Source organism: Leucopleurus acutus (assembly GCF_964270905.1).
Source record: "Leucopleurus acutus genome assembly, chromosome: 8".
NCBI lineage: Eukaryota > Metazoa > Chordata > Mammalia > Artiodactyla > Delphinidae > Leucopleurus > Leucopleurus acutus.
In genome coordinates, this window is record NC_139151.1 from 60,762,028 (window position 1) to 60,814,986 (window position 52,959).

The 52,959-nt window shown below is 41.2% G+C and overlaps 1 pseudogene across 1 annotated transcript; it reads left to right on the top strand.

The window, feature by feature from the left end:
• Window positions 1–7,449: 7,449 nt before the first annotated feature.
• Window positions 7,450–29,085, top strand: LOC309965461 (olfactory receptor 52M1-like; annotated as a pseudogene). Its single transcript has 3 exons — window positions 7,450–7,631; window positions 8,651–8,784; window positions 28,510–29,085. The product of its transcript is annotated as an olfactory receptor 52M1-like (transcript).
• The last annotated feature ends 23,874 nt before the right edge of the window (window positions 29,086–52,959 follow it).

Here is a 52,959-nt window from a genome sequence, read left to right on the forward strand (position 1 = left end):
GAACTTTCATCAGATCTTTAACTGTGGTCATTTTTAAGTCTTTTGTCATTTACAGACAATACTGGGTGTACTCTGATGTTTTTGCAAATATGTTCCTATAAAAGGGTTTTATCTTCAAGGAATTCATGGAAAAGACTCTGACAAGTACAGGTTTCTGGTAACTGACTATACTGCTGAACTGAATGAATAAGCATTTTCAGAACTCTAATGGAAAACTGATGAATTCATAAAAGTGCTAACAAAAGATCTAGATAAAAAAAATTAATTACATGGGACTGAGTGAACTGATGAGGATGTTTATAATTTTTGTGACTTTCTGTTTGAATTTTAAAAAATCCCACAAGGACTCAGAGGCAAAAAATATACAAATCAATTTTCACTGCAAAGTAAAGGAGCTGTTACAATGGAGGATTACTGGACTGAATATCAATATTATGACATAGTATGAGTGTGTTTCGTGTTTGGTAATTGCAATCATTGTTGCTTTTGTTGTGGTCATCCATTTACAATGCTTGGTGTCAGTTTATTTGTCTCTTGTAAAAATAAAATACAGTATGTTTGTGTGAAAAAATGAAAAAAATGCATATTAAGTGAAAAGTCAATCTGAAAAGGCAACATACCATATGACTCAACCTATATGATGTTCCGGAAAAGGCAAACGACGGAGACAATTAAAAGATCAGGGGTTGCAGGAGTTAGGCATAGGGAAAGATGAGTAAGTAGCACACAGGGATATTAGGGTAGTGAAAATACCCTGTATAATACTATAATAGTGGATACATGTCATTACATATTTGTCCAAATCCATACAACACCAAGAGAACCCTAATGTAAACCATGGACTTTAAGTGATTATGATGTGTCTATGTAGTTCAACTGTAACAAATGTGCTGCTCTGGTTGGAGACTTTGGTGGTGAAGGCAACTATGCATGTGTAGGGGCAGGGGGTATATAGGAAGTTTGTACCCTCTGCTTATTTCTGTTGTGAACCTAAAACTGCTCTAAAATATGAGGTATCTATTATATTCAGGGTCCTTTTACTTCAATAAAACTTCTTGTGAGCCCAGTGGTGTGAAGCATGTTGAAATATACCTTTTAAAGTGAAGGATAAGTTGGTGCATCTGGCCCCTCCTAAAAAAAGGGGGGACAACACCTACTGGGCTTCTTTGGGTTTAAGAGGCAACATAACTCTTCATTTGGGTGTGTTACTCTGGCCCACTTACTGAGTGACCCTCAAAGCTTCTAGTTTTGACTGGGGCCCAGAAATAGAATCTGCAGCAGTCTCAGGCTGCTGAACAAGCTGCCTTGCCACCTGGGTCATAGGATCCAGCAAATCCAATGATGCTTTAAGTATCAGAGGCAGATAGGCATGCTAACGGGAGCATCTGGCAGGCACCTATAGGTGAACTGCAGTAGAGGGACTTAGGATTTAGGAGTAAAGCCCCGATGTCTTTTGTGGATTACTACTCTCCACTTGAGAAATAGCTCTTGGCCTACTACTGGGCCTTAGTAGAGGCTGAATGCTTGAGCATGGGCCATCAAGTGACCATGTGATTGGAGCTTCCCTTCCTAAACTGGGTTTTATCTGACTCACCAAGCCATTAAGTGGAGCTTGAACAGCAGGACTCCATCAAAGAGATGTGGTACACATGTGATCAGACCCAAGCAGGTCCTGAAGGCACAAGTTACATCAAGTGGCCCCAATGCCCACTGTCTGCACTCCCGCTACACTTTCTCCATGCCTGCAGCTATGACCTCATGAGAAGTTCCCTAGGATCAGTTCACAGAGGAACCTAAGAATTGGGTCTGGTTTACAGGAGGTTGTGTATAGTATACAGGTGCCACCTGAAAATGGACAGCTGCATCCTATAATCCCTTTCTGGGCCATCCCTAAAGGAAAGTGCTGAAGCAAAATCCCCCTCTGGGCAGAATTTTGATCAGCACAGCTGGTTGTTTACTTTTCTTGGGAGGAGAGATGGCCAGAGGCACAATTATATACTGACTCATGGACAGTGGCCAATGGTTCAGCTGGATGTTCAGGGACTTGGAATGAACATGATTAGAAAATTGGTAACAAGAAAATTTAGGGAAAATAAGAGACTTCCTGGGAAGGGCAAAAAATGAAGATTTCTGTCCCATGTGAATGTTCAAAGGATGACCTCAGCAGAGAAGGATTTAATAATCAAATGGTTAGGATGACCTCAGCAGAGAAGGATTTAATAATCAAATGGTTAGGATGACCTCTTCTAGAGATATTAATCAGTCTTTTTTCTTAGACACCCCTGTCATTGCCCAATGGAATCATGAACAAAGTGGCCATGGTGGCAGGGATGGAGTTTATGTACGACCCCAGCAATAGGGAATCACCAAGGCCAACTTGGCTATGGTCATTGCTGAGTGCCCAATCCGCCAGCAGCAGAGACTAACACCAAGTCCACAATGTGGCACCATTCCCCAAGGTGATAAGCCAGCTATCCTGTGGCACATTGATTACACTAGACTGCTTCCATCATGGAAGTGGGGGTAGTGTTTTGTTCTTATTGGAATAGACACTCTGGGTATGGTTTTGCCTTCCCTGCATGCAATGCTTCTTCCAAACTTATCTGTGGACTTACACAATGCCTTATCCACCATCTGGTATTCCATGGCTTCTGATAGGAAATCAGTTCACAGCAAATGAAGTACATTTCTCCTTCACTAGTGTTACCATGTTTCTCAACACCCTGAAGCAGGTGGATTTACTGGACAATGGAGTGGTCTTTTGAAGAATCACTTATAGTACCAGCTAGGTAACAATATCTTGCAGGGCTGCAGAAGGTTCCCCAGAAGGCTGCATATGCTCAGAATCAGCATACGATATTAGAACTATTTTCCCCATAGCCAGGATTCACAGGTCTAGGAATGAAGGGGTAAAATGGGAGTGACACCACTATTTCCCCTACTGAGCTACTAGCAAAATTTTTGCTGTTTCCACAACCTTAGGCCTTGTTGACCTAGAGGTCTTAGTTTCAAAGGGGATAATTCTTCTACCAGGAGACACAGTGATTCCACTGCACTGAAAGTTGACTGCCACCCGGTCACTTTGAGCTTATGTCTGAATCAAAAGGCAAAGTAGGGATTTACTGTATGGGCTGGTAAGTTTGATTTTTACTACCAAGGAGAAGTTGGTCTACTACTTCACAATGGAAGTAAGGAAGAATTTATCTGGATATACAGGAGATTCCTTAGGCTGTCTCTTGGTATTACCATGCCATGTGATTAAGGTCCATGGAAAACAACCACCCAATTCAGGCAGGACTACTAATCGACCATATGCTTCAGCAATAAAGATTTGGGTCACTCTACCAAGTAAGGAACCATGACAAGCAGAGATGCTTGCTGAAGCCAAAGGTAATACAGAATGAATAGTGGAAGTAGGTAGGTAGAAATACTAGCTATAACCACATCACCATGCTAATCAATTTATGGGGAGGACAAAACTAAGGAACTACTGAAATGGAAGGTATAGTGTCAAAGAAATATCACTTTGTGGATCAGTACCAGCTTACTGAAGTATCTTTACAAAAACGCACTGTGAGAATAACCAGTTTGGGGGCTGTGTCTTTGGATTTGAATGTTACAGAGTAGACGCGCATGTTTGTGTTGATACAGCACCTGCAATTCAGTATTGAACAATAGACAGCTCTTTGTATTCCAGACACAGGAAGTTATTTCTGAGGGAACAGCCAGCTGTTTATCCTGAGGAGGGGGAATTCCCATCTCCCCCTATAATTGCCAAAATGGAACACCCCAGATGAAGCAGCTGATATGCTTTGTATGCAAACCATGTGGGATTGGCTTTATGGTGACCAGGATATTCAGTCGCTGAATATGTCCATTACCCAGGTATGGTAAGTGCTGTAATTAAGGGGGCCCCTCTTGCATAGGCATCTCATGTAACTTTACTGCTACAACATTAAACAAAAGTGTGAGAAACCTTATCAGATTTGTTCTCTCTGCTTCCCTGTATGTATCTGAATGATTCCAAGAACATTAGAGTAATTAAGAAAATTGGAAGAGACAAAGGGGAGTGTCAAGGAACTCTAGCAGAGTGAAAGTTTAGGTGGTTAAGAAACAAGATGAATAAAGTGGACGGTGATAGAGTAAAACAAAGATATTGATGCAGTACTACCAGAGATTGGATAGACCAATGGAACCCCCTGATGGTCCCCCAACAATAAAGGGCCCCCAAAATGTCTCTCCTATTTACCCCAGTTTGGAAGAATTTAAAAAGCTGGAAGGCAAAGATTATAATAAAAAATTGGACCAGGAAATGCAAGGGGCAATGATTAGGCAGATTAATTAAGGCATAGAGTTGAAACTGAGCAGAATCCTATGGGGACTCCCCAGGTACAAGCTCCTCCCTGCTTGTTTGAAAAAAAAAATAGCTTTAGTCTCCTAGGTCTTCTGAGTTCCGAAGAGCAGACTCGAGCAGTTAATAATTAGAGAAGTGAGAAAATACAGAAAAAGTTCAACCATAAAACAGTCCCAGGACTCCTAGTTTCTCTCCAAGGGATATAGCTAACAATCTGGTGCATATGTCAATACTTGAGTCATTTTATGGAAACCAGGATCCCACCAGATGGAAAACGCTGACTACAGCCACGGAGATCCAGTCAATTTGGAGCAAGAAGAGTGATGACCAAAATGCCACAAATATCTACTTTTTGCTTAAGACCCAACTAACCAGATGAACCCATGAGCTGATCATGCACTTGAGACCCTTACCCTTAATTTTAGTCTTTAAAAGCCCTTGCCTGAAAGCTACTGGAGAGATTGGGGCCTTTGAGCATTAGCTGCTTATTCTCCTTGCTTGGTGCTCTGCAGATAAACACTATAGTTTCCTTCATCACCACCCAGCATCAGTAGGTTGGCTTTGCTGTGTGTCAGGTGAGTGAAACCAAATTTGGTTTGGTGACAACTTCAGTGACCACAAAAGGACTACAGTCCTGAGTAGGGATCTTGCTTATGGCAATTGGCCCCTGGCTAGTGGTGGTTCTCAGGTTCTGTCCAGAAGATGCACGAGCATCTTTGTCTCATGGACATTTCCAAGTGCTTGCTGCCACCAGACATCATTGGCCCATGATGCTTTTGATTTTGTGGTGAAGGAAACAAAGCACTTGCTGGTTGACATGCCTCTGGTAAGTAGTAGAGCTCACAGGCACTGGCACCAGGGTACTTTTCTCTTAGTCACTTGGCTGTGTCTGTGATGGGACACTGATTTTGCTGGGATTATTCCCTACTGCACTAAGCAATCTGTAACCCTGAGAGACCTCATTGTATTTGCTTGCTTGCTTGATATTTGACACCATCAGCCGTGAACAACTAAAAATGAGTACTCAGACCTCTGTTCCATCTTGTAGCTCCCCAGGGTGTATTTTGAAGAATTGAGAATTTTAGTTATGCACCTATGAAAAGAAATAAAATGGTGTTCTCTTCAAACATTGCTTGGCCTCAGTGTTCCTTAGGATCTGGAGAACAGTGCCTCCCTAATGGCTCTCTAAATTGTAATACCATCATCCAAGTAGAACTGTTTTGTGAGAGGGAAGGAAAATGGGGTGAAGTTCCTTTTGTACAGGCTTTTATGATGTTGTATCAAAGTGAGACTATTCAGAGAAAGTGTAACATGCATACAATTATGATACAAAAAGTTCCCTCCAATAAGGAGATATTAAAAGTTTTACCCAATACTCAGGAATTGAGAGATGAATAAATTCAACAAATAAATGCTCCTACAGCACTCCCACTGTTGCATGGAAGACAGAATAGTGAAGCAGGGGCTAGGGACCTTGATCCCATAGCAGCTGACACACTCCTACCAACTCTGGTGGGAGCCGAAGGAGGAGGAAACAACCTGCAGGAAACAGGGATGATCTCTCCCTCCTGTACCTGACAACAGGGCACCCAATTTGGCCAGGGAGCCACTCTTGTTCAGGCAGGGCAATTCCCACTGGAAGAATAAATGCCCAAGATCAGGCAGCAGGATTTGTGTGGATGTACTCTTCTAACCCGCCCCTTTATTTTTCACTCTCCCTTTTCAACTCAGACTTACTCAGTTGGAAAAATATGCCAATTTATTGGGATGACCAGTGGTCAAGGATGGAAAATTTATTCTCCATCTCTACTACCCACAACTCAAGTTGGGTCAATGTTCAAAGTGTACTAACTACCCTGTTCATTGAGGAAGAGAGGAGGATGGTGCCAGAAAAAGCTAGAGAAGAGGCAGATACACTGCATGTTGCTGTCCTGGCAATCCTACCCAAGCACCAGCAGCAAATGCAATCCCCATCACAGATCCAGGGTGGAACATGAATGACCTAGAAGATAAAGCTTGAATTGAGCATTATGGAGAGTGCATCCTGGTAGGGCTCTGAAAGGGAGTGCTGAAGCACAAGTTTTAATAAGGTGTAAGGAGTGTGCCCATGGCCACCAGAAAAATCCCTCAGATTTGAGAGAATACAAGGCATATTGCAATATACAAATGTGGATCAACATAATCTGAAGAATTTCAAGTAATCAGACCTTTTGTGTCTCAGAGAGCCCCAGATACCCAGGAAGAGTTGAAGAGCGAAGTTGTTTTGGATCTCCGAATATCTCATTTGGTAGAACTTGTTTTCAAAGTTTTTGAAAACAACACAAGACCAAAAAGACCTGAAAAATGAAGCAGCAGGTGTCCCTTTTGGTGGTGGCATTCTGAAGAAAAAGGGAACAAGAAATCTGAGGAGAGGGTAAGATTCCCAGGGCCCAAGGGAGTGAAGGATGGCCCACAGAAGGGAGACCCCAAAAAGGGACATGTTAAGATGAGTCCCCAATAATGCCTATTGTAAGCAAGAAAGCTAGGGCAATTTTTCTCCCATTGGCCTAGAAAAGAAACTGGAAGAGGATGAGAAAGCATTGTTCATGCCAGAGATAACCGAAGGTGATGAAGAATTGAGGGAGCCTGGGGAGTCTTTCAGGGGAAACAGGCTCCATCTCCCTTTCCCACCAGGAGCCCCAGGTAAACCTTTTGGTGGGAAACAGACTTTCTGATTGATCCTGGAGCCACTCATTTTTTGAACACTCGATTAAGTTAACCCCAAAAGGCAAAATGGCGTAGAGAGTCTCCAAAAAGCTTCTCCAAAACCTTTTTGCAGTCTCTAGCCTGTCAGATTGGGGCCACCAACTTAAAACACAGTTTGTTTGCATGGCAGAGTGCCCGGTCCCACGGCTGGGGTGAGATTTATTAACTAAATTGGATGCTACAGTGGCTTTCACACCTGGATGACTGGAAATCATGGTATCCTGTGCCTTACAGGTGGCCCTCTGTCAAGGAATAGAGGAGCCCACCAACAGCATTCCTGAAGACGTCTTTCTTTGGGATCATGGGCTGATGGAGGCTCAGGAAGAGCCAGGACTACTGGACCAGTAAAGATGACGCCAAAGCTGGATACTCAAAACTCCGAGCTTAAGGCGATATGCCTGAAAGGTGCAAGCAAAACAGGTATCCAGCCTTTGATAACTGCCTTTTTCGAATACCAGCTTATTCTCCCTTGTCAGTCACCATATAATACTCCCATCCTGCCTGTTAAAAAGCTCTACACTGAGGAGTACTGGTTTGTTCAGGACTTAAGAGCCATACATTAGATAGTGGAAGATGTTTACCCTGCAGGCTACCTTATCTAGAGACTTCCATCAGTTCACGGTGCTAGACTTAAACATTTTTCTGTATTCATTTGAATCCTGAGTCTCAAGAATTATGTTTTTGAATCCAGTTTGACAGTATTGCATCCTCAAGGATTTAAAAACTCCCCCACAATATTTGAGGACCTGCTGGCTAAGGATTTAAGAGCTCCAGCTATAGGAGCAAGTGCTGCTTCCTTAATCGCTAGGAAGATGAAGGAGAACTCAAAAACACTGTGACTACTTTGAACTTTCTGGCTGAATGAGGTTATAAAGTCTCAAAAAAAGGCCCAGATGTCCCAAACTGTGCCGAAATACCTTGAATTTGAACTGAAAAGGGGCCAAAGAAATTTGCTTCCAGATCACAGTGAGGCAGTAGCCAGAGTGGCACTGCCCACCACCAAAAGACAGTTTTGTGGGTTTCTGGGAATGGCAGGATTCTTCCACATTTGGATTGCAAACTTTGGGCTAAGAGCTAACTGTATGAGGCCCTAAAAGAGGCTGACTGTGATCCCTTAGAAGAGAGAGAATGTCAAAAGGCCTTCCAGACAATTAAGGAAAAAAGTATGACTGCTCCTTTTATGGGGTTGACAGATTTGAAAGAGCCATTTGATCTCTTTGTCCTTGAGAGGCAAGGAGTGGGGCTGGGGGCACTGACCCAGAATCTGGGGAATACAAAACACCCAGGAGACTATTTCTCAAAGACTTTGAGCATTGTAACTCAGGATGGCCAACATGTTTGAGAGCCATAGCTGCTACTTGTGATTTGTTGCACAGGCAGAGAAATTTATTCTAGGAAAGTCAACCATGGTGCATACATCCCACTGTGTATTGCCACTTTGGGAACAAAAGTGTGGATACTGGCTTACTTCAGGCTGCTTAGGAAGATATATGGCAATTTTGCTTGATAGTCCAAATGTGACTCTGAAGACTGTGCCCTCTTTCAACCCAGCCATGTTTTTCCCCACTCCTTCGGAGGGGCCATGCATGATTGTTTGCAGATCTCTGAGCAGGTATACTCTAGCCACCTGGACCTGGCCGATGTTCCCTTTGGAGATCTGGACTTGGAGATAGACTATGATGGAAGTATTCAAGGACCATGGAAACAAGATGGCTAGATATGTGGTGGTAAGCTTGCAAGAGATCCTAGAAGCAGAAGCTTTGCTAGCAGGTACCTTGGCTCAGAAGGCTGAAATGATCACCCTCACTCTATTTTTTACATCTCGGTGAAAGTAAGAAGGTTAACATCTATACGGACTCAAAATACTCCTTTTTGGTTGTGCATGCACACGGGGCAATTTGGAAAGAGAGGACTGCTCACCTCTGAAAAGAAATCCAACATGTGCCAGATGTTTTGAAACTGCTAGATGAAGTGCTCAAGCCAAAGGAGGTGGCAATTATGCATTGCCTGAGACATCAGAGATCTGACTAGTTTCAAAAAGAAAAAAAGCTGACCAAGCTGCTAAAGCAACTTCCAGGACAAAAACTCCTCCAGTTATGGCTCTGATCCCAAGTATACATCTGACCCAATTTAGCCTGAAATGCTAAATGCACCTGAGGACCTTAAAATCTCACAAGAATGGGGGTTTGATGCTACTCATCTAGAATCTGGGGCTTGGCTGGTGAATGACTAAGGAATGGTTTTAATTCCTGAACATCTAATGGAGGAAATAATTGGATCAATACACCAGGGCACCCAGTATGGGTGTGATGCCACCCTCCAGTGGATACAGGACCACCTCAAAGGACTAAACATGCAGAGGACAATTCAAAGAATCACATGAAAATGTATGATTTGTGTTAAAAATAATTCCAAGACTGGGCCTCCCCTAGCCCACATTGAAGTCCAAGCCAGAGGGGAAAGCCTGGGAGAAGACTGGCAAATAGACTTTACAGTCCTGCCCAAAGCAAAAGGAAAGTTTTGCTACCTGCTGGTGATGGTAGACACCTTTACAGGTTGGGTAGAAACATGCCCTTGCCAGACTGAAAAAGTTTCAGATGTAGTAAAGGTTTGCTTAAGGAGATAATTCCTAGATTTGGGCTACCCAGCTAAATTCAGAGTGCCAGCAGAGGCACTTTATTGCTAATGTTACACAGGAGGTATCTAAACAACTTGGAATAAAATGGGATTTGCATGAATCTTGGAGGCTTCAATCAACTGGAAAGATGGAAAAGATGAATGATACTTTAAAGAGAACTACAGCTAAAATCTGTTGTGAACCTAACTTAATATGGGATAGAGTATTCCTGTTTGCACTGCTTAGAATTAGAGTGGCCCCTAGAAGCAGGCTCCAATTGAGTACTTATGAAGTACTGTGTAGGAGGCCTATCCTCTATTCTGAGTGGGTAGGTAGACAGATACCTGATCAAAAGGTAAAATAACTAGACACTATGTTATGTACATTCTTATTATTTTTAAGTGTTATTAATAAATTTGCTACTAATCTATTTTTTGACAAACGTTACCCTCCACCATATTAGACCTGGAGACTGGGTATTCCTAAAAACTTGGAAGGATGCACACCTGGAGAACCAACTCCAGACCTGGTGGGTGGGGCCTTACCAGGTTCTGCAAATAACCTGGTTCACTTCTATTAAATTAACAGGAGTCAAGCTGTGGATCCATCACATGAGTGAAGCTGCCTCCTGACTCGACTATAAATCTACAGTCATCCCCATTTACAAAAAAAAAATAAGACATCTACAGCCCTAGCAGAAAGTCAGTTCTTCTGCAAGTCTGAACTGGGGGTTCTGGTTAAAATCAAAGAACGTATCTTAGATAAGTAATGAATGACTCATACCAATTCATAATAATATTTGTAATTGGTTGGAGTATTTTTCTGATTATTTGCTTATGTCCCTTTGCTTGCTTCCTGATTTAAACATTTATCTGAGTGTATGGTAGGCAAACTTGTTATTTGTCATGATATTAACAGGAGATACTTAACCCTGTTCTAACTTAATCCCTGTAATAATGGGTTTAGTACCAAAGGTTAGGGTCACCAGTGTTTTCCCATAAGCTGTTGGCCCTGAGTATACTGATGGCTCTTGTAATTATCATCTCACTGGTGTCTGCTGCCTCCTAGAAAGAAAATAATTATGTTGTCTCAGAGTATAGCCAGAGGTGAAAATTTAAGTGGTTGTTGGATATATCATATCATCTCTCAAACTATTCATGAACAAAATCTCCCTTCAATGGTCCTGATAATTGATTTTGATATTGTACTGGACCCCATGACCGCCTATAATCTTTTGCCTTCAAACATCACATTCCAAATCCAGAGATTTAGGGGACCTCAAAATATTCCAATCCCTTGCTTCATTCTGTTTGAGGTGGCTTCCATTTCAGGGAAAGTTACTATTGGTCCATTGCAGTCCCTTGCATTTCTCATGAGAAAATGTGATGCCCCCAAATCACCTGAAATGTACAAGTGACAAATGTGTAAGGGCTAAAAATAACATCCATTCTGGAGAGCCAAACAAGTTAGATATCATGTAAACAAACTATGGAAGTCTTGCAATGGCTCTCGCCTCTGGCTTGATAATGTAATTTCTGAACTCCCCAAAAGTGAAAGCATCAATGACTACCTGGGAGGTAAAGCAGGTGCTACTCCAGGATATATTTGTTGTATAGCGAGTGACTCACCAACATGAGGATGGGCACATTGCTTAGCTAGCTAGCAAATTGAAGGGTCATGCCTGCTGGGACACTTTATAACCCCTCTTTCCATGCACAGCCCAGAGAACATCACTTCCCTCCCTAAATCAAACCCTAACCTTTAGAGAGATGTTGGCAGGGTATGAGGACAATATAAGATAAAGTATTCTTGGCATCTTCATACCAAGGTTAGAGTGTGTCAATATAGATATGATTCATAACGTTGCCACAATTGGACAAACTGCCGAGGACATGGCTAAAAGTACTGTGGTCCAATAAACATCTTTGGATTCAATGACTTGAGTGGTCCTCAATTATAGAGTAGCCCTTGATTTCTTAGTGACAAAATGAGAGTATGTGTAGGGGCTCATACCATGTGCTGAATGATATAAATACCTCTAGAGAAACTGAAACATATGTCAAAAGGCTACTTGGTTGCAGGATGCAGGTAAAGAGGACCTGTTCCAGGACTTATTTTCCTGGTTGCCATCTGGAAAAAAAAGGACTCTTTCGGGGATTGCTACAAGATTGCATTTTGATCATCATTCTTATTGTAATCTGTTAATTCTCAAATGTTTGTCTACGTGCTGTGACAAAGCAAAGAGGGATGTAGTGTGTTCATAATACAAAATACTGATATTAGGTCTGGGACTCAGGAATTCTTTGAAATGATAGTCTTTCTCTCCTCTAATCCTGAAAGGCTAACATCATCAACCACACTCAGCAGGAATTAGCCAGAGCCGTCATCACCCCTGTTCCCCTCATGATTGAGGAATATGGAAGAAAGGAGGGGAATGAAACCAAGCAGATCCCTATGGGGCCTTCCTGGGTATAAGGCCCTCTGCATCCCGTTTCTCATTTGTAGAAAAATCTTTGGTCTCTTAGGCCTTCCAAGCTTCAAAAAGCAGACTTGAGCAGTTAAAAATTGGACAAGTGAGAAAATGCAGAAACAAAGAAAAAGAAGTCAAGCAAGAGAAGTAATAATAGCTTGAACAACAGTTCAGCCATAAAACCGTCACAGACTCCTAGTTTCTCCCCAGCGGATATAGATAACAATGTGGTTCATATCCTTGAGTTGTTTTTACAGAAATCAGGACCCCATGGGATGGAAAGTGCTGACCACAGTCAGGGAGACCCAGACAGTTGAAACCAGAAGAGTGATGACCAAGATGCCACAAATCTCTCTTTGTTGCTTAAGACCCAACCAATCAGAAGAACCCCTGAGCTGATCATGCATTTAAGATATTTACCCTAAATTTTAATCGTTGAAAATCCTTACCTGGCTGGGAAAACTGGACAGCTACATGTAAAAGAATGAAATTAGAACAGTCCCTAACACCATACACACAAATAAACTCAAAATGGATTAAAGACCTAAATGTAAGGCCAGAAGCTATCAAACTTTTAGAGGAAAACATAGGCAGAACACTGAGATAAATCACAGCAAGATCCTTTTTGACCCACCTCCTAGAGAAATGGAAATAAAAACAAAAATAAACAAATGGCACCTAATGAAACTTAAAAGCTTTTCCACAGCAAAGGAAACCATAAACAAGACCAACACACAACCCACAGAATGGGAGAAAATATTTGCAAACGAAGCAACTGACAAAGGATTAATCTCCAAAACATACAAGCAATTCATGCAGCTCAAAATCAAAAAAACAAACAACCCAATCCAAAAATGGGCAGAAGACCTAGACATTTCTCCAAAGAAGATATACAGATTGCAAACAAACAAATGAAAGAATGCTCAACATCATTAATCATTAGAGAAATGCACATCAAAACTACAATGAGATATCATCTCACACCAGTCAGAATGGCCAACAAAAAATCTACAAACAATAAATGCTGGAGAGGGTGTGGAGAAAAGGGAACCCTCTTGCACTGTTGGTGGGAATGTAAATGGATACAGCCACTATGGAGGTTCCTTAAAAAATTAAAAATAGAACTACCATATGAGCCGGCAATCCCACTAGTGGGCATATACCCTGAGAAAACCATAATTCAAAAAGAGTCAGGTACCACAATGTTTATTGCAGCTCTATTTACAATAGCCAGGACGTGGAAGCAACCTAAGTGTTCATCAACAGATGAATGGATAAAGAACACGTGGCACATATATACAATGGAATATTACTCAGCCATAAAAAGAAACAAAACTGAGTTATTTGTAGTGAGTTGGATGGACCTAGAGTCTGTCATACAGAGTGAAGTAAGTCAGAAAGAGAAAAACAAATACTGTATGCTAACACATATATATGCAATCTAAGAAAAAAAAATTGTCATGAAGAACCTAGGGGCAAGACGGGAATAAAGACACAGCCTCCTAGAGAATGGACTTGAGGATATGGGGAGGGGGAAGGGTAAGCTGGGACAAAGTGAGAGAGTGGCATAGACATATATACACTACCAAACGTAAAATAGATAGCTAGTGGGAAGCAGCTGCATAGCACAGGGAGATCAGCTCGATGCTTTGTGACCACCTAGAGGGGTCGGATATGGAGGATGGGAGGGAGGGAGACGCAAGAGGGAAGAGATATGGGAACATATGTATATGTATAACTGATTCACTTTGTTATAAAGCAGAAACACACCATTGTAAAGCAATTATACTCCAATAAAAATGTTAAAAAAAAAAGTCACATACCAAAACGTTCATTGCAGCTGTATTTACAATAGCCAGGACATGGAAGCAACCTAAGTGTCCATCAACAGATGAATGCATAAAGAAGATGTGGCACATATATATAATGGAATATTACTCAGCCATAAAAAGGAAAGAAACTGAGTTATTTTTAGTGAGGTGGATGGACCTAGAGACTGTCATACAGAGTGAAGTCAGAAAGAGAAAAACAAATACTGTATGCTAAGACATATATATGGAATTTAAAAAAAAAGAAAATGGTGAGAAGAACCTAGGGGCAAGATGGGAATAAAGATGCAGACCTACTAGAGAATGGACGTGAGGATATGGGGAGGGGGAAGGGTAAGCTGGGACAAAGTGAGAGAGTAGCAAGGACATATATACACTACCAAACGTAAAACAGGTAGCTAGTGGGAAGCAGCCGCACAGCACAGGGAGATCAGCTCAGTGATTTGTGACCAACTAGAGGGGTGGGATATGGAGGGTGGGAGGGAGAGAGATGCAAGAGGGAAGAGATATGGGGACATATGTATATGTATAACTGATTCACTTTGTTATAAAGCAGAAACTGACACACCATTTTAAAGCAAGTATACTCTAATAAAGATGTTTAAAAAAAAAAAAACACTTACCTGAAAGCCACGGGGGAGTTGGGGTCCTTTGAGCATTAGCTACCTATGGTATTGTTATACATTTCCTTTCAGTGAAAAGAAAAAAGCTTCAGGAGATGATAGCAGAGGAACCAAAGTATAGCAGCACAAGGCAACAAAGGGATGGGAACATAAGACAAGAGGAGTACTTGGTGATGCTGGGATAGGGATTTCATTCAATGGCTAAGAACAGAAGGTATCTTTAAATTAGGATAATACAACCTAACACTTGCCAGGTCATTCTGACACACAAATTAACTGACATTTCCAAGTGGTATCTAGCCAAATACGAATATCTATGAGGATGTATATCACAAGGGGATTCCCATCTAATTGTATATCCATGGTTGTTTTAGGTTCTAACAAAATCCTCCCATGTGTGGAAAACACAGAACGGAGTAGACTATCAATACCCTACATAAGTGTGGATATGGGGAGGCTAGGGATTGGATGGGTTCAGGCTCAGAGAAAATTTATGGGTAGAATGAAGGAGGTACAGGGAATTCATTATAAGTACAGGGAGCCAGATACAGGGCTAAAGAATGTGGGAAAGCTCACAAAAGAGGTGAAACTCAGGGGTGGGTATCAAGAAGAGATGGGGATAAAGAATTCAGGTATAGGAATAACTTGGTCCAGGACACATGTCTAGTGTCAGTACTAGCAGTTAGAAGCAGACAGATGTGGGCTCATGTCTATGCTCTTAACCACTGTGGTGTACCACTTCCCTCAAACAAAGGATGAGTTCAGGTTTGATTCAATACCCTAGCTCTAACACTTGTAAGCCATGAATTTGAAAAAATGCTTTACCTATACTGAGCATCAGTATTCCTGTTTTGAATGAGAATTAATCTTCTAGCTTCAGAGAAGATGAATTTTCATTTCACTCAAGTATTTTTTCCCTTATAATCATTTCATTCCCTGGTCTAACAAGCTCAGGGTTCTGTTCATACACCAGAGTTGTGCATGAACACTGGCTTATTTCAGAGCAAGAGTAACAACTCATTGGTAAGGTTATAAACCAGAAATGCAGTATTCAATTTATAAACAGAAATGGAGCTACGTATTCGGGGTTGCTGGTATCAATATGTTGGCCTGAAGGAGCACATTCTCTTCAGCTTTGACTGACCTACATCGGAAGCTAGGTTGCAAGATAGGTTTGTCTTATCTAATTAACCCTGAATTGGCACAGTCAAAAGAAGGATTAAGATATTTATTGACACCAAGCTTGATGCTTTCCTTTGTTCTGTAGAGCTCAGTCAGCCATTGGTATCTCATGCTTGTGCCAGGATGCCCTCTCCTGGACAGTGTTAGAATGAGCACAGATAATGTTTGCTTCTGATTCATCTCTGCTTCCAAGGCTGAATACACATCTGATTTAATATATATTTAAGGTGAAGAAAGTTAATTTCGAATGCTCTTCTGCACATCTTATACCTCTGCATCAATTGAGAGGTTGTTTTGAGTTGGTCCATAAAATCAAGTTAAAGAGAGAAGCCTTATTTTAGCCTTCAATTTAAATGCACTGATTTACTGAATACTTATTTCTAAATAACATGCAAGAGGTGGAGACGGGGAAGACGGCGGAAGAGTAAGACGCGAAGATCACCTTCCTCCCCACAAATACATCAGAAATACATCTACACGTGGAACAACTCCTACTGAACACCTACTGAACACTGGCAGAAGACCTCAGACCTCCCAAAAGGCAAGAAACTCCCCACGTACCTGGGTAGGGCAAAAGAAAAAAGAATAAACAGAGACAAAAGGATAGGGACAGGACCTGCACTAGTGGGAGGGAGCTGTGAAGGAGGAAAGGTTTCCACACACTAGGAAGCCCCTTCGTGGGCGGAGACTGCAGGTGGCGGAGCGGGGAAAGCTTAGGAGAGCACAGCAACAGGGGTGCGGAGGGCAAAGCGGAGAGATTCCCGCACAGAGGATCGGTGCCGACCGGCACTCACCAGCCAGAGAGGCTTGTCTGCTCACCCATGTGGCGCGCGGAGCTGAGAGCTGCGGCTCGGGCTTCCGGTAGAGCGCAGGGAGAGGACTGGGGCTGGCGGCGTGAACACAGCCTGCAGGGGGTTAGTGCACCACAGCTAGCCGGGAGGGAGTCCGGGGAAAAGTCTGGAGCTGTCGAAGAGGCAAGAGACTTTTTCTTCCCTCTTTGTTTCCTGGTGTGCTAGGAGAGGGGGTTAAGAGCGCTGCTTAAAGGAGCTCCAGAGATGGGCGTGAGACGCTAAGGTTGCTTCTAGAGTCACCAAGAAGCCTGGGTTCGAGCACAGATCACTCTCCACACCTCCCCTCCCGGGAGCCTGTGTAGCCCGCCGTTGCCAGGGTCCCGGGATCCAGGGACAACTTCCCCAGGAGAACGCACAGCACGCCTCAGGCTGATGCAACCAAACGCTGGCCTCTGCAGCCGCAGGCTCTTCCTGCATCCGTACCCCTCCCTTCCCACGGCCTGAGTGAGCCAGAGCCCCTGAAGCAGCTGCTCCTTTAACCCCGTCTTGTCTGAGCGAAGAACAGACGTCCTCCGGCGACCTACACGCAGAGCCGGGGCCAAATCCAAAACTGAGCCCCGGGAGCTGCGCGAACAAAGAAGAGAAAGGGAAATCTCTCCCAGCAGCCTCAGGAGCAGTGCATTAAATCTCCACCGTCAACTTGATGTACCCTGCATCTGTGGAATACATGAATAGACAACGAATCATCCCAAATTGAGGAGGTGGACTTTGACAGCAAGATTTATTAGTTTTTCCCCTTTTCCTCTTTTTGTCAGTGTGTGTGTATGCTTCTGGGTGAGATTTTGTCTGTACAGCTTTGCTTTCACCATTTGTCCTAGGGTTCTATCCGTCCTTTTTTTCTTTACCTTTAAAAATATATTTTTGTTAGTAATTATTTTTTATTTTAATAACTTTATTTTCTTTTCTTTCTTACTTTCTACATTTTCTCCCTTTTATTCTGAGCCGTGTGGATGAAAGGCTCTTGGTGCTGCAGCCAGGAGTCAGTGCTGTGCCTCTGAGGTGGGAGAGCCAACTTCAGGACACTGGTCCACAAGAGACCTCCCAGCTCCACGTACTATCAAACGGCAAAAATCTCCCAGAGATCTCCATCTCAACACCAACATCCAGCTTCACTCAACGACCAGCAAACTACAGTGCTGGACACCCTATGCCAAACAACTAGCAAAACAGGAACACAATCCCACCCATTAGCAGAGAGGCTGCCTAAAATCATAATAAGGCCACAGACACCCCAAAACACACCACCAGACGTGGACCTGCCCACCAGAAAGACAAGATCTAGCCTCATCCAGCAGAACACAGGCACAAGTCCCCTCCACCAGGAAGCCAACACAAGCCACTGAACCAACTTTAGCCACTGGGGACAGACACCAAAAACAACGGGAACTACAAACTTGCAGCCTGCCAAAAGGAGACCCCAAACACAGTAAGATAAGCAAAATGAGAAGACAGAAAATCACACAGCAGATGAAGGAGCAAGATAAAAACCCACCAGACCTAACAAATGAAGAGGAAATAGGCAGTCTACCTGAAATAGAATTCAGAATGATAGTAAAGATGATCCAAAATCTTGGAAATAGCATAGAGAAAATGCAAGAAACATATAACAAGGATGTATAAGAACTGAAGATGAAACAAGCAACGATGAACAACACAATAAATGAAATTAAAAATACTCTAGAAGGGATCAATAGCAGAATAACTGAGGCAGAAGAACGGATAAGTGACCTGGAAGATAAAATAGTGGAAATAACTACTGCAGAGCAGAATAAAGAAAAAAGAATGAAAAAAAACTGAGGACAGTTTCAGAGACCTCTGGGACAACATTAAACGCACCAACATTCGAATTATTGGGGTTCCAGAAGAAGAGAAAAAGAAAGGGACTGAGAAAATACTTGAAGAGATTATAGTTAAAAACTTCCCTAATATGGGAAAGGAAATAGTTAATCAAGTCCAGGAAGCACAGAGAGTCTCATACAGGATAAATCCAAGGAGAAACATGCCAAGACACATATTAATCAAACTGTCAAAAATTAAATACAAAGAAAACATATTAAAAGCAGCAAGGGAAAAACAACAAATAACACGCAAGGGAATCCCCATAAGGTTAACAGCTAACCTTTCAGTAGAAACTCTACAAGCCAGAAGAGAGTGGCAGGACATATATTTAAAGTGATGAAGGAGAGAAACCTACAACCAAGATTACTCTACCCAGCAAGGATCTCATTCAGATTTGATGGAGAAATTAAAACCTTCACAGACAAGCAAAAGCTTAGAGAGTTCAGCACCACCAAACCAGCTTTACACAAATCTAAAGAATCTTCTCTAGGCAAGAAACATGAGAGAAGGTGAAGACCTACAATAACAAACCCAAAACAATTAAGAAAATGGGAATAGGAACATACATATCGATAATTACCTTAAATGTAAATGGATTAAATGCTCCCACCAAAAGACACAGACTGGCTGAATGGATACAAAAACAAGACCCATATATATGCTGTCTAGAAGAGACCCACTTCAGACCTAGAGACACATACAGACTGAATGTGAGGGGATGGAAAAAGATATTCCATGTAAATGGAAACCAAAAGAGAGCTGGAGTAGCAATTCTCATATTAGACAAAGTAGACTTTATAATAAAGACTATTAGAAGAGACAAAGAAGGACACTACATAATGATCAAGGGATCGATCCAAGAAGATATAACAACTGTAAATATTTATGCACCAAACATAGCACCTCAATACATAAGGCAAATACTAACAGCCATAAAAGGGGAAATCGACAGTAACACATTCATAGTAGGGGACTTTAACACCTCACTTTCACCAATGGACAGATCATCCAAAATGAAAATAAATAAGGAAACACAAGTTTTAAATGATACATTAAACAAGATGGACTTAATTGATACTTATAGGACATTCCATCCAAAAACAAAAGAATACACATTTTCCTCAAGTGCTCATGGAACATCCTCCAGGATAGATCATATCTTGGGTCACATATCAAGCTTTGGTAAATTTAAGAAAATTGAAATTGTATCAAGTATCTTTTCCGACCACAATGCTATGAGGCTAGATATCAATTACAGGAAAAGATCTGTAAAAAATACAAACACATGGAGGCTAAACAATACACTACTTAATAACGAAGTGATCACTGAAGAAATCAAAAAATACCTAGAAAAAAATGACAATGGAGACACAACGACCCAAAAGCTATGGGATGCAGCAAAAGCAGTTCTAAGAGGGAAGGTTATAGCAATACAATCCTACCTTAAGAAACAGGAAACATCTCAAATAAACAACCTAACCTTGCACCTAAAGCAATTAGAGAAAGAAGAACCAAGAAACCCCAAAATTAGCAGAAGGAAAGAAATCATAAAGATCAGATCAGAAATAAATGAAAAAGAAATTAAGGAAATGATAGCAAAGATCAATAAAACTAAAAGCTGGTTCTTTGAGAAGATAAACAAAATTGATAAACCATTAGCCAGACTCATCAAGAAAAAAAGGGAGAAGACTCAAATCAACAGAATTAGAAATGAAAAAGAAGAAGTAGCAACCAACATTGCAGAAATACAAAGAATCATGAGTTACTACAAGCAACTCTATGCCAATAAAATGTACAACTTGGAAGAAATGGACAAATTCTTAGAAATGCACAACCTGCCAAGACTGAATCAGGAAGAAATAGAAAATATGAACAGACCAATCACAAGCACTGAAATTGAAACTGTGATTAAAAATCTTCCAACAAACAAAAGCCCAGGACCAGATGGCTTCACAGGCGAATTCTATCAAACATTTAGAAAGAGCTAACACCTACCCTTCTCAAAGTCTTCCAAAATATAGCAGAGGGAGGAACACTCCCAAACTCATTCTACGAGGCCACCATCACCCTGATACCAAAACCAGACAAGGGTGTCACAAAGAAAGAAAACTACAGGCCAATATCACTGATGAACATAGATGCAAAAAACCTCAACAAAATACTAGCAAAGAGAATCCAACAGCACATTGAAAGGATCATACACCATGATCAAGGGTGGTTTATTCCAGGAATGCAAGGATTCTTCAGTATACGCAAATCAATCAATGTGATACACCATATTAACAAATTGAAGGAGAAAAACCATATGGTCATCTCAATAGATGCAGAGAAAGCTTTCGACAAAATTCAACACCCACTTATGATAAAAACCCTCCAGAAAGTAGGCATAGCGGGAACTTACCTCAACATAATAAAGGCCATATATGACAAACCCACAGCCAACATCATCCTCAATGGTGAAAAGCTGAAAGCATTTCCACTAAGATCAGGAAGAAGACAAGGTTGCCCACTCTCACCCCTCTTATTCAACATAGTTTTGGAAGTTTTAGCCACTGCAATCAGAAAAGAAAAGGAAACCAAATCGGAAAAGAAGAAGTAAAGCTTTCACTGTTTGCAGATGACATGATACTATACATAGAGAATCCTAAAGATGTTACCAGAAAACTACTGGAGCTAATCAATGAAATTGGCAAAGTAGCAGGATACAAAATTAATGCACAGAAATCTCTGGCATTCCTATACACTAATGATGAAAAATCTGAGAGTGAAATCAAGAAAACACTAGCATTTACCCTTGCAACAAAAGAATAAAATATCTAGGAATAAACCTACCTATGGAGACAAAAGACCTGTACGCAGAAAATTATAAGACACTGATGAAAGTAATTAAAGACGATACAAATAGATGGAGAGATATACCATGTTCTTGGATTGGAAGAATCAACATTGTGAAAATGACTCTACTACCCAAAGCAATCTACAGATTCAATGCAATCCCTATCAAACTACCAATGGCATTTTTCACAGAACTAGAACAAAAAATTTCACAATTTGTATGGAAACACAAAAGACCCCGAATAGCCAAAGCAATCTTGAGAACGAAAAACGGAGCTGGAGCAATCAGGCTCCCTGACTTCAGACTATACTACAAAGGTACAGTAATCAAGACCCTATGGTACTGGCACAAAAACAGAAATATAGATCAATGGAACAGGATAGAAAGCCCAGAGATAAACCTGTGCACACATGGTCACCTTATCTTTGATAAACGAGGCAGGAATATACAGTGGAGAAAGGACAGCCTCTTCAATAAGTGGTGCTGGGAGAACTGGACAGGTACATATAAAAGAATGAAATTAGAACACTCCCAAACACCATACACAAAAATAAACTCAAAATGGATTAAAGACCTAAATGTAAGGCCAGACACTATCAAAGTCTTAAAGGAAAACATAGGCAGAACACTCTATGACATAAATCACAGCAAGATCCTTTTTGACCCACCTCCTAGAGAAATGGAAATAAAAACAAAAATAAACAAATGGGACCCAATGAAACGTCAAAGCTTTTGCACAGCAAAGGAAACCAGAAACAAGACCAAAAGACAACCCTCAGAATGGGAGAAAATAGTTGCAAGTGAAGCAACTGACAAAGGATTAATCTCCAAAATTTACAAGCAGCCCATACAGCTCAATAGCAAAAAAACAAACAAACCAATCCAAAAATTGGCAGAAGACCTAAATAGACATTTCTCCAAAGATATACAGACTGCCAACAAACACATGAAAGAATGCTCAACATCATTAATCATTAGAGAAATGCAAATCAAAACTACAATGAGATATCATCTCACACCAGTCAGAATGGCCATCATCAAAAAATCTAGAAACAATAAATGCTGGAGAGGGTGTGGAGAAAAGGGAACACACTTGCACTGCTGGTGGGAATGTGAATTGGTACAGCTACTATGGAGAACAGTATGGAGGTTCCTTAAAAATCTACAAATAGAACTACCATATGACCCAGCAATCCCACTAGCGGGCATATACCCTGAGAAAACCATAATTCAAAAGGAGTCATGTACCAAAATGTTCATTGCAGCTCTATTTACAATAGCCCGGAGATGGAAACAACCTAAGCATCCATCATCGGATGAATGGATAAAGAAGATGTGGCACATATACAAGATGTGGCACATATACTACTCAGCCATAAAAAGAAACAAAATTGAGCTATTTGTAATGAGTTGGGTAGACCTAAAGTCTGTCATACAGAGTGAGGTATGTCAGAAAGAGAAAGACAAATACCGTATGCTAACACATATATATGGAATTTAAGAAAAAATGTCATGGAGAACCTAGGATTAAGACAGGAATAAAGACACAGACCTACTAGAGAACCAACTTGAGGATATGTGGAGGGGGAAGGGTAAGCTGTGACAAAGCGAGAGAGAGGCATGGACATATATACACTACCAAACTTAAGGTAGACATCTAGTGGGAAGCAGCCGCATAGCACAGGGAGATCAGCTGGGTGCTTTTTGACCGCCGGGAGGGGTGGGATAGGGAGGGTGGGAGGGAGGGAGACGCAAGAGGGAAGAGATATGGGAACATATGTATAGGTATAACTGATTCACTTTGTTATAAAGCAGAAACTAACACAGCATTGTAAAGCAATTATTCTCCAATAAAGATGTAAAAATAAATAGTAAATATCAAATAAATAAATAACATGGAAGTGATCCAGTACAGAGAAACATAGCTCATATATTAAAATCTAAAAGGCAGAGCTCATCATTTGGACAAGGTGATTACTGACCCAAATTTCGAAAGCTAGATATGAATCTGTATGGAATGAAATTCCTCCTTTTACTGGGCTGAGGGTATAACATGTTCACAGGCATTGGAGCAAGAAATTACCCTGTATATTTCAGCAACCACAAGCAGTTTTACATAGACTATATCATTTAAGATTGGGGAGCAGGTAGCAAGCTTTTAGAAGTTCCTAGCTTCTCCTGAGGTGCGAGAGAAGTAGAATCCTCTGGAAAGGGCGTAGAAGTAAAAATTAGATTATTTCTGTATTGATTCTAGTTCATTAACCCCTGCCCTGACATTGGCTCCTGGTCTGAGGGAAACGATTAAGGATGTCTGTCTCAGTCTTAACCCCTCCCAGAAGCAAAAACAGCAGTGATGGTAATAACAATGCTGTTTCAGCACCTGGTATGTTTCCTTACTGGTCCGTTTTTATACAGTATCTCAATTATGAGAGCTACCCAGAGATAGGTATTATTCCTATTTTATGCTTGAATAATTGAGTATGAAACAATTTGTTCAAGTTTACACAGTGAGTATGTAACCAAGCTGGCTTGCAAACTCAAGCCTTTTCAGCTTCAAAGCCCATGTCTTGTCACATGTCCTAAAGCGTGATGCCCCACAACCCATGACAAGCCCATTAGGACACACCAGGGGATAAGCCAAACAGAAAAGTTTTCCTCCTTTCTAAGAAATGGGATTTTAGGTTGGGAAGTTTAGGTTCAGAAAGATTTAAAGGAGATGCACTGCTCTACTCAAGTCTCTGGGGTCCTTCTCTTACAATGTAAAGCAGAATGAGGGAAAAACCTGCACTATCTCATTTGTAGGTAATAGCCACTTGTCTTTTTTTTTTTTTTTTGCGTGACGTGGGCCTCTCACTGTTGTGGCCTCTCCCGTTGCGGAGCACAGGCTCTGAACGCGCTGGCCCAGCATCCATGGCTCACGGGCCCAGCTGCTCTGCAGCATGTGGGATCTTCCCGGACCGGGGCACGAACCCGTGTCCCCTGCATCGGCAGGCAGATTCTCAACCACTGCACCACCAGGGAAGCCCCCACTTGTCTGTCTTGAAGTTAATTCAGGACTCTACCACCATCTCCAAGTGCTGTAAGGATATCAAACTTCCTTAGAGATTGACAGCCAGACTGAGCTCTAATCCCAAGAAGATTCTTCATCCCTCCTCTAGAAAAGCCTTTCTGATTTCTACTTGGTGTCCTTAGACTAGCTGTAGACTACAGGGAGGTTGGAGAACAAGCAAGAGCAGGACTTGGACCCAAGGGATCATGGTTCAAATAAGAAGTCTCCCCTACATAGATCCAGACCTCTATGGACCAACCCTGACATACTGCAGATAACTGTTCAGTTTTAGAATCTGTGTCCATTCTGTGGGACAAAGCCTGCTATTTTCCTTCTCCACTGAGATGATGGGAAGGTTAGAAATGAAATTCCCTTTACCCCTGAACAGAATGCTTATAAGTGACAGGCCTCAGAGGCATTTGCAGAGCCCCAGGTTCTTGTTGACACTACCCATCCCAGGTAAGAGCATCTTACAAGGAGGATCTAGAAAAGGAGTAAAAGTCATCAGTAAGCATTCCCAACTCATAAGGAAGAACAGACTTGGGACTCCTGGGCATCCAACTTTAGATCATGATCCTGTATAAGTCTCCAAGACCCAAAAGGAAGGAATTCTCTTGGAAGGTGACTTAGAAAGGGTAGAGTCCACATAGAGTCACACACAAGGAGGCTGAAGAGGACTCTAGTTCACTAGCCAATACAGGATCCTCCAAAATACCTTCAGGTGCTTTAAAAAGGCATGATATTTTATTTTTATTTAACATAGCCAGGCACCGTGCTAGCATAAGTGTTACAACAGAGAATGAGATAAACATGCTCCCTACTCTCATGAAACTTATATTCTGTTCAGGGAAACACGCAGGTAAGCAGGCAATCCATATTACTATTTGTGTGCAGTACAAAGACAGGCCTGTTTAGGGTGATACCTAAGCTGTGGAATTATGCATCTGTAAGGGTCATCTAGGTGAGGAAGGTGAGAATACTCTACTCAAACACCAGGAAAGAACATCGGTAGTTAACAGGGACAAAATAACTTGACAGAGTTGGGAAATGGCAAAATTCAGCCCCATAGGAAGGTAGTGAGCAGGGTGAGAATGGTAATAATAGTGGTTGGTGTTGGTAAATGTACTTGGATACAGCTCAGGTGGGAGCTGTCCTGTAGCCTCCTTCGGTTGTGTTTAAGGTGTGAGGGCTGGGCTTCTGACTAGGGAGGCATAAGTTAAGGTGTGTTAGGATCTTAGAAAGAATAATGGTCACCAAATCTAGTCCCAAAGCTCAGCCACCTCCACCCAGCAGTTGAAGTGCATCCTCCCAGTCGTGGGTACAGTTTTCAGTTTCATATGTTCCTGGAGATGGACAGGAAGAGGAAGAGATGAGATGGAGATGGAATGTCCATCATGAAAACAGCTCTGTGTGTTGTTAGGTATGAGGAAGGAAAGAGGGATAAAAATCAAATCTACCTAACTCCAGGGCTTGAGGCCAGTTCATAGGAAGGGGGACATTAGACATGGATCTAATAAGGTCTGGAACGTAGTAGAGGTCTGCCTACTTTCAAGAGAAATCACTTCTTATGCCAATAATTCACTAGGTATAGATTTAGCCTCTTACATAATTTGGTCTGTGAAATTCCTCCTATAACATGACTACTCTGCCCAAACGTAGAGGGGAACCACTGCCCCAGGGTGTGGTTCAGTAGTGATGAGACTCAATATCAGAAGGGAAGATAGTGTGCAAGATGTTTCAGTGTCTATCGTAGGAGGAAGGTAACCACTGTAAGTGGGACAAGCATCAGAACAGAAGACAAATTCATTTGCCAAGTTCCGCTGATTTTTCTATTCAAAAATTTTCCCTTTTCTGGAGTAAGACATTTCTTTGCATGATTACAATTTTGCTTAGTGGGGTAAAGCAGACAAGACCCCTTTAAATGTAAATGTAGACAGCGTGGTCAAGATCATTTAGCACTTGACCACAATGAGATTATAGCTCTTGTCTTTGGAACTAGTTCTGTGAAGTTGTCCACTTTCAGATGTGTCCTTCTGAGGAAGCAGGCAAGTTTTCAAGTGATGATACTGGTGAAGACTGTACACTATTGGGATCTGTTCTGATATATCCAAAGAAGAAGTGGCATGGTCAAGGGGGCAACTGAAGAGACCATCTACAGAGGCCTGGGAAGGGATAAGAAAGCTGACAAGGGATGGAGGAGGCCCAGGACTAACCCCAGGGAGCAGCATCCGCTAACTCAGGCCTACCAGGTAAGGCAAGATGCAGTTGCCAGAACACAAGTGCGGGGCGGGGGGGTGTCAATTTCAGGAGCTGTGGTCTTTGGTAGAAAATCACAGCACTGCCAAGTGCGCCTGGCAGAAAGGGACTGGGGAATAAGTTCTTGATGGCTAGTCTCACCCTCTCATCTCCTGCATCACATGGGCTGAACCCACCTAGAAACTGGAGAGAAAAAGAAAAGCAGTACTCCATAGATGTCAACTTCTGGGGACAGAGAACAGAGATCTGGAGGAATAGATGGAGAACAGATGGAGAATAAGCAACACAAAGGGTAAGAAACAAAGACAGGGTCCCCCCAGCCTAAAGCCTTGCCTCACCCCACCTCCTCACCTCAATCACAGGCTGACTCCTGTGCACTCTTTCTTTCCCAGCCCCAGTAACTCAGCCTTTTCACCTTCCCTTTTTCCTGCTTCTGCCAACACTTTCTCTATTCTCATTCATAGTCATCTATGAGAACCTTGAGATGGAGGAAAAACCCAGCTCAAGCGGAGGGATTCTGTGGGATAAAGTCACTACAAACAGCTTACACGAGTTGCCATCCTCCTGGCACCATGGCTACCTGGAGAGAAACATTCCAACGTTTCTTGAAGTTTACTGAATGTATCTTTGGTTTTACACGCTAGTCTCAACTGTCTAAAGAGCTAAAGCTTAGGGTTACTGTTCCTCAGACACTGCCTTCTCATTCAATCCTCATGACTTCTCTAGGACACACTACTTAATTTTGTTGTAGAATGAGGTCAGTTGTATTTAACTAATGGGATAAAGTAATTTGCCTCAAGCTCCTACTGCCAAGATATGAAATCAGATCTGAAAAATTCTAAAGGCCAGATACTGGCTACTTTGCTATATTCAAACCAACTAGGCTCAAGATGTAGAAGACAAAGCTTCTTACATACTTATTCCCCTGACATTCTTCTATTGTATATAGGAACACATTCTGGCATGATCCTTTAGATCCTAAAAAAAAAATAAAACTATTTCCATGTTGTCTTTCTCAATATACATCTCCCCATTAGCCAATTGCTCTGAACTCTGAGTAAGGCCGATTCTTTGGCCAAATGGTCATCTAGGCTTCATGCTATTCTACAATGAATGTTATATTTTTTCCCTCCTGGGGAGAACCCTCTCTGCTTCTAGAATCTTATCCTCACTCAGCCTCCAAGAAAGCAGTAAGCCCTTGCATGGATCTGCCTTTGGGCAGACACAAACTGAGCTCCCATCATCAGCTCTCACCTGTCAGAAATCATTTTTGTTCCACCCCCCGGAGAGTCTTCTTCACCAGCTTGCATCTGCCTTGTGATCTTGGTCTGCAGATTAAATATTTCAGCTCATCCAATAGCTAATGCTGGCCCCAAGATTAAGCTTTGACTTACCATAGAGTCTAGATAGTCCCAGGGGTCTATCTAGAGTCCCAGACTGTATCTTTCAGTATCAATGCATCTCTAATCAAGGAGCCCTCACACCGAATCCTGCTTATATGATCTAAGAAATACCTAATAGCCAACCTACAAGAGTTAAATGACTTAATAGCTACTTGTCCACTTTAGGTCACTTTCATTGATGCAAAAAACATTACTTTGAGAGTCATATTGCAAAAAAGATATTCATACATTTCATTCAAATATGTATTCTGGCTTGTGCTTGAAAAATCTGTAAATATCTTCACATAGTAATAACTTGTGACATTATTCTGTAACTTTGAGGAATGTTTATAGAATCTTATCTAGTCAACAACCTATTCCTTACTATAGGACCTAAGAATATTCTTGTCTTTTATTTCCAGAAAAAAGTCCTACTGCATTTTGAGGCACAGGTGAGAAGGTGCATTTATAACTAGCCACACTCACTTTTCATAATGTCTGCTCGACACCCAGCTCCTTCTAGCTCACTGGCATTCCAGGATTGGAGTCCCTGCACATCTGGCTCTCCATCCCCTTTGGCTCCATATACCTGGTGGCCATGGATGGAAATGTCACCACTCTGGCTGGTAATGGTGGAGCACTGCCTGCACCAGCCCATGTACTTCTTCCTGTGCCTAGAGGCTATCACTGACCTGGTTCTGTCCACTTCCACTATTCCCAGACTGCTGGGAATCTTCTGATTTGGTGCTGTTGACATTGGCTTGGATGCCTCCTTGGCTCAAATGTTCCTCATTCACTGCTTTGCCACGGTTGAGTAAGGCATCTTCCTTGCCATAGCTTTTGACCACTACATAGCCATCTGCGACCCACTCCATCATACCACAGTGCTCAATCATACTGTGGTGGGATGTTTGGAGCTAGCTGGCCTCTTCTGGGGTGTATTCCACATTGGACCCCTGCCTCTGATGATCCACCTGCAGCTGCCCCTTTACAAAGCCTGTGTCATCTCCCACTCCTACTGTGAGCACACGGCTGTGGTCCCCTTGCCATAGCAGAGGCCAGATGGAAGCACTTAACAAGCCAGAGGGTTGAAATTACTCTAAAAACTGGTGAAAATCAAAGGGGCTTGGCCCACAGGGAGTGTTAAAGATAGTTAATAGGATATTGTGTCCCAAGGGCCAAAATAGATGGGCATCCAGCAAGGCTCTGCTTACCATTCATAGAACAAGGCAAGAATGGAGGCTGAGGAGGCTGAGGATGGTCACTCCAATAAAGTCAGTCTCTTGCTCAGTTCCCAGACCTGTGCCAGTGTTAAGATCTAGGGCTGTAACTAAAGAGGTACCTGGATACCTAAGTGGAAGAACTGTGAAAAAAAACATGCTTATTATATACCATGATGATTTCCTGAGACCTTCCTAAAAGATAACTTTGGCCATTTACTCAGGCAATTTTATACTAAAAAGAGGGGAATACCAAGGCATTGAAGGTTAAAGTTTGAGTTGACCCTGACACCCAGAAATCAAAAGCATAATCGTGGTCCCTCTATTAGAGTTGGGGTTCTACTCTGGGTAGCAGAGTCTAGTTAGTAATTGAAGTTTTGGAGGAAGTCAGTTCTCAGTCACTTAATGAATAGTTAGAATGACTGTACTTGGTAGGTTGAGTAACTTCCATGTGGTGTTGCTGGCCTGTGAGGTAAGAGCCAAAGAGTTGGGAAGACCAAATAACCTCCAACACTTCTCTCCACCAAGAGTCAAAAATGCTGCAGAGGTACATGAAGAATTTGGCAAATGTATTGTTTTCCATCTTAATGATAAAATTCCAAAAACAATTTCCATTAACAGGGGGTGGACAATAGTTCTCATATACGGTTTGCCTCAAGGGCATGTTAACTCTTCCTGTGTCATAACATAATTTAAAGATGACTGGGCATCCTATGGACCTCCACCATCATCCATCGATGGCATGTTGATCTGGCAAAATGAGCTAAAGGTGTTTAGTACAATAGAGGCCTTAGTAAGACACACATACTCCAAAGGGTAGGAGACAAATCTTAACACTCAAAACCTAGAACTTCAGTGAATTTTAGGGGGCCAATGGTTAAAAATCATTATCAGTAAAAGATCTTCATCTTACATATTTTACCAGATAGAAAGCATAATGCCTGCCACCTTGGATTCTGAAGAGAATGTATCCCTCACTTAGGAATCTTGCTTTAGTCCATATACCCAAAGACATGGAAGTATAGCTTTGAGTGGGCCCAAAGCAAGAAGGCTGTTTTAGGTCCAGACTACGATACAAGTATCACTGCCACTTAACATTATGAACGAGCAACAGTAGCAGCAAAGGAGACTACGTGTGGACCCAGCCATGTAGGTGCCCCATGATCAAGGTTGACTGCTGCCTCTGAATGCCTGTCAGCAATAGACATCAATGCTGAAACCCAGATATATTAGGGTTATTCCTCAAGGAGGCCACTTGCTGGCAAGTCAACTCCTCTGGGCCTCTTGAATCCTAGGAAGTACAGTGGTTTGCACTACCAATGACACATACTATTCTGGGCATGTATTTGCCTTTCTTTCCCACAGAGCCTTGACCAGCACTTCTCTTTGAGGGCCTCCTGAATGACTGATTATAGGCAGGACATCCCATCTGACATAGTACTGAAAGAACAGACACTCTTCAGAGAAGGATATGCAGGACAGGGCTCATAACCATGGGATCCACTGGTAGCATTACCAGTTTCAGCAACCAGAAGGAGTTGGACCCATAGAATGCCAGAGCAGTCTTCTAAAAACAGCTAAAAAACAGTTCAAAAGGCAGCACTTCACAGAATTGGAGTCCTATCCTTTAGGATGCAATCTATCAACTGAAGTAACAGCTGTATCTGAGCAAAATTTCAGAAACTGGGGCTGTAGAGCTCATCCTTCCTTCCTTTCCATTTTGCCCTTAGCAAGACAGGCCCATAGTAACTATGGTGGAGCTGCTCCTAAAATCTGAAGGAGATCTGTGCAAGGCAAGCAGGGATGTGGAGACCGTAAAAAATATGCTTTTCAGATTGGACTGCAAGGAGCATATTTGACTGATAGTCTCAATCATTGTGCTCTCAAGTTCATGGCATTGCTAAGCCCTAGTGGCTTCCAACCAATAGATGAGCACAGCACTAATAAGGCAAATCTACTGGAGTGTGAGACCGGATTTCTCATGAGTTCCCTTGGCTCAAGACTTACAGGCAGCCTTGCCAAAGTGTTCTTAGAAATACACAAAAGCCTAAGACCTTCGTCTTCTTTCCTCCCTCCCTCTCGGATCAGATCTGCTTGTGATTTCATGGCTCTTCCAGCCTCAGGATCCTCTTTGTCTTACTTCATGAGCATTTCCTTCATGAGCATTTCCCCTCTGTATACCTCTGACACATCTAACTTAATGTTGGCACCTGCTTCTCAGCGGGCCCATTCTAATGCAACTATGGTAACTCCCACTGAAAAATCTTCAACTCGTGTGCACAAGTCAGTCCTGTGGGGAAAGCTAATACCTGTTATGATTATAAACCTGATGGAGAAAATGTTCACATATTGAGGTATGGGGAAGTCTTTTTGGCTTATACATGGTTCAACTTGACTTTTTGTGAACTAAGACAGACTCATTCATGGCCTATCAAACACACAGCACATGCTCTTTAACCATTAAGCTAAAGAATGTCCATTTTAAAGATAAGGATAAATAACTCCTTGCCTATGGCATCCATGTTAACACTCCATCAAAAATAAGGTTTCCTTCCTAGACACCAGGGTCCTGCTGTCTCACTGTACAGATACTCAGTTTGTCTCTTTTGAAACTTTAAAGGAACATCCCCCTATCATGTTTATGCCTTATCAGAACAAGGAATATAAGACTATGCATCAACTGAGCAGTTTCTCGAAGCTGAGAGGCTGTCTCCTGGGCTACAGTCCTACTTGGCTCAAGAAAGTCTTTCCTATTATAGGCTGTTTATTGATTATTTCTGTCATCCAGCCCCTGATCTCTCTTCAAAGACTGCTCTCAGAACTTTGAGAATGAAAGCTGTGTAACTGTCACAACTCTCAATACATAGCTTAGCGATGCTCTCTTTTCCTTACCCTGGAACAGAATACATGAGCGAAGTTCTAAGTGCAGATAAATCTGAAGGACCTCGTGTCAGTAATGTCCTCAAGCAATTGAGTTTAAGGTGTAGCCTGAAGGCAGAGCAGCTAGCTTAAAGTTAACAGGCATTCCCACAATTCATGAGGCCTCATGGGAAGGGAGACACAGCTATAAGAATAGCCTGATACTGCTCTAGACTAGCAGATTGAGGAAACTGGGCTGCAACAGTGTTAGTTTTCCTCTGTAGCAACTTGTTTTTAAGGGTTTCAATACCATTGAATTACCACTTTTTTCAATTTTTTACCATTGAAGTGTTTCAATATCATTGAATTACGCCTTTTTTCAATTTTTTACCATTGAAGTGTTTCAATACCATTGAATTACCACTTTTTATTTTTTTAAGTTTTCATTCCAAATTGCTCCTCTCTCCCCCTCCCAACTGTTGTACTAGAACAGAAGGGAAAATAGTATAAGGGATATATTACCAACTGTTTGGCCCTTGTGAGACAAAAATTTGAACAGCTCTGGGATTTTGGGGGAAGCTGACTAAAATACTCCTGGAGGTACCTCAGCATCTCAGCCACTGGACTGAAATTTTAGTTGTGTTGACTACCAATCTGAGTTGTTTGGACTTTCTTCCTATGTGGAGGTCCCTTTCTCCATCTGTTCCCTGAGGTTGCCCTATGCTTATCTCTACTCAGCTCACTCTTGGAAAGTGTCTCTTACTTATTTAATAGATAATACCTAATGGGACTCTCTCAGCTCCAAACTACAGCTTTGATATTAGAACATTCATAGCTCATAGATAATGGTCTTTGCCCATTTTGGTTCACATAGAGCTACAGGTAATAGTGTCCCCAGCCTTCTAATACTGAGGACTGACACATTACACAAGGACATCTCTACCCCCAAATCTGATTCTTCCCTATTAGATGTAGGTTTTTTATTTTATTTTGTGGGGAGAGGGAAGATTTACTATCTGTATTTGGTGCCTTGGGCTCTTCATCCAAGGACCTCATACCACCTTTCACTGATGCTGGGGATTTTGCAGCACATGCTCATCGTCCTATAGTAGCCAATGCATCCAGGGGCAGTGACCTCACAAGACAGAACAAAGATGTCTGAGAAACTACTCTAAGAAAAAAGACCCCACTGAATTAGAGTCCATTAGAAGGAGAATTACTGGGAAGACCTTCAAGATGGCAGAGGAGTAAGATGTGGAGATCACCTTCCTCCCCACAAATACATCAGAAATACATCTACATGTGGAACAACTCCTACAGAACACCTGCTGAACACTGGCAGAAGACCTCAGACTTCCCAAAAGGCAAGAAAATCCCCACATACCTGGATAGGGCAAAAGCAAAAAAAAAAAAAAAAAAAAAGGACAAAAGAATAGGGACAGGACCTGCACCTCTGGGAGGGAGCTGTGAAGGAGGAAAAGTTTCCACACACTAGGAAGCCTCTTCACTGGCCAGGATGGGAGGTGGAGAGGGGGAAGCTTTGGAGCCACAGAGGAGAGCACAGCAACAGGGGTGCAGAGGAAAAAGCAGAGAGATTCTCACATAAAGGACACCAGCCTGAGACATTTGTCTGCTCAACCACCTGGGCGGGTGAGGGCTGGGAGTTGAGGCTCAGGCTTTGGAGATTAGACCCCAGGGAGAAGACTGGGGCTGGCTGTGTGAAGATAGCAGGAAGGGGGCTAGTGCACCACAGCTAGCTGGGAGGGAGTCCGGGAAATAGTCTGGACCTGCCAAAGAGGCAAGAGACCATTGTTTCAGGGTGTATGAGAAGAGGGGATTCCTTCCCTGTGTGCCCACAGAAGGCAGAGCACCACCACCTAAGCGAGCTCCAGAGACGGGCACAAACCACGGCTTTCAGCTCGGACCCCAGATTTGGGCATGAACTGCTAACACTGCTGCCACTGCCACCAAGAAGCCTGTGTGCAAGCACAGGTCACTACGCACACCCCCCTGGGAGCCTGTGCAGCACGCCACTGCCAGGGTCGCGTAATCCAGAGACAACTTCCCCAGGAGAACACACGGCATGCCTCAGGCTGTTGCAATGTCACACTGGCCTCTGCTGCTACAGGATCACCCCTCATTCCAATGATGACTACCGTACCCCTCCCTCTCCCAGGCTTGAGTGAGCAAGAGAGCACACTAATCAGCTGCTGCTTTACCCCTTTCTGTCTGGGTGGGGAACAGACTCCTCAAGGTGGCCTACACACAGAGGCGGGGGCCAAAATCAAAGCTGAACCCCAGGAGCTGTGAGAACAAAGAAGAGAAAGGGAAATCTCCCCAGCAGCCTCAGGAGCAACGGATTAAATCCCCACGATCAACTTGATAAACGCTGCATCTGTGGAATACCTGAATAGACAACAAATGTTCCCAAAATTAAGGTGGTGGACTTCGGGAGCAACTGTAGACTTGGGGTTTGCTTTCTGTGTCTAATTTGTTTCTGATTTTATATTTATCTTAGTTTAGTTTCAGTGCTTACTATCATTGTTGAATTTGTTTATTCGTTTGGTGCTCTCTAAATTTTTATATATATTTTTTTATTTTTATACATTTTTAAACATTAAAAAAATTGTTTTCCTTCTTCTCTGAGTGTGTATGTGTATGCTTATTTGTGTGATTGTCTTTTTAGGTTTGCTTTTACCATTTGTCCAAGGATTTTGTCTGTTTTTTTTTCTTCTTCTTCTTTCTTTCTTCCTTTTCTTCTGAGCTGTGTGGCTGGCAAGGTCTTGGTGCTCTGGCTGGGTGTCAGACCTGAGCTCCTGAGGTGGGAGGGCTGAGTCCAGGACACTGGACCACCAGAAACCTCCCAGTCCCACATAATGTCAATCGGCGAGAGCTCTCCCAGGGATCTTTGTCTCAACACTAAGACCAAGCCCCACTCAACAGCTAGCAAGCTCCAGTGCTGGAAGCCCCATGCCAAACTAGCAAGACAGGAACAAACTCCACCCATTAGCACAGAGGCTGCCTAAAGTCATACTAAGTTCAGACACTCCAAAACACACAACCAGATGCAGCCCAGCCCACCAGAAAAACAAGATCGAGCCCCATCCACCGGAACACAGGCACCAGTCCCCTCCACAAGACACTGAACCAACCTCACACACTGGGGGTAGACACCAAAAATAATGGGAACTATGAACCTGCAGCCTGCAGACTATGCTACAAAGCTACAGTAATCACGACAGTATGGTACTGGCACAAAAACAGAAATATAGATCAATGGAACAGGATAGAAATCCCAGAGATAAACCCATGCACCTATGGTCAATTAATCTATCACAAAGGAGGCAAGGATATACAATGGAGAAAGGACAGTCTCTTCAATAAGTGGAGCTGGGAAAACTGGACAGGTACATGTAAAAGAATGAAATTAGAACACTCCCAAACACCATACACAAAAATAAACTCAAAATGGATTAAAGACCTAAATGTAAGGCCAGACACTATCAAACTCTTAGAGGAAAACATAGGCAGAACACTCTATGACATAAATCACAGCAAGATCCTTTCTGACCCACCTCTTAGAGAAATGGAAATAAAAACAAAAATAAACAAATGGGACCTAATGAAACTTCAAAGCTTTTGCACAGCAAAGGAAACCATAAACAAGACCAAAAGACAACCCTCAGAATGGGAGAAAATATTTGCACACAAAGCAACTGACAATGGATTAATCTCCAAAATATATAAGCAGCTCATGCAGCTCAATATCAAAAAAACAAACAATCCAATCCATAATGGGCAGAAGACCTAAATAGACATTTCTCCAAAGAAGATATACAGATTGCCAACAAACACATGAAAGGATGCTCAACATCACTAATCATTAGAGAAATGCAAATCAAAACTACAATGAGGTAACACCTCACACCAGTCAGAATGGCCATCATCAAACAATCTACAAACAATAAATGCTGGAGACGGTGTGGAGAAAAGGGAACCCACTTGCACTGTTGGTGGGAATGTATATTGATACAGCCATAATGGAGAACAGTACGGAGGTTCCTTAAAAAACTAAAAATAAAACTACTATATGACCCAGCAATCCCACTAGCGGGCATATACCCTGAGAAAACCATAATTCAAAAAGAGTCATGTACCAAAATGTTCACTGCAGCCCTATTTACAATAGCCAGGAGATGGAAGCTACCTAAGTGTCCATCATCAGATGAATGGATAAAGAAGACGTGGCACATATATACAATGGAATATTACTCAGCCATAAAAAGAAACGAAATTGAATTATTTGTAGTGAGGTGGATGGACCTAGAGTCTGTCATACAGAGTGAAGTAGGTCAGAAAGAAAAAAACAAATACCGTATGCTAACACATATATATATGGAATCTAAGAAAAAGAAATGTCATGAAGAACCTAGGGGTAAGACAGGAATAAAGACACAGACCTACTAGAGAACAGACTTGAGGATATGGGGAGGGGGAAGTGTAAGCTGTGAGAAAGTGAGAGAGTGGCATGGACATATATACACTACCGAACGTAAAGTAGATAGCTAGTGGGAAGCAGCTGCATGGCACAGGGAGATTAGCTCGGTGGTTAGTGACCACCTAGAGGTGTGGGATAGGGAGGGTTGGAGGGAGGGAGATGCAAGAGGGAAGAGGTATGGGAACATATGTATAACTGATTCACTTTGTTATAAAGCAGAAACACACCATTGTAAAGCAATTATACTCCAATAAAGATGTTAAAAAAGATGATGTAGCACATATATACAATGGAATATTACTGAGCCATAAAAAGAAATGAAATTGAGTTATTTGTAGTGAGGTGGATGGACCTAGAGTCTCTCATACAGAGTGAAGTCAGAAAGAGTGAAACAAATACCGTATGCTAACACATATGTATGGAATCTAAAAAAAAAATGGTTCTGATGAACCTCGGGGAGGACAGGAATAAAGACACAGACGTATAGACTTGAGGACACAGGGAGGGGGAAGGGTAAGCTGGGTAGAGAGAGAGTAGCCCTGACTTATACACACTACCAAATAAAATAGATATCTACTGGGAAGTAGCAGCATAGCACAGCGAGATCAACTCCGTGCTTTGTGACCACCTAGAGGGGTGGGACAGCGAGTGTGGAAGGGAGATGCAAGAGGGAGGGGATATGGGGATATATGTATACATATCACTGATTCACTTTGTTATGTAGCAGAAACTAACACAACATTGTAAAGCAACTACACTCCAATAAAGGTGTTAAAGGAGAATTATTAGAACAGATGGAGGACTACTAGCAGTGGTCATGTGTTTGTATTATGTGCATAAGACAAACAGGATTTAACTTGGCACAAAGTTGCCTTAGCTTTGTAGAAGTATATGGGTGAGGAAATAGAACAGTCCTTCATCCTCAGTCCCATTGGGAGGTCCTATAACTATGCAGCCTCCTGGACTCTCATCCCTGCAGGGATGTGAATGAAGATGAGAAAGGATCAAAGGATGAGGCTAACATGAGTTACGTTCCACCTTACACAGAGATCCCTGCATTGATATTCCACTGGAGTTTTGCCTTTTCAAGTATATACGTCCAGGACCTATGCCATAGACCCACAAGTCCATCTTTTTCTCACAGACCAGGAGATCAGTCAACAGGACAATCATCTCTTTGTGCACAGCATTCCACCTTTATTAACTCAGTAAGAACTTACTGACAGGAGGGCCTGTTCAGTTAGTGTACCTGGAAAAATCACTATCCACATGGAAATTTTTTAGATCCCAACCTTACTCCATAAACAAAAATGAATTCCAGATGTATTAAGAATTTAAATGTGAAAGTAACTTTAATTCTTGGTATAGAAATATGGGTGAATAAGTTAGTTCTTGGGGGAAATGAGAATTTAGACATATGTCTCCTCCAAGAAATGTAGAAAATTGGACTAAATTTTCAAAAGCGCCTTAAGTTATAAGACATTATAAATGGAAAGATTCACATACACAAAGGACTTATAAAGATCTAAATAACCATCAAATGTCCTAATGCTAAGAGAAATTGGACAAGAAAATGGTTTCAAACAAAACCTTTAAACACACAAGAAATTATAAATAGCAATCAGTAATATATATCGAGATATTATCATTGAAGGCCATTTAATTTTGAAAAATAAGATCTGATTAGTGTTGGAGAGGGTGTTGGTTAAGTTTTCTTTATGGTGTAAATCAAGGCAATGACTTTGAATGATGGTTTCGCACTGTCTCCTACAATTGAGCATTTGTATACCCTTATAGTTTGAGTTTCACTCTAAGTATACCAAGAAGCTTACATGTACAACAATGGACAGATGCACTTAATAGCAAAGTCCTAAAACTCCAAAGACTCAGTAAGAGCATGCATAAACTATATATTTACACAATGAAATGTCAGACAAGTCAGAATGAACGACGGCAACATAGATATGAAGTCTTCAAATCAGTTATATGAAGGGATTACACAGAACACTGTTTAAGTAAAAAATGAATAACTTCTAATATGTACATTTAGATAAACAGAAACATGGATTTTGTGCTATGCATTTAAGGCAGAGCTCAATTAATTTGAGCTGCTGCAAAAACAGATCAAGTCTTGTAAAGAGTACTAACTTGGCTGTACCACGTCTCTTTCTATAGGCATCTTATATCTACTGCTCTCCCTGGCTTTCTAAGCCATCTAAAATTGAATTGTACTAGTGTATCTCCAAGTTTCTGTGGCAGGAGGGTAGGAGCCTTATTTCAGCCAATGCTTGGCTCCAAGTTGCCAATCTACCTCACATATGAAAATGTGAGAAATTTTTCCTCTGGATAAAGGCTATTAAACACAGGTGACTATCCAAATTACCAGGTGAATTTAAGATAACTGTGCAACCAATGGTGCTCTTCACTCCTTACTTATCATCTATCTGGATAACAGACATGTAATGGGATACCTACTTTGCTATATAAATGGACAAAGTTTCTGTCTTTGCAATCTCTTTAGCTAGTTGCTTGTCATGAGCACCACAGGCTAACGCTTATTCAAAACTTCTCTTGTACATTTGTGGAGTGGTTCTGTTGGCAGGATGTTGTGTTTAAAGTTTTATTTCCTCAAAACTAGTTAGGATGCTGAGTCAAGTTGTCAGCTAGACAATACAAAGCCCCAGTATCCTAGCTGTAGAATGTTAACTAAGTTTCTTGGTATCTCACTCAGATTCTCTCAGTTGCTAACCCTAACTCACCCGAACACTATCAAAATGCAAGGTTTTAGAGGAACCTGGATAAATCTGAAAACTGTCTTTAAGGGCATGAACAAAGAACCTTTTTGAGTGTCAGGCAGTCATTGGTGGAAAAGGTGACTGCTTATAGGAGGTTCTTTATAGGAGGGATGAATGTTTATGGCTTGTTATTTGACAGCCAAGTTCAATAGTGATTCTTTAAGAACATGCATTAACTGGTGGTCATTGCAGAAGAGAGATACTGCAAACTTTGCTGTCCAAGAAACTGTTAAGTAGCAGCAGCCAGAAGGAAAAGGCATGTACTGAGTTTGCATTAACCCCTCACCAACACACATCCCACTTTTTCTGGCTGTTGATGCCACAACCTCTATAAAGAGCATGGGGTAAGGCAGCCAATCAGAAGTCTGTTTATAGGAAAAAAGGAAGCAAGGTAATAGCTTGCACCCTATTGTGTGCATCCAAACTTATGTGCAGTGAGTCCAGATTTAACTGTTGCAAAAAAGGATTGCTTTCTACCTAGATCTACCCAAAAGAATTCTTGATACCAATATCGGACATGCAAACCCTGGAGAAACCCCACATGGGGGCTTGGAATCCTCAGCAACAGAACACAGAAATATGAGGAAACTGAAGATGCAATTACCCTGTCATGTCCTTTTCTTAGGGTTGACAATTATCACTGCTCTGACCTGGACAGCTTCCACAAGACCAGACAGCGAAAGTTTAAGACTGCTTTAAAACATCATCCCAAGTTGAACCCAGCTCAGGAGCCATCATGTAACCATAAACAAAAAGCTCCCAATGACCTGAATAGTCTTCAGTTAGAAGAACAGTTATGCAGACTCACAAATCTTGTGAAGAGCACTGAACCATCAACCTCTAGTTCCTGTGGGACAAGAGTCCTAAAATAAGCCCAAGGCAATACTGTTAGCAAAACAGGGACTAGGAAGCTTTCCACTGGTATTTAGTATTATGTCTAGATAACAGCTGCTAAAGATAACATGTTAGATTGAACAGCAACTCCTGCTACTATAGCAGTGTTGCATTCCTGAAAGGGAGTCCTCGAGGCTACAAACACCTAGGGTACCCTACTGCAAGGGGCATTTCTCCCGAACTCGCAGGTCTCCTTAATTGTCCCTGCTCTCATCTTCCCCAGTGAAAACTCCTTCCTCATCATTTGATCCAGGATTTGACCACCTCCCCCCACACAATATGGCAGCTGCCACTTTCACCACATAACTAGGATTGTTAGTGGGTTGTTGGTCTGCCTTATGACATCTTTAAGTTAAAAATTCTGTAATAGTTGATAGGAAACAGGGTCCTAAGATATTCTGCTTCATGTTGTGATGGCTCACAATAAGATTATTCTACATGGATGAAGATAAGCTCTCTAAAGGAAGCCAGCCACAAGTGAGGGTATTTAATTCTGCTGGGTTAGTCGTATTAGTAAGTGATGAACGGCATCTGTGAGCTTCTGACTTAACATGCTATCTCAGCCCTCAGTCAGAAATAACTACTCATGCACTAAGGAAAACTTTGAATTCCCTTTAAGCAACAGACAAATGAGTCCTTTAGGAAGTGCACTTAGATTTCACCTATCAACAGGGTCCCAGTGCATTTCATGGCTTCTCCTATAACAGGATTCTTTCACTCTCTGAGGACACAAGCAGTATCAGGGAGGAAGGAAAACTTCTGGAATCAGTGTCATAATCCCATTTACTGGCACAATTCCATCCTCCAACCCATATACTTTACAGGGATCTTGTTTCTCAACTCAATTATGAGGTTAATGAGTCGCAACTGCAGGCTGAGGAACATGAGCAAACCCTACCAGAAAATAGGTTCTGAAGTATAGATTCTTGAATTTAAAGGTCTGTAGTTTGGACATGAATTATGGAAGGGAACTCTCAAGTCTGGTGTCCCATAAGAAAGCTGCAGATTGTGATTTCAGCAGTACCGTTATGATTAATTGAAAATCCTAGGGTTATAAAAGAAAGACTTCTGACAAAATTAAATAATTTCAAAGACTTTAACAGTTAGGGGCTAAGGAAGTACACAAGAGGAACCACCTGTTTCTATGAAGACAAAAACGCCAAGTCAAGAGCTCGAAAGAAAAAGAGGGACATGTAAACAGCACAAATACGAGGACATTATGGATAGTATAGTCTATCGCCTCAGTACAAGTCATTCCCTAGCCTTGGGTCTTGCCTCCAAAATTCCATGAATACAAATGGAATCAGAATCTAAATGAACACGAGTGTCTCTCAGAGGGAGAGATGAATAGGCAGAGCACAAGGGAATTTTGGACAGTGAAACAATTCTTTATGATACTACAATGGTGGATACATGTCATTTTATATTTATCAAAACTCATAAAATGTATAACAACAAGAGTAAATCCTAATGTAAATTATGGATTTTGGGTGATGATGTGTCAGCAAAGATGCATTGATTGTTAACAAGTGTAGGATTCTGGTGAGGAACGTACAGAGCATAGAAGTTGTATGTATATGGAACTCTCTATATCTCCTGCTCAATTTTGTTGTGAATCTAAAACTGCTCTAAAAAATAAAGTTTATTAAGAACAACAAAAAAAAGTTTATGAGGAGATGTCCTATCAACTTTAATGATGCTTCTTAGGAATTAGTCTAAGGGATAGCAAATTTCAAGGAAATTTACCAAGAAGAAATGCATTAGTTCAGAATGAAATTATCTTGTAGATTTCCAATTTTCACCAGAAATTTGGTTTACTTCCATAACACACACACACATATGTATACATATACATATGTATATATGTGTATGTTTATAATGCTTTAATTTAAAATTTTAAACACTTTAATAAAAGTTATTATTATTAAAAAAGAGTGTCTCCCAGATTTCAACCTAAGAAAGAGTCTGATTAAGAGGAATGGAGAGATCAGGAAAGTTAAATTAGACTAACAACCCTTGTGTCCTGAAAAGACTTCGTTAAAAAATGGATCTCATACAGGACAAATGTTCTAGACACAAAATGACTAGACACTGAATCCTTCCTGAAAGTTCTGGATGGCTTTGGAGTAGAAGGTAACTATAAAGTAAGCCTACTGAAGCCACTAGGAAGACAATAGGCTGTATTCATAGTTTCCCTCTGATGTTATGAGTCAGGAGAGAAAGTAGCCCATATCCGCCCTTGTCAGGGATGGTGAGGCTACTTTTAAGAGATTAAGCTAGAGTTAGAACCAAAGGTTGAGCCAACCAAAGAAGGTCCTTCTTGCAGCGCTCCATCGTAAGGGATGCCATATGGAAAATTAGGAATGCCCTTCCTAATGAAAGCAGGGTTAGTGCTGGTAGCCCGGCCCTTTAGCTAGCATCATCTTTGAGACTTATTTCCAGTTCCAGGTTTTCCAAGAGCCCCACAAGCCAAGTAAATGAAGCAGGGGTGGAGGAAAGAATTCCACCTGAAGAGATAGTTTCCAGTATCTGATCAGCCCTAAGCATTTCTTCAACTCAGTACCAAGTTTCTCTTTTTTTTTTGCGGTACGCAGGCTTCTCACTGCTGCGGCCTCTCCCCTTGATGAGCACAGGCTCCGGATGCGCCGGCTCAGCCGCCATGGCTCACGGGCCCAGCCGCTCCGCGGCATGTGGGATCTTCCCGGACCGGGGCACAAACCCGTGTCCCCTGCATCGGCAGGCAGACTCTCAACCACTGTGCCACCAGGGAAGCCCCAAGTTTCTCTTTTTTCATTAGTGAAACGAAAGCCCAAGTCTTGAATTCTTGCAAATAGTTTGGGATTGTAAGCGAAATGAAAGGAAAGAGGGCTAAAATCTAGGTGCCTTGTTCATTTTGCTTGTTTCCACCCCACCCCCACCCAGCAGCAGGAAATTCACTGTCTCTCAAAGGAGGTAGAAACAGAAAAGCAAAGAAAAACAGACACTAGCAGAAAATAGAACCTAAATTTGAAAAGCTCCAGGCTCTCACCTCTAGTACTTATGATGAACCCTCGTTTCGCTCCAGTCTGCAGTAGAAAGAGCCAGCAAGTTGCAGAATCTCACTTAAGCAGAAGTGAAGTGAACCTAATTGGTCAGAGTTGGAGGCCGGACATGATTGGTCAGGCTGGAACCAATGAGCTTCCTGAATCTGTTAAACCAGAAGTAAAGTGGCAGCTGAGGACTGGTGCTTACCTTTTTTTTAACTGGGAGGGAGACCTTAAAGTATGTCCACCTGTAAGTACTTATGGTAATTCACTCTTCAACAAGAAAAAAAAGTTGCAACTGTCAGAAATGGGCTAGAATCTTAAACTTGATAGTAAAGAAAATAAACTTAGTAAATAGTGATATTACACCACTCCACCTGAAAAACAATAAACATTTCCTTAATTATTATAGAAGAAGACACAAGTTGTATCACTTTCTGTGTGAGCAGAAACCACTGTGAACTCCCTCCTTTTTAGAGTCTCTTCTTACAGCCCAACCATCTCCCTCCAGAAACAGGTTTGGGCAAAACAAGACTGTGACTAGTAGCCATTCAGTCAGTTCATCATCTCACACTCTCCCTCTAGATAGCTGTACCTGATATCAAAACCCACTTTTCATGTCTTAGTTTTTCTCATCAGTACATCCTCATCCTCAGCTTTGAGCTTAGGAAAATTGGTGAAATCTCTAATGAGGACAGCTGGAGTACAGTTATTATTTTTACTCTGACACATTAGTAGAAGAGTGTTTATGCTGCCAGGAGAATATTCATGTTTATGAATCGTCTCTGCAGCAGCTGCACCAGCAGCATCACCTGAGACCTATTGGAAATGCAAATTCTTAATCTTCTGAATCAGAAACTCTTGGGATAGAGGTCAACAATCTGTGGTTTACCAAGCCTTCCAGGTGATTCCAATGCATGCTGAAGTTGGAGAACCACTGCTCTATACCAGATCAGTCAGAATCTTGTGGGGCTGTGTTGCTTTTCTAAACACCAACTGTAGCTTTTGCAAGGTTCTCTGGGTGATTTGTGCAGCCAAGGTTGTTAACCACTGCCTTCATTATTCATGAATTCAGTTACCATCTTGGTGCAAACTGAAATTGATTACCAAATCTTTAACTCGCATCCAGACCTCCCTCATCACCTCCAGAACAATATACCCAGCTGATTTATAGAGAACTAATTACAAGTAGGGCCATGTGCTAAGTGCTTTACAATTTACCATTTTATTTAATCACTGTGAGGTAGCTATTTTCAGAGCTCTTTTATATTTGAGGAACTGAGCCTTTTAGATATTAAATAACCTACTCAAAACTAAGCAATTAATAAGTGACCAAGCCCAGATTCAAGAACATGACTTTTTTGAAGATTACTACACTCTGTTATTGTCCGTGCTACTTCTCAGCAGTTCATTACTGAACAGAATCAGCTGACTTGAAGTGTGACATGAGTGACAGAATAGACTTAGAATAGAGACTTCCGAAAATTATGGAGGAGCTAGGATTCACACAGCATATAGAAAATCCTGAAAGGAGGGTTTCATAGAACATAAGCACAATTACAGATTTGGGGGACCAAAGTTGAGGCATTTCTTTGATATGTCAAAAAAAGTCCTTCTCCCCCATAGACCTCTTCTATTTCCCTAGCTACAGAATAAAGGTTTTACATTATACTCATCCTAAAGTTACCTAGAAGCACTGTTTTGTTTATTTTTTTAAGATTATCTAATTTCCTAGAGATAAAAGGAAAAGGCAAGCAACTCAACAACAGCATTGCAGAATTGCCAGTTCAATGAATTAGTAAATCAATAAATAACAAGTGGGCACTCAAGTATCTCCTATGTAGCAAAAACTCTACTAAGTATAGACAAAGGCATATGGGGAAGGAGGTAATTGCTATGGAAAAATCTTGATGGAAATCCAAATGGGGGCTTATTGTACAATATGTTAAATATAGAAAGCTTCACAATATGGAGGTAACATCATCCTGAAGTCAAATTAGAATAACAATAGTATAGAAAAGAAACAAACAAAATTATACACTATTCACTTATGACAAAGGATAAAAAGTCTTCCCAAAATAAAAATCAGCAAATCAAAACCAAAGGTGCATCATAATAACACATAAATAACCAAGTGATTCTAACCAAATACTGCAAAGATAGGTTAACATTAGGTAACTTATTAATGCAATTCATTTTTCAATGCATTCCTGGCAGGTCACAGATTAGAAAAAAAGAGATCTCATATGGGCTTACTATCAGGGTAGTTTAAATCCATAATTTTTTCCCTAGGATACAGAAACTTATCAGAGCTTAGGTGTCTACCCAGAGGAGACGTAGATACATCATACTTCAGAAGGGTTCCTACTTGAAGGGGGTGGTCACAGCTGCCGGGGACACTTAGAATCCCCCGGATCTGGAAGCTCAAAACTTGTTGCACCTGACCAGTTTTTTCCATATCATTTAATTTTATCTAAAAAATTTTGTTCTTTTTTTTATTATGGTTTATTACAGGGTATTGAATATAGTTCCCTGTGCTATACAATACGACCTTGTTTTTTATCCATTCTATATATAATAGTTTGCATCTGCTAGTCCCAAACTCCCAATCAAACCCTCCCCCACCGCCCCCTCATCTGACCCTTTAGATAGGGAAATTGTCACTACTCAAGTAAAATCTAAAAAGCAAGAAATGCTAATTTTATGTGTATCCTTTAAGAGAGTGTTTACAAGCATCAAGTTCTCTGGCTTCTTGAAGCAAACTCAATGTCAAAAAGGCATTCAGGGATAGAATTAGTGCCCATGGATAGTCAAATAGTATTTCTACCTTCAGCTTCTTTCATTTTTGAAAGACCATTTCTTATTTCTTTCTGATTACATTTAGAGAATTAATGAAACATTAGTACTTGTTGAACATAGTCAACAGCTGTGTTCAACAAATATGCACAACAAATATTTAACTTTCTACTACACACGAGAAATTTCACTGTGGGAAAAGGGAGAAACCAGAAAGACACAAGACCTGCCTGCAAAAAAAGAACATTCTAGAGTAGAAGCTTAAGAAACTTAACTGATTGTTTTTGTTTGGGAGATCAGCTCGGTGCTTTGTGACCACCTAGAGGGGTGGGATAGGGAGGGTGGGAGGGAGACACAAGAGGGAGGAGATATGGGGATATATGTACATGTATAGCTGATTCACTTTGTTATAAAGCAGAAACTAACACACCATTGTAAAGCAATTATACTCCAATAAAGATGTTAAAGTAAATAAATAAAATGCATGTAGATCAATGTAAAAAAAAAGCTTATTTACTGGTACTTCATTAACAGTTGTAATTTCAGGAAAGCAGGAGTGAGAAAAGGTGAAGTGATACAGAGTAGAAAGGCAAGGGAATATGATGGTGTTTTACTAAGATGATCACCATTTTGTAACAAGCGTGACTGAATACTTACCAACAGGCCAGTATCTTGTAAAAGTGCAAATGAACGATAACATATTAGAAAAACCTGTCTGGAGTAAGGATAAGGGAAAGAGAATTTATCTTCCAGCTTCCATATCCTGTTAATAAACATTGGCTGCATTACGTATTAACTGGTCCTACTTCTGGATTGCCCATGCATGAGTACCAAGTAGGTTCCACAGGACATTATTACTCAGTGTGAACAAGGAAGCCTAGAGGTGGAAAGTGAGACATAAGCATTTTGGGCATGAGGTGAAGAACTGTGTGGATGTGCCTACATGAACTTGATCAGGCTCCACACAGAGAAGCTGCCACAGCAGTGGATGGAATGAAAGAAGGGGACAAAGGTGCAGGGGACAGAGGAAGATGAGAAGACCCAACGTGGTGTGTACAAAGGTGGATATATTTCACTCCTTGCACCATGCATGTCTATGCATGCCATCCATTATATCCAGCTCTCACACCACAATACATGGCCTATCTATTTTGTAAAAACAACATGCTTTCACTTCTTCCCAGAAAGGTAAGGTACGAGTTAATCATTTATGTATTTATCTTCAAAGTAGTAGCTAGCTGCAATCTCTGGCATGAGTTAAGGCAAGGGGATGAGCAAAACAAGCTATAATCTCTACTGTAATTTCTGACCCTAAGGTTATATTTGATGTTCATCTCCTCTTCCTCCTCCACTCATTATAGATTTTTGTCATTCTTGTCTAACCCTTTGACTAGTGTCGGTTGCCTGCCTAGTGGGTAAACTAGATCTTTACTCCCCAGGAGTCTGAACTATTATGTGTCTTGTCCTTGTCAGGCCAGTTGCTTCATTTGCCCATATACCATTACTACTGAGCATGGGAAAACCAAGAGACATGCTGATTAATGCCCTGCATTCCAGGTATATTCCTCTCCACCTCCATCGTGTAGCAACAATGATGGCTCATATTGGTAATCAGGGTCAGCTAAGGTTATCAGTAGAGATACACATCTTTACCTGCTAGTCTGTTGACATGAAGAGCCCAAAGAGACCAAGTGGTAGTTGAGGATTCAAGTTCAGTAGAAGTTTTACTAGAACTCTGGTAGAAATATTTCCTCTGAACTAAGATCTCAAACTCAAAAGAGCCTACGATTGTGAGAGGAGGAAGTTTAAATACCAAAACTGGAATGCTGGGGGTGATGGTGAGAGAAGCTAAACATATTCCTATCCCTTGCTTCCTGGAACATGGATTCTAGTTATTGGGGACACAGTGCTATACGTTGGATGTTGGTTTAGAGAATACTTCACTCTGGAGGACAGCTCCCCAACTAGCAAGGCCTTCCCAAACTGGCATCTAGGCTCTTATTCAGATTTTATGGAGATATTAAAAGCTTTTCAGACAAACAAAGGCTAAAAGAATTTAGCACCACCAAGCCAGCTTTACAACAAATGTTAAAGGAATATCTCTAGGTGAAAAAGGAAAGGCCACAACTAGAAAAAAGAAAATTACAAAATGAAAAAGCTCACCAGTAATGGCAAACATACAGTAAAGGTAGGAAATCATCCACACACAAAGCTAGTAGGGAGGTTAAAAGAGAAAAGTATTGGGTGGGCCAAAAGTGCCTTCAGTTTTTTAAGCAAAAATAAAAGACACATTTTTCATTTTCACCAAGAACTTTATTGAACAACGTATTCACCCTTTTGTTCCACTACATTTTGCCATTTTTCAGGCAGCTTCATAATTCCATCTTCACAAAACTTTTTATCTTTTTGAGCAAAGAACTGTTCCAGGTGTCTTTCACAGTCTTCCAGGAAATTGAAATTTTTTCCACTAAGAGAATTTTGTAAAGACTGAAATAAATGTAAATCCAAAGATGCGATGTCTGGTGAGTACGGCAGATGAATCAGAACTTCCCAGCCAAGCTGTAACAGTTTTTGCCTGGCCAAAGCTGGGACAAAGTGAGAGAGCGGTAGTGTATATATGGACATATATACACTACCAAATGTAAAATAGATAGCTAGTGGGAAGCAGTCGCATAGCACAGGGAGATCAGCTCGGTGCTTTGTGACCAGCTAGAAGGGTGGGATAGGGAGGGTGGGAGACGCAAGAAGGAAGAGATATGGGGATATATGTATATATATGACTGATTCACTTTGTTATAAAGCAGAAACTAACACACCATTGTAAGGCAATTATACTCCAATAAAGATGTTAAAAAAAAAAAAGAAATATGCAGTCTTGTGTTATCCTGATGGAAGATTATGCTTTATCTGTTGACTAATTTTGGATGCTTTTTGTCAAGGGCCACTTTCATTTGGTCTAATTGGGAGCAGTACTTGTTGGAATTAATCATTTTGTTTTCCAGAAGGAGATCATAATAGAGAACTCCCTTCCAATCCCACCACTTATACAACATAACCTTCTTAGGATGAAGACCGAACTTTGGTGTGGTTGGTGGTGGTTCATTTCACTTGCCTCATGATCTCTTCCATTCCACATTGTTGTACAGTATCCACTTTTCATCACTGTCACAATTTGTTTTAAAAACAGAATATTTTCCTTACGTTTCATTAGAGAATCACATGCAGAAATATGGTCAAGAAGGTTTTTCCACTTATGTGGAACCCAAACATCAAAGCAATGAACATAACCAAGCTGGTGCAAATGATTTTCAGCACTTGCTTTGGATATTTTGAGTATGTCGGCTATCTCCCATGTGGTATAACGTTGATTGTTCTCAAGTATTGTTTCAATTTGATTGCTATCCACTTCAACTGGGCTACCCAACATGGAGCATCGTCTAGTGAGAAATCTCCAGCACAAAACTTCGCAAACCACTTCTGACATGTTCAATCAGTCACAGCACCTTCTCCATAAACAGCACAAATCTTTTTTTGTGTTTCAGTTGCATTAGTACCTTTCTTGAACTAATAAAGCATAATATGCTGAAAATGTTGCTTTTTTCCTTCCATCATCAATATTAAAATAGCTACACAAAAATTCACCAATTTTGATGTCTTTTTTTTTTTTTTTTTTTTTGCGGTATGCGGGCCTCTCACTGTTGTGGCCTCTCCCATTGCGAAGCACAGGCTCCAGACGCACAGGCTCAGAGGCCATGGCCCACGGGTCCAGCCGCTCTGTGGCATGTGGGATCTTCCCGGTCCGGGGCATGAACCCGCGTCCCCTGCATCGGCAGGCGGACTCTCAACCACTGCACCACGAGGGAAGCCCTGATGTCTTTTTCTTAATATAGATTTGTTTAATTAATTAATTTATTTTTGTCTGCATTGGGTCTTCGTTGCTGTGCGGGCTTTCTCTACTTGCGGTGAGTGGGGGCTACTCTTCATATCAGTGCACAGTCTTCTCATTGCGGTGGCTTCTCTTGTTGTGGAGCATGGGCTGTAGGCACGCGGGCTTCAGGAGTTGTGGCTTCTGGGCTATAGAGCGCAGGCTCAGTAGTTGTGGCGCACGGGTTTAGTTGCTCCGTGGCATGTGGAATCTTCCCAGACCAGGGCTCAAACCTGTGTCCTCTGCACTGGCAGGCGGATGCTTAACCACGGCACCACTAGGGAAGCCTGACAAGTCTTGTTTCAAATGCACACTGATATGACAGCTGTCACATACAAGCTAACAAAATTGTTTCAAATGAAGTTAAAGACAACTAAGTCCTACTAGAGCCATCTTACAGAAAAAAACGAATGAACCTTTTGGCCCACCCAATAGTAAACTTTTCTACATGTACAACAAGCAACTAAGGGATACACAAAAAAATTAGATGTAAAATATGATATCAAAAATAATAATTGTGAAGGTAGGAGAATACAAATGCAGGGTTTTTAAAATGCATTTGAAATTAAGAGATCAGCAACTTCAGACGATCACATTATGTGTGTGTGTGTGTGTGTGTATATACTACAATATAATAACTTGATGGTAACAACAAACCAAAAATCTATAATAGATCTACACACAAAAAATAAAAAGGAATCCAAACATAACACTAAAGATAGTCTTCAAATCACAAGAGAACAAAAGAAGAAAGGGGAAAAAAAGACCTATTACAAACAAATACAAAACAACAAAATGGCAATAAGAACATACATATTGATAATTACCTTAAATGTAAACATACTAAATGCTCAAACCAAAAGACATAGACTGGCTGAATGGATACAAAAACAAGACCTGTATATATGTTGCCTAAAGAGACTCACTTCAGATCTAGGGACACATACACACTAAAGTGAGGGGATGGGAAAAGGTAATGCATGCAAATGGAAACCAAAAAAAGCAAAGTGGCAATACATATATCAAAACCAAAACTACCAAAGTAGCAATACATATATCAGACAAAATAGACTTTAAAATAGAGACTGTTACAAGAGACAAAGAAGGACACTACATAACGACCAAGTGATCAATCCAAGAAGAAATTATAACAATTGTAAATATATATGCACCCAACATAGGAGCAGCTCAATATATAAAGCAAATATTAATGGACATAAAAGAAGAAATTGAAAGTAACACAATAATAGTGGGGGACTTTAACACCCCATTTACACCAATGGAGAGATCATCCAGACAGAAAATCAGCATGGAAACACAGGCCTTAAACAACACATTACACCAAATGCACTTAATTAATTTTATGTGTATATATATATATATATATATATATATACACACATCATTCCATCCAAAAGCAGCAGAATACATATTCTTTTCAAGTGTACATGGAGCATTCTCCAGGATAGATCACATGCTAGACCATAAAGCGTCAGTAAATTTAAGAAAACTGAAATTATATCAAGCACCTTTTTGACCACAACACTATGAGACTAGAAATCAACTACAAGAAAAAAAGTACAAAAAACACAAACACATGGAGGCTAAACAATATGGTACAAAACAACCAATGGATCACTGAAGAAATCAAAGAGGAAATTTAAAAATACCTAGAGACAAATGAAGATGAAAACACAACCATCCAAAACCTATGGGATGCAGCAAAAGCAGTTCTAAAAGGGAAGTTTATGGTGATAACAAACTTACATCTAGAAACAAGAAAAATCTCAAATAAACAACCTAACCTTACACCTAAAGCAACTAGAAAAAGAACAAACAAAACCCAATGTTAGTAGAAGGAAAGAAATCATAACAACCAGAGCAGAAATAAATGAAATGAAGACAAAAAAAAAAAGATCGACAAAACTAAAAGTTGGTTCTTTGAAAAGATAAACAAAATTGATAACCCTTTAGCTAGATGCATCAAGGAAAAAAGGGAGAGGTCCCAAATCAATAAAATCAGAAACGAAAAAGGAGAAGTTAAGCCAACACTACAGAAATACAAAGGATCATAAGAAACTACTACAAGCAACTATATGCCAGTAAAATGACAACCTAGAAGAAATGGACAAATTCTTAGAATGGTACAATCTCCCAAGACTGACTCAGGAAGAAATAGAAAGCATGAACAGACAAATTACCAGTACTGAAATTGAATCAGGAATTTAAAACCTTCCAACAAACCCAAGTCCAGGAACAGATAGCTTCACAGGTGAATTATACCAAACATTCAAAGAAGAGTTAACACCTATCCTTCTCACACTATTCCCAAAAATTGCAGAGGAAGGAACACTTCGAAACTCATTCTATGTGGCCAGCATCAACCTGACACCAAAACCAGACAAAGATATCACACACACTGGGCTTCCCTGGTGGCACAGTGGTTGAGAACATGCCTGCTGATGCAGGGGACACAGGTTTGTGCCCCAGTCTGGGAAGATTCCACATGCCGCAGAGCAGCTGGGCCCATGAGCCATGGCCACTGAGCCTGCACGTCCGGAGCCTGTGCTCCACAATGGGAGAGGCCACAACAGTGAGAGGACTGCGTACCACACACACAAAAAAGATATCACACACACACAAAAAGAAAATTACAGACCAATACCAGTGATGAACACAGAAGAAAAAATCCTCAACAAAATACTAGCAAACTGAGTCCAACAATACTTTAAAAGGATTATATACTATGATCAAGTGGGATTTATCCCAGGGATGAAGGGGTTTTTCAGTATCCACAAATCAATCAATGTGATACACCACATTAACAAATTGAAAGATAAAAACCAATGATCATCTCAATAGATACAGAAAAAGCTTTTGATAAAATTCAACATCCATTTATGATAAAAACTCTCC